The sequence below is a fragment of the Gossypium hirsutum genome, chromosome D11 (assembly GCF_007990345.1).
Source record: "Gossypium hirsutum isolate 1008001.06 chromosome D11, Gossypium_hirsutum_v2.1, whole genome shotgun sequence".
In the NCBI taxonomy this organism is placed as follows: Eukaryota; Viridiplantae; Streptophyta; class Magnoliopsida; order Malvales; family Malvaceae; genus Gossypium; species Gossypium hirsutum.
In genome coordinates this window covers 53678314-53750402 of record NC_053447.1, presented here as the reverse complement: position 1 = coordinate 53750402, position 72089 = coordinate 53678314, and the positions used below count along the sequence as shown (strand labels likewise).

Here is a 72089-nt window from a genome sequence, read left to right as displayed (position 1 = left end):
GGATAATGTTCTTGTTTGTTTATTTTGACAATATACTCATTAAGGATTCTAAACATATAAATTTTATCTCAAAATTATTTTTGTACAATTTTTAATGATTTTCCAAAATTAGAACTGGGAATTTCAAAATCATTCTAACCCTGTCTCACTAACATTCAAATATCTCATAATATAAAACTCTTTTGCTTACTCTGTCTCTTTTATGTGAAAATATACTCATTCAACTTTAATTTCATATATTATTTAGCATCTAATTCAATTTTAACCATTTATGGTGATTTTTCAAAGTCACACAACTGTTGCTGTCTAAACTGTTTTGTTTCTAAATGTTCTCTTTCATAATTTCACTTTTTCTCACTTTTCTTTTTTTACTGATCAAAGTTAATTTCTCGTCTTTCTTGATTTATAATAACACATTTAACTTGCTTAACACTAAAATTATTCAATTTAGTCCAAAAATCACACTTTGGAAAAATTACATTTTTGCCCCTAAAGTTTCACAAAATTATGATTTTTCCCCTAGGCTCGTAAAATAATTTTTATTCAATTTTATTGCATTTTAGGCCTAGTCAAACCATTTTCATAACTATAGCAGTCCACAATTCTCACTTATTCACATACTTGTGACATATTTTATAACTTTTACAAATTAATCCTTTTAGGCATTTTCATCAAAAATCACTTTGTGAAAGATGTTCATCACACTCCAAACATTCATATTCTTCCATAAAACATCAAAATGCATGCATATAATTCATGGGTAAATTTTTAAACACAAAACCTAGTTCAAAATAATGGCAAAAATAGGTAAATCTTGTTACGAGGATTTCAAGAACGTAAAAATCATTAAAAACAGGGCTAGAACAGACTTACAATCGAGCTTGGAAGCTTAAAAAACCCTAGACATGGTTTCTCCATGCAATTTTCGGCCTAGGGGTTGAAGATGGACAAAAATTGGCTTTTAATTTTGTTTTTAATTCATTTTAATAACTAAATGACCAAAATGCCCTTAATGAAAAACTTTGGAAACATGCTTAACCATGTCCATTTTTGTCCACCAACTTAAAAAATGATCTAATTACCATATAAGGACATCCAATTTAAAATTTCATAACAATTGGACACCTCTAACATGTAGATCTCAACTTTTGAACTTTTTACAATTTAGTCCTTTTGGCTAAATTGAGTTCCCAAACGTCGAAATTTTTGAACGAAATTTTCACGAAATCATTTTGTGAAATCGTAGACCATAAAAATATAATAAAAATAAATTTTATCCTCATCGAATTTGTGGTCCCGAAACCACTGTTCCGACTAGGCCTAAAATCAGACTGTTACACTAGGAACACACACGGCCTGGAATGATACTTCATCTTATGAGTATTAAAGGGTCTGAGATAGGGATATCACTTACAACCAAAAACTTTTAAGTGCATGTATTTGGGCAGAGTTTTATACAACATTAAATAAGGAGGTCGTCCATTAAAATAGGTGTGGGAAGCCTGTTAATGAGATAGACAACACTGATGAAGGCATGTGTCCAAAGATGCATAGGCATACTAGATTGAGCCTTTAAAGTCATACCAGTATCAACTATATGTTTGTGCTTCCTCTCTACCAAACCATTTGGCTCAGAGGTATGGGAGCAAGAAAGTCGATGATGAATCCCTAGCTGAGAAAGTACCTTTGGAAAAGAACGAAATTCTCCACCCAATCAGTTTGAAGAACCTTGATTTGACACCCAAATTGAACCGTAACAAACTTCTATAGATGAAGAAACTTTTCAAGAGCCTGAGAATTACGTTTTATGAGATACATCCAAGTGTACCTAGAGTATGCATCAACAAAGGAGACATAGTAGAAATGGCCTTCAGATGCCACAGAGGTAGGCCCTATAGATCAGAGACTATGAGTTCAAAAGGAGCTGAATACACAGTAGTAGATGGAGAAAAAAGAAGCTTATGAAACATTCCAAGTTGACATGCTGAACAAATTGAACTCAACTTACAACTGTTAGAAACAACATTACACTTCTGAAGAACTGTATTGACAATTTTATTACAAGGGTGACCAAGTCGTTTGTGCCACAAATAAAAAATAGAACTATTAGGAGTAGGGAACCCCAGATGAGTAGTATGAAAAGTGGCTAGAGAAGGAGAAATAAATCTGAACCTTTGAGTGTTTGAGAGATCGAACTAGTACAGACCATTATGAATGTGGCCCACCAATAAGATGTTCTCTGTCTTGATATCCTTTACAAAGCAATGGAAATGATGAAATTTAAAATAGATTTGATTATCTTTTGCAAATTGTGCAACAGATATTAAGTTTTTACAAATTCTGGGTACATGCAAAACATTTTTTAAATGAAAAACTCTACTTTCACTTGTAAAGAAGCTTAAGCCAACATGAGCCACTAGGATTGACATTTCATTCCCCATGAAAAGCTTATTGTTACCCGTATACTATGCGATCAGTTGAAAATTTTCCAGATCATTGGTAACATGATTAAAAGCACCTGAGTCTGGATACCAGACTTTCGCATTCGAGGATCTTGAAGGAAACTGCATTAGTTTGTAAGCCAGAATCTTGCATAGTGCCTCATTAAGAATAACAATGAGGACCACCATATGTCAAATGAGAAGGATCTTGAAATTGATGACAATGCACCTGCATGGACTAGTCAGAAACCCCTTTAAAAGACTCATCAAACTGGTAATAACACCTCTGTACAGTATGACCAATTCATCCACAAAGCTGACACTAAGGTTTATTATGCACAAACTTTCTTCCTCGACCTCTGCATTACCCCTGTAGGTTGATCTAGAGCCTCTATCAAACTGCTCTCTGCTGCTATCATTGTTACCATGTTGCTGAGCAACATTAGCCTATAAAGACAAACTAGAAACAAGATCTTATTGTCTAGTTTCACAATCAGTAAGCATTTCAGCAAGAAGCTCAAGAGGAATACACACTGCAGAAGCCACAATTCGAATTGACTCATACTCCCCTGGCAAGCTAGCAAGAATGATGCTAATATATTCTTGTTCAGAAAGAACATTGCTTGTAGCCATCAAAGTGTCACACAAGCTTTTAATCTTGGCCAAGTATTTTTTTAATGGTTAACTGCCCTTTTTTTTCTGAGAATATAAGGAATGTCTCAAAGTAGAGACTGTTAGAGTGGACTTAGAAGCAAAATCGTCTCACAATAGTGCTCCATACATCAAAACTGGATCGAGCACTAGTGAGATGAACCAAGACATCATCACAAATGGTGGATAATAGCCAGGAAGCTAACAACTTGTCTTGTTGCTTATGAAACAAGAAGTCAGGATTAGCAACAAGATTACCATCTCTATCAACAATTGACTGCGGAGGAACACTAACAGTTCCAAGAACAAAGTCATGCAGCCCATACCCTTCAAGAATTAACAAAACTTGTTGTTTCCATAAAAGAAAATTGTGCTCATCAAGTTTCACAGTGTCATGCTTAGGAAATTGCTGAATCTTTCTCAAAGAACCAGTATCAGGATCAGGAGAAGAACCACCTGTTGGAGCACCTGTGTTGATTGATTGACGGTTTTCGTCATCATTGCTAGAGACGACCTCTGTTGCCATGAGAAAAACTAAAGAAAAAACACTAAAAAAAACTTAAGGCTCAGATACCATGATGAGATATATGAATATAATCCATGATGATTGTAAACGATCAATTTTATATATTAACCAGATAACAAGCTATGGTATATATACACAATGTGTCAAACTAATTACAACCACCTTAACTACCATTGCTAACTACTAACTGTCATAACAGTTTTATTCCTTAACACTCATGGGCATGAAGTGCACAATGCTTTATGTTAAAACTCGTCCCACCAAACACCAACTATAATCTTCAACAACATCCACATCTTCTTCAGTAAAGCGAATCTCCTCATCTTCATCAATATTGAGATTACCGAAGTTCTCTTCCATATAAAATCACCGGCAGCTTGCAATTTCACCAACAGTGTTTATTGCGGCCAATGAATAATTCGAAAAATATGAAATGAAATAGAAAAAACCTAATCATGCTAGGTTTAGCAGACTAAACTTTGTGCTATCGCAGCAAACTATTTTTTGCTATAATTTATTTATAACCGAAGCATTTAAAGTTTTTTAAATTGAAAGTTTTGACAGCTTTAGAATTCAAACTAAAATGTTGCCATATATGTAGATGAATTTGTTCCATAAGATTTAATTTTAACTTTTAAGGCATGAATTAGTTTAATGGATGTCGGAGAAAAAGAAAACTATGTGGGAGTTTTGTATTTGTAATTTAATTAACCTGAAGACACTATTTGTTTCGGGAGGAATTACTCTCTAATATCATTTGATCCAAAGATTAAAATAAATCATACTATTTAAATTGTTTTATTTTTTTCGGTACATTTTGACCATAACATCCCTCTTTTCGTTTTTAGCCACAGACCTAACACAAATTTCGGCAACCCTATGCCCCAACTTCACCAACCCCACCCCCCCTCTTTTTTATTTTTTTCCAGAAATCAACATTCTAATTTGGCCTATCTCAGAAACGGATATGATCATCAAAATCAAATGGTGGATATATATATATGCTATTATTTCCTTCAAATTGAGGAATGAAGAACGAAGATTAAGATTTAAGAATGAGATTAACAGAATGTTGGGTTTCTTTCAAATTTCAATCAATGTTGGATTGAAGTGAATAATACTAGAAATTAGTGGAAATGGAAAGAAAAAACCTAATAGGGAGATTTTTTTTAAGGAATTAAAACTAATACTAATATGAAAATTACCTCACTAAATGACGTGGATTAGCTACTCATATGGAAATATTTGATTCGACTTTTCAAGCCACGTAGTCTTCTTTTGTAACCGAAAATGGAGTTAGGTAATAAAATGGGATAATACAATTTTTGGTCTCAAAGTTGGAAATTAAATTTATTTTGATATTTATATTTTTTTTTGCCTACTTTAGTTTTTGAACAGGGCAACTAGATTCATTTTGGTTCATGAACTTGAATTCTATCGAGATTTGGCGATGTGATCATCGTTACTAGAACAAGACTAGATTGAATGGACCAAAAACTAATCGATATAACAGTTTGAACAAATGAGTTGAACTGATTGACTTGACAACTACTTGAAATTGGTAAAAATAAAAAATCGTACAGGTTGAATCGATTTAATAATTTTTCTATATTTTTAGATTGTTGTGAATTTCTAATTATTTATTTAATTATTGTTGGTTCAACGGTCAAACCAATCGAACTAGTTGAATCGGGAACCGATAGTCTAACCTATTTAATCACCGGTTCGATTATTAAAACATTAATTGTGTCACTCTAAGATTGTATCATATCATGACTTGAAAATTTATATAATTTTTTTATTTTTGAGTGACGACGTGGTAGAATCTTAGAGTCTGACATCATTGAACTTTTATGTTTTTTAAGTTCGGAAACCAAAATACAGGTACCAAAATGAACCTAATTGCTAAGTTCATGAGCCGAAAATTATATTATCTCTAGTAAGATTGATAAAATGAAAGTACAAGTATCAAAGTGACAAGAAAAAACTCTCTAGGTACTGAATTAATAATATTTACCTAATATACAAGGCTAGCTTAGGTATTAAAGTCAAAATTAAAAAGGATAAATCTCAAAAGTATACATGAACTTTAATTTAATATATAATATTGTACATGAATTTTAATTTGGTGTAATTCTATACATAAAATTTTAGTTTTAATTCAATTTTCACATAACACTTACAGCGTTATTTATGTGACACTAATTTTCTTAAAGTCACATGAAAATTTTTTATTGACATTTTAGTAAACTAAAAAAAATGAATAAGTAAAATTTAATATTTCCACATAAATTTAAATTCTATTTTTTCAAAAAAATTTAAATTATTTTTTCCACTGCTATAATATTAAAAACATGTATTTTTTGGTATTTGTGAAAATAATTTAATTTACCATATATATGATATAATTTAAAATTTTCATTTGTGCTTTCGTTTAATAAAATTATATATTAGCAATTTCCGCAAAACATAACGAGTAAATAGTGTCACATAAATAACAATAATAGTAAAATGTGAAAATTGAATTAAAATTAAAGTTTCATATATATAATTGCATTAAATTAACGTTAGTGTATAATAATACACATTAAATCAGAGTTAATGTATAATTTTGAGATTTATCTCTAATATAAATTAATAATTAATTCAAAGTTTATTTGAATATGAAGAAAATATAAAAGTTTACTTAGATAAAATTATAAAATTATGATTTTTTAGTATTTTAACTTAAAAATTGATAATTGTTATTTAAAGATAAAATGTTTATTTTTAAATAATTTTACATTGATAATATATAATTAATGAAAACTTTTAAAATGTAAGATAAAATTAGTATTTGTTTTGATCTTTAGCATTAGTATTTATATTGTACTCAAAGATAATTATATGTAAATATTTTTCAAAGCGTTAATTTTGGCTATTCATCCTTCAAAACTTATTTAAAAAAAAAGAGAGTAAACAGAGTATAATTTCCATATTTTATATTATTTCTCATGGAATGAGCATATTGGGATTATGTATAAAATAAATATTTTAATTGACTAATTAATATTTGTAATATTTAATATAATTTATTTAAGTATACCAACTATTTCTTTTTCAAATCTCACATTTGAATTTATATTTTAATTGAAAATTTGATCACATTTTTTTTCTTTATTTCTTTATGAAAAGAGGGTTTAGTTAAAACATATGCTATTATGAATCAATTCTCAAAAGCTAAGAACTTTGGGAGATTCCAAGACGCCATGCGATTAAAATACATAAAGTCGTCGCTAAAATAGGTGCAAGTTACCTACATCTTTTTTCAATTAATTAATTAATTATATGGTTAAACAATATCTTCTTATTGATTTCTTTTGCAGGTTTCAATGAAATAATTTTCTAATAATTAAAAAATCACGAAATCTTTTTTCTCTATCACAAATATTTAAAATAAATAATCAATAAAAAAAGCTACCACTTCTTCAATAAATTACACGTGTCATAGGCACCATTTAATTTAATTTAGCCTTCCTTGGCATCGAATAAAGGAGATATTCTACGTGGAGAAAGGTAAGCCGAAAAGCTTTGAATTTGCAAATAGTGGAATACGATTGAGACAAAAAAGAATGCATTACGACAAGATTGCTTTCTTTTTTCTCTATAAAAAAAAGTTCTACTTAATGAAGTCAGAGTTTGATGACGTCTCATTGGCGATATGGAGCATTCTTTTGATTAAAAATGAGAGGACGTGATATTTAATAACCGAATTTTGTAACGACATCAAAATACCCTTCTCTAAATTTGAAATCTTTGTAATAAATTCCTCAATTTAATTTTCAAGCTACTAATCTTAATAATTTATCAACTTTTAATTTTGTAGGTAGCATTGTCAAATGTTATAATATTAGCAAAATTTCGTTACTTAATTTTAATTTCTTTTTTTTTTTTGTTTTTTAACCGCAACAATACAGTTTGTCGTCGTGAATTCTTAATAACATATGTAATAATAAAATAAGTTAAAATATTAGTAATAATCTTAAAATATTGTTACATAATTTAATTCCCATGTTATTAATTGTAATAATTATTATAATTTAATTTTCTAATTACTAATTGTTATAATACAATTAACAATATTACTTATTGTAAATGTTATCACACTAGCAACAATTATAAAATGTTGTTACTGAAATGTAATAAGTCTATTATATATTTATTCATTCATAAAATTGTAATATTTGTTTGGTAATTTAATAGATTTTGACTTCTATTAAATGGATTGCTCTTCTTTCAATAAATTGATAATGCCTATATATGTTTGACTTATTAGCAAGCTCAATGCATCAAAATGACAACATTACTAACAGTTGACTCAATGAACCAACTTTATCCGATGAAGACAAACAATTATGTGACAATAACCATGAAACACCCTCAGAGTTAGGGATGGAAATGGAGTAAAGAGAGAGTGGATCACTACAAAATTTTTTCCATATATTGACGATTTAAAAACTGTCACTAAAAGCAAAAAGAAAAGAAAAGAAAAGAAAAAAAACAAACTGTTGGTATAAGTCTAAAACTCTATAATTGTTGCCAAATGTGATATAGACTTTTTCAAAAAAAAAAAATGTGACCGTCGGAATAGGCACAAAGGGTTATACCAACGGTTCAAACATCAGTAATGTATGAACTGTGAGTATAAATACTAAATATATACCAATGCTCTAGGTACTCAGTAAAAGAATTAATAATATTGATTATTTATAACCTTAATTCAAAATAACTTATTTAAAGTAAAAATATATATGGTCCAAATGTAATCTAAATATATTCCAAACCCAAACGCACTGAATACACAATCCAAATATAATATTGTAACATCTTATTTTTCAGTAGTATCAGAAATAGTGGTTTTGGGACCACAATTTTGGCTAGTAAGTCAGTGTTTTATTGATTATTTAATATTTATAGGAAATCTATAATGTTGTATTAGAGTTTGATTGAGAAATTTTGGCATTTAGTTAGGTAATTAAGTAAAAAGAACTAAAGCGTAAAAATTGTGAAAGTTAGTGGTTTTTGTTAAAAGTATTAAATGATTAAAGTAATTAGAATTTATAGCCTTAAATGGTAATTATGCCACGAATATAATTAATGGACGGTTGTGGGCTTGAAATGGTTAAAATTGATGTTAATTAATTAATAAGGGTAAATAATTAAATAAATAATAAAACATTAACAAATGAAGAAAAACAAAAAGAAATTATCATCATCTTTGTTAGCTTTGCCGAAAATTAAAGAAGAAAACAACCATGTTTAGGGCTTGAACATTCGGTCACTTGGAGTGCTTGCGTGATTTTCATTTCTACTTTTGGTAAATTTTATGTTTTTGAGATTGTTGCAACTAGATCCAATTAATTCGGACATAAATTCGTGAAATCGTTAAATGTTTTGACATGTGCCATTGTTGAGTTTATGAGACTTTTAAAGTTTTATGGCTTTGTAAGCTTAGTAGTTAAATGATATTATTTTGTGAAATAGTTTTAAATGCTTTTGATGATTAATGATTTAATTGTTAAATTAGTAGAATTTCATGGATTTATGGTGAAATTGAGAATCTAATGGGTTTTTATAGGGTTATAAGAAATTTGGTTAGCTGAGATTTTGGTTTAAGTATGTTAATTGATTAAATTTTGAAGTAAGGACTAAATTGTATAAAAGTTAATTATTGAGGGTAAATGTGTAAAATATAATTAAATGTTGAATGATTTGAATTTAAGTAATGTATGATGTTTGAATTAGTTAATTGAATTAATTTATTACGTTTAGATCAAGAAATGAGTGGATCAGTTATTAATCGTGGAAAAGAGAAGGTTATTGAGTAATCGTCTTCGATTCATGGTAGCTATCGCAATTCGATAAGTTTTTACAGTTATTTTGGTTATAATTCGTTAATAAATATTGTTATTGATGCTTATATAATTTCTAAATTGTTGAAACAAATTGATTTATGTTAATTATAGTGAATTTATTAAATAATTTCGATGGATCGAGTAAAAGTTTCTTTCATGATATTTTTTATTGAATTTCTAATCTGGACCGAGTTCCTGCATATGTTGAGGTCTCGGATGTACATGTGGCTCGGATTTAGCCTAGACTGGTAATCCGTAGTCATTTTACATGTATACCTAGCCCTAGCCAGGCTAGTTTATCTATGTTGTCATTGGTTTAGTCCGGACGAGTAACCTGACATATTTAATTTATATCTAATTAGCTCTTACGAGCATTATCTGTTTCTGGACTCATGTATTTGAATATTTTTACAAAGATCCATCGGAAGAACAAAGATTAATTGATACGAAACTGTTTCAATGAAATAAGTGAAATTACGAATTCTGATTATCTGTACATTTAAGTGTTACTAACATGAAATTGTGGATTGTGTTGTAATAATGTTGAGGTTTATTTGCTATGTGCAAATAACATGTAAATGGGTTTGGTAAGTTAATATGTTAAATTGTGAAAACTTACTAAGTAATTCATATACTTACTTTGTTATTATTTTCTGTAGATTCTGAACTTTTGGAGCGTGTTGGTCGAATCATCAGAGCTCACACATATCATCAACTATTATCAGTAGATTTTGAAGTCTTGGTTGGTGGTTATATGTGGCATGTATATAGGATTCTTATTATGTGAATGTTTGGATATGTTTTGTATTAAGTTGCAAATGTTTGTATATATATAGTTGATATACGTTTTACAAGTATGGTTCTTTTGGAAGTGTGTGTTATAAGTCATGTTGAATTAGGTTGATATATGGTATGAAGTTGGAGGATAATATTAATAGTTCATGATGTTAGAATGGATGGAATGCATGAATTTGTTAAGGTTGAAAGCAATTTATTTGATAATTGAATTGTGGTGTCAATGAGGGCACATTGGTTAGGCACATAGGTTGTATATTTTTGACATGTTTAGACTTGTTTAAAAGTGTTTTTTATAGTATATAAGGGTTGGTTTTAGGCTTAGCTTGGCACCTAAGTGATGTGTGAAATTTGCATTGTTTTAGAAGCAAATTTTGGTGCATGCAGCTTAGGACACGGGCTGTCACATGGTCGTGTGCCACACACGGCCTCCTCACACGGCTGTGAGTCATTTTATATTTTAATGTAGGATTGTTCACATGGGCTAAAAAAAGTACACAGCATGGCAACACAGCCGTGTGATCCTATTTCAGATGCCCACACGGGCGGACACACAAGCTGGGGCATGAACATGTGTCCCATACTTCGAATTGTACATGGTTGGCCACATGGCCGTGTCTTCGAGCCACACAGCCTGGCCACACGACCGTGTGACCCCTATTTCAAATTTTTTTTAATTTTTCTAAAATCTTCTGTTTTGTTTCAAATTAGTCCCTGAATGTTCCCAAACTATTTTTAAGGCCTCGTAGGCTCGGTTTAAGGCCCATAGGTGCATTTATTTTATAAATGAAATGTGTATTTGAATATTTGTATTTAATTTGAGTAACTATTTTTGTTTGAAGTTAAATGATTTTAATTATACTGTAATACTTCGTAACCCTAATTCGGTGACAGAGACGGGTTAGGGTGTTACAAATACAAACATAAATCAAATGCATAATCATAGTCTACATATATTCCTACGCAACATCACTTGTATAAAATTGAAAAATATAATTAAAATAAAAGTAGTTACATAATAGAATCGATATTAAACAATAAAGTAATGACATTATTACACTATAGCAACATAAAAAGTTTGATGAAGACAATGGTTGTGCTTTAATGACGCCTTCCTTCAGCATTTCTCTGTGTGAATGGTTATGAACACCTCTTTCTATTCACATCGTGTTGCCTGAAACTTTCCCACAAACAATTTCAGGCACATCCAATCATACATTACATAAATCTTTAAAATATCTATATAATCCAACAGGAGACAAAGGAAGAATGAAAAGGCGTTTAATGGTATAGAAACCATGTACATCCAAGCATACATTACATCATTTTGGCTAAAATATTGGATGTCTTTTTAGTAATAAATTCATTCAATCTATATTTATTATATGTTACATATCCTTTAACTTGTGTTTCATTAAAAAAAATCAGCTATGTTATAATCTTGAAGATTTATGAGTAGAATAAAATTTTAAAAATAATTAATTGTAACTAACCCTTAAGCTTAGATCAAATTTACTTGCCAAAGCCATCAAAAGTGTTGTTTTCTCATAAGAATGTCCTATTAAGAGTGTCATCCTATAACCAAACAAATACAATTTATTTCTATTATATGCGAATAAAGATAACAAGTGTGGCAAATTAATTTTAATTAATTAGTCTCAATACATCACTTTTAAGAACTTAATTCAACTTCTAGTACTTACACTTTTATTTTTATCTCAATTACAATCTCTTTTCTCTTTTGTACCAAAAATTAAATGAAACATTGATGCGTAACAGGAGGCATCTTTAAGAATGGTGAGATGTTGTCTTAGCAAGTTTGATTCCAACCATTCCAAGAAATGATTCAAAAAATGTTTATAGTAGCATTCAAAAGGTTAATAGATTTCTTTCTTTTAAGAAAAAAGTTAAAATTTGTATCTAATGCGACCAAACATAAAAAAAAATGCAAAGAGTTCATGACCCAAATAGCAAGTTTTGCTTCAGTCAATCAGGAGTTCCAAGAATCATAATCATATTCAGGTGCTAAACATAATGACATTTAGTTGGTCATTTCTACAAGAATATATTCTTTCCTTGATGCTTTGCTTTCAATTTCTTCTAATAAGAACAAGCTAGTGATGTAATCAATAAACTAAATTTAATAAAAAAAATTCATCTTATAAAGAAGCATATTACAACAATTAAACATAAAGCCCAAATATAAAATCTAAAATCTAAAATCTAAAATCAAAAGAAATCGGTGACTTTATCACTAAAATAACATGGCCAAGCAAAATGTGCAATTTCTCTCTCAAAAAGTACCTTGAAAGAAGTGTCTCATAGTTTTTCCTATGCGAGTCTCAAATTTGTTGTAAATAAAGCTTTGAAATCTATACCAATATAACCACTTCAAAACCTATACCACCACTTTGTACCAAGCCATTCATCGAGCCACCAACCATTACATAAACTCATAACCATTAATATCTAAACCAATAGCGAAAAAAAATCTGGAAAAAAAGTGTTATACCCATTTTCTAGAAAGACACATGTCAATCCCAAAAGGCATCGTTGACTTTACTTTGACCCTTTGAGAACAATCATCTGACCCACTTCAAATGGAACCTATCACCCGTGTTCATAAGAGAATCTTATCCTAATGTGAACACAATCATCTGACCCACTTCAAATGGAACCTATCACCCGTGTTCATAAGAGAATCTTATCCTAATGTGAACATACTTTTAAGACAACAAGGAGAATTTATAGAATGGTGCTGGAAATGATTGTAACATCCCAAAAATTGAGGGGGTTAGTATAATCGGATTTGGAAATTGAGAGAGAGTGGTCATGCCCTAATTTTTGAGATTATCTATGGTTTTTAGGAATCAGTGAGGTATTGTTGGATAAGTGTTAGTGAAATGTTCCTTGAAACCCGAGTTCAAATCCCTTCTCTCAAACCATTTTTATTATTTTGCTAATTTTGCCTCAAACCCTAGTATATGGCACGCCTTATTTTTTAAATAAATATTGTAAAATTATTTCAAAAATAATAAAATAGCCTATTGTTTAATATCTAAATGCAAAAGTATGAAAATTAAATTGAGGTCTGAAGTTCGAATTCTTTCCCATGTAAAATAACTATATTTTTTGCAAAATCTTTTGTTTTTAATGTGTGTGCCATCTGTACCATTGTAACCCTAGGTATAAATGTTAATTTTACACAAAATAATCAGCCTTTATTCTATTTTTACTCACCCTAGCCGTTCCTACCCTTTCCTCTCCTCCTTAATCTTTTTTTTTCTTTTTTCCTCCATTGTTGTTGTCGCTTACACCTAGTTTTGCCATCTCTTTCCTTTTCCTTTTGTCTCAAGATTTTTTAACTTCTCTACCATCTTAGTGGTATTTTCCTTATTAAAATCAACCCCAAATTTGAAATTTTGAACTCCAAGGTCGATCTCGAACATTGTCAAGAAAGTGTCATTGTCGTTTCTCTAAACTAGCTGTGTAAGATCTCTTCTTTCTTCAATTTGTTGATGAATTTTTTCAATTAAAAAACTAATTTTCAAGATATAGAATTTATGGAAATTTTAAATATGTTAAAGGTATTTTTCCATATTTTTAATGGATCTTTAAATTGTTTTTAAATTAGTCCCGAATTTGGCCATTGCGGGTGGTGGTGCGTGCGCCTATGTGCAAGAAAGGGGGTTGTTTTGTTTGTTGGTTCTTTCCTATCTTTTCCCAGCATTAATTTGATTTCTTGAACCCTCTTAATCAACATTTAATAACATGTTAAATAGGGAAAGACGTTCTTCATCAATTAGCCATTCGAATCTCACAATTCGGGAAGTGTACGTGCAATTAATTGTAAACTAGTTTGTTGTTTAAACAAAGTTGTTAGGAAAAGGTTGTGGATTGATTAAATGAGGGATTTTAATCAATATTAGCTACTGATTTCCTAGTAATTGTGTTAGGTGCTGACCGGAACACCCAAATCAACTATAAAACTGAAAGACGTTTACGCGCACGATTCGCAACAAAATTGTTTAAGAAATCTAACTAGTTTGGATTCGTAAAATAGTAGTAATTTTGATGATTGGTTGGAACCCATAAGTGGGTGTTTAAGGGCTGGTTAAGAGATTAATTGATGGAATTTATACTGACTTTTTACTTAGGTTCATTTTAAGGTTTATTAAGGAAAATTGGAAGATTCACTAGTGTGCTGTGAGAAAGCGAAAAATAAGGTGTGGATCCTAAACTCAAGAACTGAAATAAAAATGATAATTTTTTTTTATATATTTTATGATTTAGCTTGGTGATTGGATTAAATTAATAGCCAAATAATTAATTTTGTAAGTGGCTAAACCAGGTACGTTTCGAGCCCTAAAAGGTTGATATGTTAGTAAAGTTGCTAGTTTGATAGTGTGACAGTGTGAATGGTATTATGATACATGATTGTGTTATTTGGTATGAGATAGATTGTATATATAGCATGATTTGCTAAGATATGAGTTTATGCATGATATAATTGCATGAATAGTTTGGCATGTTATTTTGGGAAGGTTGTTATACATGCACATTAAAAAATCGTAAAAGTACGTGAAATTGTGTAATGTTGAATGATATCATCCTAATGGTAATTTGAAAGTTAGAACACTGTTTCCACTTACTAGAAGTATGTGATTTTTGAGGGCATGTTGAACATGTCAAATAAATGTGAAAAGTATTGAGACATGATTATGTATGAGTTTGTGTGACATATTACATTTGCATTGGGATGAGATACCTTATGGTTAACGGAGGAGTTCTGTGGAGTACTGGTGTCATATTAAGTCCACATTTATATGTAGTCAATGCTGGAATACCGAGGGGATTGATGATTTTATAGCATATTATAAGTTATTGGCGATTGTATCGCACTATTCGATATATGACAGATTTTTTGCATTATTGATTATTCGGTGGTTTTACCATATCGAGCTATGGTCACATTTGTTGCACTACAGTAAAACAAGTTTTTAGCTGCGTTTTTTTGGCTCTATTGCACTAAAACAATTTACGCCGCTTTAGATAGTGCCGCTAAAATTTGTGACGTTTATGTGATAAAACGCTGCAAGAGAGTTAAGCATGGTGTGGTGTTTGTAGTTAGAAGCGCCGCAAAAGATCATGTTCTTTAGAACTCGATTTTAATCAAGCCACTAACATTAACAGATTTTACCAACTTATTTTACTTCATATAGAACCCGAAATTTCAACATATTTTCCTGTAACTTCAAATCCAACAACAAACTTCAAATCTAAATGATACTATCATGAAAGCAATATATATGATCTAAATTAATAACTGAAATAACAAAATATATTCAAAAGTTAATTTGTTAAGATATTCTGATAATATGAAAACAAAAGTCAAAGATGATAGATTCTGTGATTGATTCTGCTAAAACATCTTCATCATATTTTGAAGCTGTAGCTGGAGTTCGTCATATTTTCTTAATACCTCTGCTGCCTCTGCTCCCTTGCTGCTACCCCTGCTTCCCTCCCTGTTGTCTCCGCTTTAAGTCGTAGTTAGAGTTCATCATATTTTCTTTTAGCCTCTGCTTCTCTCGATGCTGCCTCCGCTTTAAGTTGAGCAATTTGTGCAATTGTGCTAACTTGCATCTGAGCCATCTAGTCTCTTAACCTCTAAACTTCAGCTTGAGCCTGATTCACCGAAGGCATGTACTACTGTGAGCTGGATCCAAAATATTGGGTTAAGCTAACGAACGATCCTTGAAATTGAACCCGACTATACCCTTCAGGACCCAAAACTTCAGTAATAACTCGGTTATCGATGTTGTCCAGATTAACAGAACTATCACTTGAAGCTGTAGCTTCATACTCTGCCCTTTTCTCATTTAATTTCTCTTAATAAATCAATTAAGGAGTTAGAAACGAAATATATAATCAAGCAAATGCAACATAACTTGGCATTATTTGCATTACAAACGTCGAATTAAATCATTATAATTAAACATGATAGATATTTAAAATAATTCAAATTTTATTAAGTAAATATACGATAATTTCTACAGCTTCAGTAGTTATAGGAGATCCATCTTTCTCTCTATATGCAAAGTCAAAAAGCTGGAGGCGTCCAACTTTTTGGCCAGACAAAGTTCCTACAATATAGTAGGAAAAATATTATTTAGTAGAAAGTAATTAATAGTAGATACAATTAATAAATTCAAAATACCTCGTCATCAGCTACACAAGCAAAACTTTTTGACCTAGTTGTGTGCATGAATTTTTGTTTTTGCCTACTTGTAGTTCCAACTCTCTCACGATCCTACGTTATGAAATTATTATTACGTATATAGTAATTACTATAAACCGAAATAATTATAAGAGTTTGGAAGTACTAATACCTCTCCTTTATTTGAATTCCAAAATCTAACTGCATCTTTCCATTTGTACCTCAGCATTCCTAACGGGACATTTCGCAATTTCTCTTCGAGGCTTATATTTTTCTTAAAATGTTCGTTTTTTAAAGTATTTTTATGGTCTCTCCATTTCTTTGCTATTGCTTTCTTCACATAATTATCCAAGACCTCTAAAGCAAATCTCTCCTACAAATAACACAAGTTTAGAAAGTAAATATAAATGAAAATTAAACCAAAGTATTATAAATTACATTCACGTTATTACCTTAATATTATCCAGAGCATGATTTTTGTTACTATCAGGTATATAATGCCATGACTCGTAGTTGATTGGCAACAGATTGGCATTTCGTGCTATAATGCCCAAGCATCTTGCTAAAACTCGAGCTTCTGATCCAATAGGCTGACCATGACTGTTTCTAGATAGTTTGACATGCTCCACAAAATTTAGATTGTATAAATCCTTTAATAGCATATGTCCTCGAGTTTTGCGCCTCCCACCATTTTCAACTAAAAAAATTGAATATGATAATATAAAAATTTAAAACAAAAATTAATAATAAAATTCAACATGCATGTAAATTAAAGTTAACATTACTTTGAATTTCTCCAGGTTCGTCAACTGTATTTGGAACATTCGAAGATCCAATAGCAGTTTGTTGATCACTATTTGTTTCTTCCAAATTTGGAGGAATTTGAATAATATTTAGATCTCGCAATCTTCTTCCAGGCATATTATCTACAATACACATAAAATAGTTAAAATATTAGTAACTAATTACAACAATAATAGTAATGGATATATTTAACAAAATCAAGATTTAAATGATAATATTACATATAATTAAAGAAACATAAAATCCTACTACATCATGATTCGTAAATATCTTCATCCACATCTTGGCGAATCCATTGAAATTGTGTACTAGTACTAGGGATAGTTTCATTTAAATTTTGTTCTGGAAAAGACAAAGTTTCTGATCTTTCGTCGATATCATCTCTACTTCCATTGCCCATGTTAAACAAGTCTCTACGGGTGTTATAGAGTACAATGTACCAACCCTCATCAGTTGGATCTTTCGAGTAAAAAACTTGTTTGACTTGAGAAGAAAATACGTACGACTCGTCTATCAATTGTTGTCCAGTGTGAATTAATTGAGAGAAGTTCACCATTTTAAAACTAAATTGATCTTTTTTTAATTCCGTGAGCAGTATTAACATTAGCCGAATCACATCGAAATAAGACAACCTTCCATTTGACATAGTAATCCAACTCAATAATGTCCATAAGAAGCCCGTAATTCTCCACATTTCCCTCAATAGGGTTACTGTCTCAAGCACTAGCATAACTTGTAATTGAAGAATTAACAACTATTCCACAATTTTGAGTCCTCAATTTTTTGCGAGATTTTGTATGAAACCTGAATCCATTAATGATGAAGACATTATATCTTTTTGCTACTCTGTTCGGACCTTGGGAAAGCTATTTAACTTCTTCATTGACGTCCTTTCCACTTGAAACCAATTGAATTGAAAGAAAATTGATTAATTATAATGTTATATGAAAACATTATTATTTTTCATTGAAAGCTTCAGTTGCATACCGTCTGCCCTAACCATTCATGAAAAGATTTTGTGACTAACTTATGAATCTCTCGATGTTGTAATCTTCGGGAGTGTGAACGAGATCTTAAGACTTGTTTAAACTCACTATGTTAAAAAGTGGATTACTTGGTTAAAAAATAAACAAATGAAAAAGATGAATATTTATCAAATTCAAAAACTTGTGTAATGGTTCAATTGAATCGTGGTGAAAAAGAACATATCGATGTGCTTGGACCCAAGATCTATCATCTAAGTGTGCAATTTCAACTTTATCGATTGGTTGTCTATAACTTCGAAATAGATAAGTTTCAGTTAAGTTATGATTAGTGAGCCCAACATTTCTACTTGGTCTATTCAGTCTTGTTTCAACATCTTCTAAATATCTAGAGCAGAAAGTCCCTCTGCTAAGTAACCTTCAGCAATTGATTCTTTTGGATAACGCTTATTACGACAATAAGACTTCAATTTGCAAAGGAACCTAAACACAATATACAACATTATAAAAAGTTGTAATTAAAGGTATATTCATGAATGAATGAAAACTTTGCAAATAAATTTGCACCTTTCTATAGGATACATCCACCGATAGAAAACCAGTCCACCAAGTTTTGCTTCATGAGGGAGATGGATTAGCTAGTGCATCATAATTGTGAAGAACGAAGGTGGAAAGATCTTATCCAAGTGGTATAAAGTGAAGGCGGCTCGATCTTGTACTTTCTCAAGTTCTTCAACAATCAAAACTTTGTCACAAATAGCTTTCATTATATTGAATAGTTCAATTATATAAGACGTCACCTTTTTTGACATACAATAGCGTAAAGCAACTGGCAGTAAATGTTGCATCAAGATGTGATAATCATGTTATTTTAGGGAATATAGTCTTCAATCTTTAAAAATCACACATCGAGATATATTTGATGTATACGCATCTGGGACCTTTAAATCCTTTAACATCGTGTAGAACACTTCTTTTTCTTTCTTTGACATTGCAAAAATTGAAGGTGGCAGCTGAGATTTTCCATTCGAAAGTAATTAGGGATGAAGATCACACTGAATTCCCATGTCAAGTAGATCAAGTTGACTCTTAAGATTGTCTTTCGATTTTCTATAAACATTGAGAATTGTCCCGATGAGTTCTCCCAAACATTCTTTTCAATATGCATGAAATTGTGTCGCAAAATGTGATGCTCCCAATAAGGCAACTCAAAAAAAATATTTCTTTTTTTTCCACAAGTTCGCCTCATTGGGATCATCCTCTTCATCATCACTCTACCGGTCAATATCACTAATATAAGCCTCCCTCGGTCTTTTTTTGTTTACATGTTGGGTGGCTGATTCATCTTCCCATAACTGAAATTGATATCTTTTAACATGAACAAGATTTCATATCTAATGGTCTGCTCATGAGATTCCCTAAACTCTTCAGTACCACCAAATAGAGTCTTTTGAAATCTAAATCTATGATTTCCATCTAACTACCGATGATGCCCCATATAAGAGAACTTCTTCCCATTATATAACCACTTCGAACATGTTTGCGTAGCACAACAAGGACAAGCATAACGTCCCTTGGTACTCCAACCAGATAAATTGGCATAAGCCGGGAAATCATTAATAATCCACAATAAAGTTGCACGTAAATAAAATTTCTCCTTTCTTAATACATCATATGTTTCAACACCCGCCTAAAATTGTTTCAACTATTCAATAAGCGGCTGCATATAAATTTCAATATCCTTGAGACCTTTCTCTCTAGGGATAATCATAGATAAAATAAAAGAAGATTGTTTCATGCAAATCCACGGAGGCAAATTGTAAGGAACAAGCACTACAGGCCAAGTACTTTGCAAAATACTCATGATTTTAAAAGGACTAAATCTATTAGATGCTAGCCCAAGCCTCACATTCTGAGGATCATTTGCAAAGCTTCAAAATTTCCTTTCAAATGATTTCCAAGCTAAAGAATCTACAGGATGCGTTAATAATCCATCATCGGTTCCTTCATTATGATGCCACCTCATAGACTCGGCTGTCTTTAATGACATGAAAAGCCTTTGAAGCCTTGGTATTAGTGGAAAATATCATACAATCTTTACTGGCTTCTTTCTTGACTGTGCTTCACCTTCATCCTCATTCACATCTTCTGTATTCTTATTCATCCAACAAGATTAACCACAAACATGACAAGACTGTTGGTTTTTCCGACCACCCCAATACAACATGTAGTCATTTGGGCAACTATGAATTTTGTCGTACCCAAGGCCTAAATCCTTTATTAGTTTCTTCATATCTTTGCATGAATGAGGGATTTTTGCAAATGAAAATATATCTCTCAAAAATTCTAACAGCAGCGTAAAAGAGTTTCTGATCCACCCTCCTAAACATTTTAAATGAAAAAGATGAATGTAGAAAGACAGTTTTGAAAATTTTGATCCCTTATAAAGTTATTCATTCATTTCATTAAGTAACTTGTAGAACTTCGCTACTTCTCCATTTAGCTCTTGATCAGGTGCATTTCTTCCCATTTCAGTAAAAACATTTCCACCAATATTACAATCATCGAATGCAATAATTTCAGGTCGAAACGATTGCAAACCATGACGTGCATATTAAATGCATCCCGCAACATATCTTCCATGTCATCTTCTCTAATAGACTGATGGTTAGCATTATGAGGATAAGCCGGATTAATCATTGAAGAGGTTCTACGAGGTGTACACTCTCCATGGAAAATCCATTTTTTATACCTCCAAATAAAGCCATCAACAATTAGATGTTCGTAAACAACTTCACGAATATGCCAATTGATCTTGTCACACTTCTTACACGGGAAAATAATCATATTCTCTTGGCTTGCATTTTGAAATGCAAAATTTAGAAAATTTTGTACTCCATTTCGATAGTCGTTGTTTACCCTTGACAAATCCATCCAACTCTTATCCATTTCGTAGTTCTTGAAGTCTATAGTTGGCAATAAATTACAGTTACTTAAGTGTTCTAAATAGATTTAAATCATGTCATTGTACTAAAATAAATAATATATATCAAGTAATAAATTTAAAGCATATAAGTAATAAATTTACCACAACCAAATCAAATAAACAAGCAATTTCAAAATTTAATTTAATTAAATTAAACATGTAAGTAATAAGATGTACTTACAAATGCAATTAAGGAGAGCTTAAAATGGAGTTGTTTGATTAGGCAATTCAAATGAGCCTACCGAATACTTCTTTTGCAGGGATCCAATTCACTGTTTTAATTAAAAAAACATAATAAATAAATTATAAGATAAATTGACATTAATATATATTAATTCATGTTATTTAAATTTATTGAATCCCAAGCAGTTAGATGCATATGCAAAATTGCAAATCGATACATATGTTATTCAAGTACACTATCAATAGTTTTATGCTGCATCATTTCAATCAATGAGAGAGGAATAAATAATCAATCATAGGCTCACACAACATTTAACTTCTTTCCACATTTCATATTCAAGGTACACATTAAGTAGCATAAGATAACATGACTTGCAGAAAATACAAGGAAAGAATATATTAAACTACTTGAAGTTTCAAACAAACCATAAGCTAGCAAATATTCCTTAACAATCCTCAAGTTGAAAAAACAGACAACGCTCAATAACTACTTGGTGTGCCAAACAATCGAAACTGTGATATAATTTATTGATGGATATATAATCAATTTTACAAGGAGTTACAGCCATGTATTAGAAAATAATTGCAAGAACTAAATTTCACAAACCATAAGTAAAGAATGGAACCTAGGTTCACTTCAGTTGGCAGTAAGCATAGAATTTTTCTTCTATTCTAAAAAGCCACTTGGTAGTTCATATGACCTAAACTTATAACACCTCTCTTTCCACCGAATGACAATAGGCTAGAAGAATAATTTTAGCAAACTCATTTAGGCACTTTTCCAGTCATTTCCCTGACAAGAATATAGAGGGGGAATAGCTTGAAACCAATAGACTTGCAAATTGCATTCTTATAATCCAATTGAAAAAGCACATCGTTCTTAATATCACTCGACTTAAACAAAATCAATGATAGCCTTCACTAGTTAGCTATTTATAAAAAAATCTTTTTGTGACACCTTATCATTTCATCAAATAGTTCCACTGTGAAAAAGAGAAAAAGCATTCAATATAAAGCATGTGTTTTGCATGTTACAATACAAAGTAAACATTCACAACGAATATGAACTGCCAACAAAATGATAATTAGAAACTGAAGATTGCATGGTATGATAGCTGAAAGCTAAAGGGATAACACAAAAAATCATCAAATCCATGCAAGAACAACTTGAAATTCTTACAAGGATTATTTTAGTTTCATCCAACTCCCTCTGAATTTTCAATAATTTATCTGCCTATATATGGTCTTGAAGATGGAAAGATGGTTAAAAAACAGTTATCTCCAACAAATGGTTTCTAATATGAATTTGAAAAATATAATTAAAGATGGTTAAAAAAAAGTTATCTCCAACAAATGGTTTCTTATATGAATTTGAAAAATATAATTCCACATCCCAAGTTAAAACTCAAGAATGAGAAATTGAGGAGGAAAACAGATACTTGAAATTTAACCAGAGCTTCTTCCAGGTAGGGCCAAGATTGAGTACTATCAGCTTGCACAGTTTTCTATGATTCCTTAAAAATTTTTAGGTATTCATCTAGCACCTGCAAAACATTATCATTTGAAATTTATTAAAGAAACCACAAAATCTACAAACTCACAGATAAACTTCACAACAAAATTAGATGCATAACATGTAACGTCCCGTAAGTCGGGTGTGTTTGGAAATATATTTTCGGGACCCCGCCTTTGTGTATTGAGTTTAAAAATATTAATGTTATAATTTCGAGAGCTACTTTAGAATTTAATTAAATATTAAATTGATAATTTTAATTGTTAGGAACTAAATTAATTATGAGAAAGAAATAGTTGCAAGGACTATTTAATAATAGTCCAGTTTTTTTAGTCATATGAGGTTAGTGGATGTGCATGAGAATAATATATATAAGTGATATCATTAATAATTATAATAAGATAACTATTATATGTAAGAGAAATAAAAAAAAGAAATAGAAGAGTGGGTAGAAAAAAGGAAAGAGAGGGAGTAAGTAAGAAAAAATTAAAAAAGCTTCATTTTTGCTCTTGCATGCCGAAAAGGGGGAGAATATTTCAGCCACATTTTTCATGCTTTAAAGCTCAAATTGATCGATTGTAAATTGGGGAAAATAGAATGTTCCAAAATAATCATCTGCGATTTTAAGTAAGTTCATAGTCCCCAAACTCGAACTTTATAAGTTGTTTTAATTAATCTAGTTACTGCTTGATGCCTTAATATATATCCCTTATGTAATAATTGTTAATTAAATTGAATGAAAGTTTATGGAGGTATAAGTTAATTCAATTGAATGGGGGTTTGTGGAATGTGATATGATGGAATAAATTAATGTATGATTAGTAGATAATTAGGGTGGAAGTGTTATTAAATTATGAAATTTGATATTGATCTAAGGAGGATGGTTATAGGATCTAAGAAATAAATTCAAATGCTTTAGATATACTTGTGGTTATTCAAATAAGTAAAGTTGCATAATGTGAATTGGTTTGTGCCATAGTATAAGTAATTTGTTGATTGATCTATGCAAAGCTATTTATATAACAAGTGATATTAATTGAGATATATGTTCAAACCAACTAAAGGTGAATACTTGTGAAAATTGAGTATAACATGAAATAAGGTGATGGAATGCGTGAAATTGAAATGGAGATATCTTGTAATTGTATGTTTAGATAGTAGTATGGTGATATAATTTAAATTGAGCATTCATGTATCCTATCATGTATTAAAATGCTTGGATTATAGAAATATCACAAAGTTTTACTCAGCGTGTGATTTTGTTTTCCATGCGCAGGTTAGGTACTCTATTTTGATCGCCGACTCAGCATTCAACAACAACAATCTCGATCTCAAGTGTGGTGATGTTTAATTTTGTAATGGCATGTACCTAGGATGTCTTTGGTTGTTCGTTGCTTTGTGAATGTGATGTAAATTGAGTTATAAGTATATGTTTATAGTTGAAGCTAAATGTTAGTATACGTTCTGACCAAAGGCTTGATATGTGTATGAAACTTAAAGCTTGGTGTCTTAAGTAGCTTTATGTTAGGCTAAATTGAGTGATTTTGGCATAATTTAAACTTTGATTTGGATGATGCATTGTTGATGTGTTTTGATGATATATAATTAAGGTACTAATGAGGGTACATTGGTTAGACACCTAGGATAATTGTTTTGCCGTATTTTAAGTGTGTTTGATCGTGATTTGAATAGGTTAAATGATTGGTTTTTGAGTTGTTTATTACCCAAGCAAATAGGAAATGGTAAACTTGTGGTTTAAGGCACATTTTAGGTCCACACAAGCGTGTGACTTGGCCGTGTGAGACACACGGCTAGCACATGGGCGTGTGAAGCCATTTCGAAGGGTACACGGCCTGACACACAGGAGTGTGGCTTGGCCGTGTGACCCAAGTCAATGAGTTAGACGGGTATAGACATGGGTTGGGACACAGTCGTGTGTCCCTACTTCAAATGCCCATACGACCGTGTGAACCCTTTAGTTAAAAAATTGCAAATTCTTCTTTAACTTTTCAAATGATTTCTATTAGTCCCAAAATGTTTTCAAGGGAACTTTAAATTTAGAATTTAGGGACAAATCGCATTTTAATGATTGAATTAGAATATGCATATGATTACTTATGAATTGGTTGTTAAATGCTTTGATTAGTGGTAATATTCCGTAACCCTACTCCGGCGACGGATACGAGTTTGGGGTGTTACATAACAAATGTGATAATATGTGATCCAAAGACTCTTGACATCATCTTAAACTCTTAATCCAATATCTTCCTCCACCCATTATCTAGTTACCACTATCAGATGCAAAGAGAAGGGGCAACAACCTTCATCTATCTATCCACAATACAAAGGGCCTAACCATATCCAACATATAAGCCAAGTATCAAGCATAAACATATGTGAGTCACTAGTAAACATCAATAAAAAAAACTAATAGTATTTAAAATAAATTTTGTAATTGTAACTGATACTAGCTATATAATCTTGAAACAAGACAGCTCATATGAAAAAATAGTAAGAACCTAGTAAATTTGAACTTAGTTCTCAATACAACTAAAAGCAAAACACCAATATTGTAATTAACAAGATTAGATGATATTGAAGTTTCAAGAAGATCATTAAGACAAAGAAAAAATAAAGTTACAGCTCGTTTACCTAGTTGAGAAGCGAAAAAGAACTTCAAACAGGAGAATGGTCATCCATAATGTAACAACCCGGTTTGACTCTAATCGGAATAGTGGTTTCGAGACCACAAATCCGAGTCCTAAAAATATTTTAATTATATTTTATGTGTTTAAAGCATGTTAGAAGGCATGTGTGAAATTTTCGTAAATTAATTTTACCGATTGGTTGTTTAATTTTATAAATGGACTTAATCGCGTAAATTATAAAAGTGACTTGCTATTTGTTAAAGTGCTATATTGCTATGTTCTTTTAATGTGGAGGCCTTAAAATGAAATTAGGCCACTAAATGATAGTATGGACGGTAGTGGACTATCATTTTTTAGCTTTTATATTATTTCATTAAGGATAATTTGGTAATTATGTTAATAATGATAATAAAAATAAAACAAAACATCACTTGTTCATATTTTTCATCACCATTGCCGAAACTTAAAAGAAAAAGAAAAAAAAAGAGTTCCTAGGGTTCGGTCTTGTCTAAGCTTGATTAAGGTATGTGTTTAGCTCGGTTTTGATAATTTTTACGTTTTTGAGATCGTTGCTTCGAATACTATCTGACCCATGCTTGAATTTTTGATTTTGATGAATATTTTGGTCTATGCCATTGATGAATAATTGTGTTTTGTGATGTTTGATAGTGAATAATGAAAGATATGTTTTAGATTAATATGTTTTGTATTGGAATTTTTGGTGAAATTGAGTAATTAGGGTTAAAGTTCAAAATAATATTTTTGAAAGGCTAAAATGTGAAATAAATGAAATGTGTGGACTTGTATGAAGACAAGGAACATTTGGCCCTAGCTTAGTGTAGGCAAATTTTGTGTATTTTGTGTTTTGTGCAAAAAGGACTAAATTGCAAAAAGTGTAAAATGTTAGGGGCAAAATGATAATTTTCCCATTTATGTATTTTTGGACTTAATTGAATGTTTTTATGAATAAAAAGGTTAAATTTGATTATGTTTAGATCAAGAAACGAAGAAAACGAATTTGGATCGGGGAAAAACGAAAGTAATCGAATAGTCGATCGTGTCCGCTGAAATCCGAGGTAAGTCTATTAGCTATTTAATTTTATTAAATCAACATATGAGTATGTATATCAATGGTATGTGTGTTGAGTTAAATTTAAAAGTATAAAAGAAAGAAATTTGGAATTTGAAAGTATGAAATTATGTATACATATATATGTTAGATTCGAATGGCTATGAATATACAAATATGCATATGAATGTCCATGTAATAAATTTAGGTATGAACATATATGTATAAATTATATTCGAATATACATGTATATATATATGTAAAATTTGTTGTATTGAATTTAGGTATGAAATTTCAAAGGTATGAGATATATTTGAACATTTGTATAAGTTGAAGTGAATAAGTATGTGTACTTATGAATAATAATTATATTGAGTATAAGTATGAAATTATATTCAATTATATATATACATATATATATGTTAAATTCGAATATGTATGAGTATTTAGGTATATGTTCTTGTTTCGAAAATAAGTATAGAGTAATATATGGTTGTTAGATTCGAATATGCATATATGTACATGTATAAGATCTTGTATTGAAATGGTATATGAAACTATATAGGTATATAGGGAATTCAAATGTTTAAGGTACCTAGTATATTATAAGTTAAATTTTATGGTATTAGAAGTGGAATCTATAGTATGAGGTTATGTATACATAAATGTGTTTTGGTTGAATCATTGAATTATTTAAGCTAGATTTGATGATTGGGATTTATATCTATCCATGTGTTTTACAGACATAAGTTATGAATATTGAGCTGAATTGTATGTGGATTTTATATACAAATAAGAGATACAACTTCTGTGAATTGAGATTCTTTTATTAAAGCTCAGTATCAATCAGATTTATTGCCGGTGAATTGAATCGGACTATACGTCCAGTAGGCTAAGTGCCGGTGAATTGAATCGGATTATATGTCCAGCAGGCTAAGTGCCGATGAACTGAATCAGGCTATAGGCCTAGCAGGCTAAGTGCCAGTGAACGGAATTAGACTATAAGTCTATCAGGTGAAGTGCCAGTGAATCTGTTTAAATTAAGTGATTCTAAGCATTGGGTATAAATATATATATGATTTTAATTAAATGAAATGGATAAATATATGAACATTGTTTCAAGATGTTTGATGAGTATATAATCGTTCGAATCTTTGTGATTAGTGAGTATGTATATATATATCGGTTGTCATGAAATTGTTGGATATTTAAATTTGTATATGTATGCATTCAGCATAGGTGAGTATAAGTGAATATGTGCATTCGGCACTTATAGTTGATAAGTATAAAAGTTATGCTTTTGGTATATGTAATTGAATAATTATATATAAATGGATCCGATGAAGTGCGAACAATAAGTACTCTAGAAATCAGTATATGCAGTTAATGATTATGTTAGTAACTTGATTATATGCATATAATGTATATACCTTTGACCGTTTATGTATATTAGTTAAATATACATTCTTTTAGATTTAAACAAAATGACTTAATATAGCAATGTTTGGTTAGTAATTATATTTGATATTTGTGATTTCAATAAATTTACTTAAAGAATTATGTGATTCTTTTATATGTATTTTTAGATATGGTATAGACTTACTAAGCTATAAAAGCTTACTTTGATTGTTTTTGTCCATTTGTTTTTATAGATTTTGGAGACGCGTTACGAGCTCGGGGATCATCAGCATAGTCTATCACACTATCGACTTCTTTTGGTATTTTGTTAAATATTTGAACTTGATCTTATGGCATGTATAGGTTTGAGTACGATGTTGGTTAGATTTTGATTGTAAATTATAAACAGCTATGCGAAAATGATTAAATTTTCATGTTTGTGATCAGTTTGGTTTTAAAAATGGTTCTGTTTATTCGGTAATGCCTCGTAACCCTAATTCGGCGACGGATACGGGTTAGGGGTGTTACACATAAATCCTAAAGCAACAAGTCCATTTCTGTTGTAAGCGTGTACCTTGTACTCTAAATTAAAAACGCCAAACAAAAAAATTAGAATTACGAAAAAAAATACACCATAATATTTACTCATACTCAACCAGATCATCTTTTCAAACCAAAACAAAAATGAAGTCCACAAAAATAAAAGAGAGGCTCATCCATATAAAGTAAAATACTAAAATCTTTATTAATTGTCGAGCAAATGAGCAGAGGACTGTCAAGCAGGATGGACGAAGCAGCTCGACAAAAGAGACGGAGATTAATGGCAAATGCACTGTCAACAGCGATGCAGTAAACAGATGGCCGAACAGACGACCAGTAGTAGACGGATGGGAAAGAAAAAAATTGGATTTGGGGAAAAAACTAAGTTAGGGATTTGGAGAAAAAAATTTGGGGGAATAAGGGTTGGGGGTCACCTATCAAAATGGTGTTGTTTCAATAAAAATTAAACAATATTCGCGGCATTTATGGGCAAAACACTGCTATTGCTTTACCTTTAGCGACATTTTTCTCATAAACGCTGCTATCATTTTTAACCTTTTGCGGCATTTATGCATAAACGTCGCTATTACTTTACCTTTTACCGCGTTTATGGGAAAAATGCCACTATTGTTGTTATACCTTTAGCAACGTTTAGGGAAAAACTTCGCTATTTCTTTACCTTTTGTGGCGTTTATGGGAAAAATGTAGCTAACGCTGCTCCCATTCAGTGTACCTTTACGGTGCGTAGCATAAACGCCGCTAAATATGTACTATTTGCGATGCTATTTCCACAAATGCCACTATATAACGACTTATTGCGGCGTTTTTCGGTTAGCGCCACTAATAGGATATATTTGTAATGTTTTTCAATACAAACACCGTTAAAAGATCAACCTTTGCGGCTTTTTCGATCCATACACCACTAAAAATGCCGCTAAAAGCTTAATTTGTTGTCGTGTTAGAGTTTGGCAAACGGGTTCTGGGGAACTCATGGTGTGTAGCGGATGGTATGGGTAGGAACTTTTGCATTGCATCATGCTTACGACATATTTTAATGTTATTGATTTATGCTATGTATTGTATTGTGTTGTTTTGAATGGTATTGAAATTAATGATTGTTACTCAAATGACTGATGACCCATGCTCATACACCGTTTGACATCAATTTGATAATGGCTATGTAATGATATGAAATTCCAATGATGGTTCTGTGTTCTTTTGTTAAAGCTAATATGTTTCACTATATTTGATATTTATGTCTATTTAAATAATTGTTCCACTCACATTGAGCTTTCATAAGTTCACCCCCAATAGTGTTAAACTTTTCAGGTAAACCTCGAAATTAGAATCAGACTCGGCATTCGGAGAATCACCTTGGACCTCGGACTATTCTTAATAAGTATTATTAAGTCTTTATTGGTATTGACTTGTAATTTTTAATTATTTCTAGTATGTGTTTTGGAAACTTTTCTTTTGGGATTTCTGCATGCATGGATTACTCAAGCATAATAACCGAAAAATGCATGATATCAAGCTTAAGTAAAATTTGACATTATTCCCTAATTTCCGCTGCATTGCAAATGAATCGTTTTTGAAAAACCAATCGATAAGGCAACTAAGTTTCCAAAATGACTTGATAAATGGTTTTTTTCACTACATTAGTTTAACATCGAGTTTTTACAAAGAAGAGTGACAAGCAAACGGTTTTTTTCCTTAAACAGCACTATTAATAATAAAATGAGTTTTAAGTATAGATTATCTAATAAATGAACTTTTTTAAACTAACTCAAAGTGCAAATATGGTTTTTTTTTAACATGAGTTTATTTAAACTCTTCAAAAGTAATGTAAGTTAGCTTAGCCATTTTGGTGGCTAATGTAGCCTTCTCAATTTAGCCATAATGTCTAGGCCGAGTTAAGGAGGTTACAACGATGGTTTTGGAACCCCGTTCTCTGATGGCTGAGCCCGTAAATATTATTAAATAATATTTACGAGATAAATGTAGTGTTACTTTGAATTTTGTTTTTATAAATTTTATTAATTGATTAGTTAGTCAAAGTACAGGTGATTTGTATCGAAAGTCAGTGGTTTTAGAAAATGACGTATCGAGACCTCGTTTTCATAAACTGAGCTAGTAAACTGAGCCAAAGGAGGAACCCAAAAAGACGAACAAGTGTGGAGATCCATAGGCGAACTAGAGGGTAGCGACTGAGTAAAGAAGGAAAGAGGAAGACGAAGGTTGTCCCTCTCAGCCATCACATAACACTGTGCCGCTAGAGTGTGAACTGGACATGTGAAAGATGTCTTCTCGACATTCTTCTGTTATTTCTTAATTTGTTCCTCTGTGAATTAATCTAATTGAAACAATGTTAAATGATATTTTGGTTTTGAATTTTATTTGCCAACCTATGAGCTAAATCTCATAGGGTTGAGATTACATGATGAAACCTTTATTTTTCTTTAATGGTTAAAGGATAGATCTAAATTAATTTACTATTTCGTTCAATTGTTTTTATTTCTAAATTGTATGTCTGCAATCCTTAGACATAGACGATTGTGCAGTATGCCCATAAACTAAGTTAATTCTGAAAATATTGGATTAGTTGGATCAAATTTGAATGATATGGGTAAGTACTCGACCGATACTTGTATTAGACTCTAGACATAGAGCATCGTTCATACGGAAGGAAACAGTCTAGGGTACCGTATTAAAAGCCTATAGATGCAGGCAAGGTAACTTGAGGTTTTTACTCTCAGAAGAATAAGACCACTTTGAAACTCTTCTAAGTGGTAGATTGAGTATGATTTGCTGAGGCATTACTGATACAAAGGGAAGATTCCTAGTAATCCCAACCTTCCACATCACATTGTATATCCTTTATTTTTTGTTGTAGTATCTTTGCCATAGCATTCTTAGTTGTTTACTTGTTCGTTTACATATTATTCACGTAGTCATTCTTATAATTTCCATTGCATTTTTACTCTTTCATTGCCTTAACATTTTCAATTATTCCTCAGTTACACATACTGCATTCATTATTAACTATTGAAATTACCACTGCATTCTTATTATTGTTTTTGCAATAACATTAATCAAATTTCATTATAATAACGTGTTTATTTCTATACCTAATCTGATCCTTGTGGAGACGATCTCACTTATCATTTTATTACTTGATCTGACGTGTATACTTGCATAATTCGCATATCATATTCACACACGACACATGGTAAAAACATAAGGTGAGAAATTTAATAAGATGGGCTATTTTTGGATTGATTTGAATTGAGTAAGATTATGGAAGACTAAGTTGAAATTATGTGGAAAATGTATATGTTTATATAAATGTGTAATTGAATGGATATAAAGATAATTGATGTTATCATTAGTATGGATAAATAAATTATTGATGAATATATATGTGAAATGAGATGTTGTTGTTATTGAAATGACAAAAGGATAAGAAATGGAAATGAAATGTGAAATGCAATATTCAAATGTGAAATAAGTTGGAATATTGATAGAAATGTTCATTGAAACCATTGATTTGGAAATGGAGATGTAATGTACCACCATATGAATGGAGATATCAAGTTATATGGGAAGTAGAATTATCATATGTTAACATTAGCAAAATGTATTAAATTTAAACAATGAGTGCATGAGTTGGCACAATTGACATGTTAATTGCATAGCATTATATAATTTTTAACTTAGGCATTTTAAATGTATTATATTATATTTATGTTCAAATTCTAGAACTACTATTTAGTTATACTCAGTGTATAGTTTTGTTTCCCGTACACAGGCTGGGTACTTTTTGACTTGATCTTCGATTTTGCATTCAACGACAAATCTCAGACTTAAGTGTTGGTGATGTTTTCATTTTGGTCTTGGCATGTACTTAGGATGTCTTATGGCCATATTAATCATTTTGTATTGTGGCATTTTAAGATTACATATATAATATCTAAGCATGTGATGAGAAAAGTCATATTGTTAGTGTCTTGCTAAAGTAATTTGGTTTATGTGATTCATGGTATAAAGATTAATTGATTATATGTTAAGTGATGTGGCTGATTAGTATATAGTTGAAAGTGATGAATGGCATGCTTTGATTGATGCTTGGTTATGTAATTATGATTTGGTAAGCTTGGTGATGAAACTTGAGATTGTTTGAATGGTCATTTTATGTTTCATTAGATGATAGTGAAAGTGTCATTTAAGGTCTATTGAAGTGAAATATATATAAGTGCTCTTTTAGTTGTTCTTAAAAGGCATTTTTCAGGTACACATGGGCTGACACACGGCTTGGCACGCGACTATGTGCCATACACGGGATTATGGCACGACCATGTGGCCTATCTAAAATGGGCACAACTCTTGTATACGATTTAGTGACATGGCCGTGTGGTTCATCACACACGGGCTAAGCTTTTGCACACGGCCATGTGACCCATGTATATAGATTTTTCCTTCTTTTTTAAATTTGTTTCAATTTAATCCCTATTAATTTACTTGCTTAGTTTTGACCTTCTGTAAGCTTGATATTAATTCAAAATTGATTTGAATCACATGCTAATTTGATTAATTATGAATTGTTCATAATTAATTAATATTTTAAATTATAATGTGCTTGTAAGTGTTTCTATTTGCTTGAATTGCCTTATTACTCGGGTTTGGCGATCGGATCGAGTAAGGGATGTTACATTGCCCTCTTGTTCTTGTTCCGACTCTTGGCTTCTATAGGTGAACTAACCTCCACTACACCACCATAATCTCCTCCTCACTCCACCTTGTCTTTTTCCCTTGTTATACTTTTTTATTAACAATTGGTGCTGTGAGTGCGTATCAAATAAAATGTCTCAAAATCATAATGATGCTACCCATAACCCCATTAACAAAAATATCGACACCAACCCTGCTAATTCTTCCACATCGATGAATGGCAACATTGTCACAAACACTGAACTTCGTTTAACCCAAACACTGAATAATAGTAGTTAAGATTTGTGTATCACTTCCTTCAACTAGTTGAAAGTTTATCATTTTTTTATATTTCTGAAAAAAAAATTTGTTGGAAACAAGTTTGTAAATGCCTTCAAGTTGATCACCTTGAATCTCACCCTATCCTTTTTTTGATTCGGTAGCTTTTTGATTGTCTAAAGTCCAAAATTGTGGCATGTATATAAGTGTTATGTATTTGTTAACCTTGAATGCTAGTATAACTTGAAACCTATCTAATGCATGATTTTGAGAAAGTTAATGCCTAATTGAATATTTATGTTTTAGTGAACATGTTTGAGATATGTATGTGGCAATTGAAATGGCATATTTGGATGTAAATAGGTATGTTTCAAGAAGACTTGATATAGGTAAATGTTTGACAATTAGATCATTACTTGATGTGTATACCATGGTATTAAAATGATGTGTTTACTAGTTGAATCGGTGATATAAGTTGATATGAAGTATATTGTGGTTATTTGTTTTTAAATGGTACGTGTTTGAAGTGTTTTGGTACAGGTGAGGTAAACCATTTAAGCACAAATTGATGAATTATGTGGTAGCATTGAAATAAGTACAAAAAACAAAGTCCACATCCTGACAAGCAATTTTCCTTGTCGCACCGTCGACCAACAGTGAGTCACGTCATGACACCGAGTGGCCTGAGGTCACGACGTGACAAACTGTTTGGCGATGTCACGATATCGGCCGTAAGATTTTGAAACTTTACAATTTGGTCCTATCTCATGCTCGGGTTAACAAGAGCTTTCGTAATCTCAATTGCGGCTCAAATTTGATTGTGTATCATAATGTAAATGTGTTTATCATTAAATTACATGCTTGAATGAAATTTCCTGTATATTTGATGGTAGTTGCTCCTGCAACGATTGTAACATCCTGTAGCTCGGACTCGACAATCGGTTCGAGTGAGGGGTGTTACAATAAATCCATACCTTAGAAAACTGATAAGGGCTTTAATTTTTTTTTACCAATTTTGCAGTTCATTATAAACTTTAAAATATATAGATATTTTTAGCACTTTTTTTTGTACAATTTATGCGAATTCTAAGTAAATAAATAAACTTTTTGTGGTTTTACACTTAATTTTGTGATATTATATAATTTCCCTGGGGATGAGTTAATTTAGTGAAATTTATGTTAAATTCATGTTATTATATTATTTTTTAGGAATAATTGGGCTAAGGGAAAGTATGGCAAATTTTGGTTGTTTTTTAGGCTTAAACAGGTACAGATTGGAGAATCCAGATTCAGTCATGTGGGCTTCAAAGCGACTTCATTCCAGACTCAATTACATGGAGGACCAAAATTGTTTAAATAGAGGCCCAAAATCGTTCCATTCACCTACTTTCCATGAATTAAATATGGCAACATCTACTGCTAAAATTAGCAATCCAAAACTGACCATTTAACTCCCCAAAATAGCAGATTGACCCCATTCTCCATAAAATAAATTCAACAACCCTTTCCCCTTGAATCAATCCTCAAACCGTCAGAAAACATTGAGTATTCTTGTTTCCTTATGGCTTGCTAAACTTTTTGCTTGCCACAAAATAAGGCAAAACACTTGTTGAAAATGAGAGCAATCAGAAAGAATAACTTGAGAGTGTATTGATGATTTAACGTAAAGATGAAGAGGAAAGCCACCATGGGAAGCCACAAGGAGCAGTCGCAGATAACACCCTGCAGTTCAACTGTTTTCTCTTCTTATAGTGATATGATTATGGATAACCGCCTTAGCTATTCCTCTTCCCTTTCTCTTTAATGTTAGCTGTTGTTTTCTATGTTGAAATACATGTTCACGTCTCATCTTTATGTTTTCAATTTAATAATGCATGACTTAATTTTGTTTATTCAGAATAAGTATGAATCATGACTTGAGTTGATTAGTTTTTGTATTGTGAATATTTTGTGCAAATGATTGTTTCATTCATTTAGGTTTAATTCATGTTAAAACTTGTAAATGTAAGGCCGACATTTGTAGGTTGAAAAATTAACTGTTTAATCTAAGAAGAGGTAATGGTTAATAAACAAAAGACCTAAATGGTGCCTATCATGTCGATATCGAAAGATGGTTGTTGTATGCATAAACTGTATAAAATGCCTAAAATGGTTATTTTTATGTTAGTTTTGACATAGACATATGCGAAATAACTTAAGGATATAATAGGACTTCAAGAGAAACCTATGCCTTAATTAAAATTGGGTTTAATGAATTTTCAGATTGGCACGATCTCTTCTTGATATTCTTTTTTTTTTTATAAATGCCAATAAACTCTTGTTTAGTGAAATATTTAATTCTAGTCTATTTATGTTATGTTTATTAAATCTTGTGTTTAATCTTTCTGTTGCGATAAAAGAAAAATTAAATATTTAACTAGAAAAATATAATAGTGTGAGAGACCATTTGAAAAAGAAAAAGAAAATCCAATCATCCTTTCTAGATCTCAATGAAAGTGACTTGGCACTTCACAATTATTTAAGATTGAATTATAATCTCTACAACCAAGATAATTTAAGATTGAAAAAGTAAAATGTCACAATTTTTAAAAAAATCAACCATGATGAAATATTTGAAAACTAGAAATTGAGAGACATGCGTTGATGCTTAATTTGGACAGAAATTGAGGGAGGGACATCATTATAAAATATTGCAAGTAAGAAAGAAGTCTAAAATGATGTTGAATTAAGGCAACAAATTGGAAAGCACGACAATGAAATGGAAGCAACCTGGTAGTTGGGGAGGATAGGGAACTTAATTGTCACAAAAACCATTAAAGTGGATGCATACGTGAAAACCACTTTTCAAACTTCTAAAATTCAACTAACTGCCATATTTGGACCCTCTTCACATTTAATGTTTACACACTGAAACTACAAGCCTTCAAGCCTTCACATTTTCAACATGACAAATCATTGCTTTTCATCTAAACTGGGAAATTTTTATCATAATACACATTATCTTGGATATAGAACTAGAAAATTCGCTCCCATGCCAATACAGCTCTCCTACAAATATACTCAATTCAAAATTAATGATTTTCCTTTTTTTAACAATTTCATAATCATTAGGGGTGAGCAAAACTTGATTCGATTCGAAAAAAATTTCTAATTTTGAGTTAAACGAATCGAGTTATTTGAGTCAACTCATTTTTTTTTTCGAATTTCGAATTTCGAGTTCGAATCGAGTTTGGTTTTCAAATTCGAATAACTCGAATAATTTGAATAAACCGAATATCAAACTATAATAATTTATATTATTACCCCAAACTCCTAAACCTCTTCATTTCCTCCCAAAACTTTTCCTCCCTCCCACTTTTTCGAATGCTTACCCCTAATAATTACTATTAATTTACTCCTCTCATTACCCCCCAATTTTACTCCCTCAACTTCCAAAACTTACAAAAAAAATTCCTAAACCTAAATAATAATAATTTTATTTATATCTATTATTTATATTATTAAATTAAATTTCACATATTGTACTATTTATATTATTGAATTATTTTATCATATTGAATCTTTATAAATTTTTTGCTGAAATTGAATTATTGATGATGCCATGAAATATTCGTGTTAAAATTTTACATTGGTATCAATTTCACATTTTATCTTTAAGATAAATTTTATTAAAAAATCACATTTTTTACATTTAATATATTTTTTAATTTCAAAATACATAGTGACAAGAATCAGTAAATAATTGAAGCAACTAAGCAAGCAAAGAAGTTAACCCGTATATAAAAGATTAATAAATAAATTATAAGGGGATAAAAGTTAATAACAAATTTGATTGTGGTGGGTGACAGTGATTACAATGACTTAAAATATTTCTTTTAATTTAACTCGAACAAATATATTCGATTCGATTCGAATTCTATCTCTATTGACTCGATTCGAGAAAATTTCAAATCGAGTTAGGATGATAAAATATGATTCGTGAACTCGATTATTTCAAAAAAATTCATTCGATTCGACCGAACGCTCACCCCTAATAATTACTCTTAAACTCATAAACAAGAGGATATTGAATCCGTCAATCATTGATTTTTTTTTATTACAAGTATTGTGTTATAAATTTGAACTTTGAGCATCTTAATACTAAATTTAATATTGTAATAATCAAATCACTGTTTAATTGATCGAATAAATCAAATTCTCAAATAGAAGGTAACCAAGAAAAATAACCATAAATAAATAATAGTAAGATAAATATTCTTCTATAACAACAAATTAATATATATATATATAACTACCTACAACTATGCAAAATTAAAATTAAAAAAATAGATAAATCTTAAAACTATATATAAACTTTAGTCTAATATGGAAATATATATATATATGAATTTTGATTTTGAGCAATTTTATATATGATATATTGCATATGCAAATAATTATATTTATCCAATATATAAATAAATTGATATATTTATTTCTTTAAATGTATATAATTGAATTAAAATTAAAATTTTATGTATACATTTGAGCTGCAATCAAAGTTTATGTATCAAATTGTACATTAAATCAAAGTTAAATGTATAATTTTGAAATTTGTCCAAAAAAATAAATAAAATAGCCTAAAACTTTGGAATTAATTTGTGGACTGGGCTGGGCTATGTTATGGGTCAAAGTTTAGATAAGAAAAAGAAAAAGCCCAAAACATATAAACAACTGGTTTAAGCGAAGTGATTTTATGTAAATCTGACTATACAACCAGCAGAACAACTGATTGGGTGTTGAATTGGTGGGTCTGATCTGCTTATATTAAGTCACTTATAATTAATTTTGGGTGTAATAATAATCATCATAATTAACTGATCATAATAATATATTTGGGTAACCATCGTAATTACATAAATGATTAAGTTTTAAGAAATTATTATACAAGTTTATAAATAATCAAATTTTAATTTTAAAATATAATTATATATTTATTATTTGATAAAAGTGTTTTCCTATTAGACATAGTCTAAATATTTCTTCCAATTTTTTACCTAATAACAAATTAGGTTTAATACTTGAGACATCCAGTGTTGTACTTTTTTTTATTTAAAAATCTTTCCCTCTCGCCTACTTTTGCAGTTAAAATTAATGATATCAAAAGTAAAATAACTTTTTAGCCCTCAAAATTTATAGTATTTTTGTCAATTTGATCATTACCCTTTAAAATTTTAAAAATTAATTTTTTTTCATAATTTAAATAAAAAACATAAAAATATAAAAATATATATTTAAAAAGTAAAAAATTATGAAAAAAATTAAAACCTTTAAAATTCATAAAATAAAAAATATTTTAAAAATAAAAAAAATTTAAAAACTCAATGTTATCTAAACCAGATCGGATCGGGAATTGATTGGGGTGTTGGTTCAATGAGAAGTAAAATATCAATTGACTCACAAACCGATACAAAATAGTTGAGCTAAGCTTAAAAAACCGATTGAACTAGTAATTGAACCAATTTCGAACTAGTCAGACTAATTGGTTCCCAGAACAACTGATCCGACCAGTTCAAAGTAAATAATTATTAAAATAAAAATATTAAAAATTTATAAAATTTGGTTCAATTACTAGTTCAATTGATTTTTTAGTTGATATTACCTGCCCATACCAATTCGCGGGTTAATAATTTTTTAAATATGTTAAATTCTTTTAGCTTTCAATATTTATATATTTTTTTGTCAATTTGTCCACCTTTAAAAGTAGGTAATTAAAAAAAAACATTTTTTATATTTTAAACAAAAAAACATAAAAAAATTAAAAATTTTGATTTTTTATAAATAAAAAAATATAAACAAAATAAAAACTCTTTAAAATTAAAAAATAGCAAAAAAGGTTTTTTTTTCTAAAACTATATTATAAAAATATAAAAAATTCTAAAATTCAATGTTATCTAAATTAGACCAAATCAGTTGGATCAGGAATTGGTTGGGGTATCAATTCGGTGAGAGGTAAAAAATTAGTTGACCTGTGAACCAGTATGGATTGGTTAAATCGAGATAAAAAAAAGTCGAATAAATTTTTATAATAATTTTTATTTTTCATTTTTTAATAATTTATTTACTTTGAACCTGTCAGACCGATCATCTTGGGAACCAATTGATCACTCTAGTTCAAAATTGATCAATTATCGATTCAACTATTCTTTAGCTCAGTTCAATCAGCCTGTACCGATTTGTGGGTCAACCGATTTTTTACCTCTCACTAGATTGATACCCCAACCGGTTCCTCATCTAACCGGTTCAACTGGCTGGTCCGGTCCAATTTAGATAACATTTAATTTTAGACTTTTTATATTTTAAAATACTAATTATTATTTTTAATTTTAAAGAGTTATTATTTTTTTCATAATTTTTTATTTTAAAAAATAAATTTAAAATTTTAATGTTTTTATTTAATAAAAAAATAATTTTTAAATTTTTTATCTATTTTCAAAGGGTAATGACCAAATTGATAAAAAAAATATAAGTGTTGAGAGCTAAAAAAGTTATTTTACCTTTAACATCATTAACTTTAATAGTAAAATTAGAGAGAGGAATCAATATTTTTAAAATAAAAAAGTATAAGGACTCATTATCTATAGAGAGTAAATTTTAAATTTTAAATTATTCTTGCATGGACACACATCAGGACACCCTATCATAAGTGTTATAAAATGTATGAAACACTTGAAAGAAATTATAGGTGATGACTACAGTGGGATGGAATTCAGTAATGAGGTTGCTGCAGCCATTGGATAAATCCAAGTTGGAATCGTTTTGGGAAATGTGTGTATACCGTTTCACCCATTAAAAAAAGGTGAGGGAAAACTAAAGCAAGAATTACATGGGAATCATTTTTGGAGATTAACCCCAAAAAAGCATTGTAGGCATCACTATCATGGTAAAACGATAATTAAAATAAAATAAAAGGAAGCTAAACACATGTTAATTGAAACCAGATATATATAATTTAAATGAGGATATTTGGAAATGTGTTTTAAGTTATTTGGAAAATTTTGGAATTTACAGGAATTACAGTAAAATCTACCATCTTCACAACGAATAGAGGTCAGGCACCATTTTTGGTTTTGTTTTGTTAGTCATATTTATGTTTTTTTTTACTTAAGTTCTTGAATGTAGAATTGAACCCAGATATATATATAATTTAAAGGAGGATATTTGGAAATTTCTTAAAAGTTATTTGTAAAAATTTTGAATTTACAGGAATTATAGTGAAATTCACCATTTTTATAAACGAATAGAGGTCAAACACCTTTTTTGGTTATCTTTGTTAGTAGTATTTATGATTTTTGTTACTCAAGTTCTTGAATGTATAACTAATGTTAAACTAATGTTTGCAAGTAAAGGTTTGGGATTGCATATAAATGATATTTCCGTAGTTATATTCCTTATTTTCTTATAGAGATGACAGAAGGAACAAAAGAGAATTGTGAACAATTCTAATTCAATTTAAATGACAAGTTATGTGGTGATGAAGCATCAAAAATGTTGTGGAAAGAGAACAAGAATGGGTAACAAAATAGCATGTAAAAGAGATGGAATTCAGTTCATTAACCGAAGCTCAAGAATTTTATTTTAATTATGCTCATGTAATGGGTTCGGTGTTAGGCTGGGAGGTACCAAGGTAGATGCATCTGGGAATGTTGTTGTAAAGTATTGCTACTGTAATAAAGAACGAAAGCATGCATATAAATGGATGAATAATAAGAAAAGAGTTTGAAATCCTCGAGATATGACTAGAACAGGATGAAAAGCGAGAATAAGAGTGGCTATGAGAAAGGGTGGGCAGGGATGGGTAGTTACTAATTTCATTAAAGAACTCAGCAACGAATTGGTTGTTCACCATGAAAAAAGGAATCTAATAAGATCAAACCGTGAAATGCCAACCATTGCAAAGATTGAAGCATTGGAAATGAGAAAACCGAGAATCTGACCTTCTCAAATGATGTTGTGATTTGATGACCAAGTTGGTGGCTTTGAGAAATTGAGCTTTACAAGGAAAGATTTGTTGAACATGTTGCAAGCAGAGGAAATGAAAACGATTGACATAGGGGATGCAAATGTAGTTATTGAATATTTTGATATTTTGAGGCTAAGAGAACTAATTATCTGGGCTTGAACATGAAATATGCAACTGACAAAGACAACTGGCCTTGAAAACCTTTTTTGGGCTGACTCATGCAATATAATAAATTATGCATACTTTGGAGATGTTGCATTAGATACAACATATAAGAATAATGGTTATAATATCTATTGTTGTTGATATTCGTAGGATTAAACAATCATCATCAAACCATTACACTTAGTTTTGCAATTTTTTCCATTGAGAAACATGAAAGTTTTGTTTGGGTGTTAAATGAGTTCCTTAGTTGCATGAGCATGAAGACACCCATATTAGTGATTATGGATGGTGATAGGGCAATGCATTCTGTATTACTTGAGGTTAATCATAATTTTTGAGTGTGACACATACAGAAGAATGCTATGTCATATATACACAAAGTTGAAACTCTATAAGCATTTAAAAGATGCATACATGCATGGTGGTCGAAAGAATAATTTTACTGAGAGTGGGAGAACATGATTGAGACAAATAACCTACATAAAAATCCTTGGATTGTCAAGAAATATAACATGAGGAGTATGTGGGCCTAAGCATTCTTGACCGCTAAATCATTTGGAGGCATTAAAACTACATATAGATATGAAGGATACAACTCAAACCTAAAGAAATATATAAAGAGAAGTAGTTCTTTACTTAGACTTTTGTATTCGATCAACAAAGCCATTACAAGCATGCATAGATCAAAAATTGAAGTTGATTTTGATATCACGTAAAGTGAATCTATACCAACCTCCTTTATTCAATCAATTGAGCAACATATTACAACAGTTTACACTCAAAAATCGTTCAACTGAATTAAAAAAGAGCTAATGAGGCAAGATATGATAATCCAAAAAGGAAGTGTTGTGAAGGTAGATGAGCATAGGAGATTGTATAGTTTGACACGCTACTTGTTGCCTGAAAAGGTTACAATATTGTGTTCCGATTCACTTGATGGCAACCAGAAGTGTTAGTGTAGAGTTTTTGAAATAGATGGCTTCCCTTGCAGGCATGCAACTTTTGTTATGAAAATTAAGCATTTAGACTTTATGCCAAATTCATGTATAATGAGTCATTGGATAAAAAATGAAAGAGATGCAACTTTGCCAATCCTTAATTTTGGAATTGGAAATGAAGTAATGGAGAAATTGAAGCATGCTTTATTGGTTTCCTTTTTAAGTCATGTTTTCTATCTTGCTTCCAAAAGCAAACAAGATTTTCAACGAGTTGGAAGGGTTCAGGTTGAATTGGTGGCAAGTTTTCATGAATCAGTAAAACCATGGATGAAAGGGTCCACTTAGATGGAGGTGTAAAAGACCCTTGTAAAATGTCTACCCAAATTCCAACAAAGTGCAATGAGTGAAAGAAAAAAAACTACACATGTTCAAGATGTAGAACGGTTTGACACAATTTTTGTACTTGTCATACGTTAAGTAACGCTGGTAATAACTCATCTGTTGGTGTTGAAATTGATGATTTGGAGTAAAATATATTAAATGATGAGTTAACCGAGACTGAATGAGATTGGGCTGACACAGAGTTTGGTAAGGTACCATTATAGTTAGTATTAATATTGAAATCATTTATTAAACTGATAAATAAATTAAAAATGTTAAACTTCAAGCAGAACAACAATAGTGCAACAATGGTGAGTATGTTGGTTCAAAGGATAACAAAGGTGTTAAATTCTCCTAAGATGCCTACTAGCCTTTTAATTAGTAATAGCAACCACTTTACACTACCTAATTCCACATCTTACCAAGTTCTTGAGTACCCTACAATTGGTTCCACCATAAGCATATAGATCGGAAGGTTAATCGCCTTGTCGAATCGCACGCTCTTGCCCATATAAAGACATACGAACCAACACACGATCTACACCTTAAACCTGAACCACTTTAGACACTAAATTCATCAATCCCTTAAACTGGGTACTCAACACTCTACACAACTTCACCCTATAAGGGACATATTCCTCAAGTACCTTACAACTGGTTCAACTGTATCACTTCACCAACAAAAAACACCATCGACCCTAACAAACAAACCATCATCAATGAGGGGGATCGATACCAATACATAGGTCGACTTTTACAACCGGTTTGACCATTAATGTTTCATTTTAATTTGATTTCCACTATAAATTGAATAAATAAAAAATTACATGGAAATTATTTTTCCCTATTAATTTGTGCTGGTTGAAATCAATAATTTTCTCAAAATTTAAGGACTAATTATAGAAATAAACATAATAAAAAATTCATTATCATTTGAATTATCTATTGCTCCTAACGTCTCAAGTTGTTCTAGTCTTTTTCTCTTATGGGCTTCTCTCTCTTTCAATCTCTCTTTTCAACTAAAATATTTGTTCTTTCAAATTTTGTGTCTTGCATATTTTAGGTTTTTATCGTCAATGTTTGGATATATGATGTCTAAATATCCACCGTTAAAGAGGTCCCAATTGGACGGTCCATCGACATCTCAATCAATAGTAAAAAGAGGTAAATCAAAGGAGGATGTTCTTCGAGCAGAAGCAATGGCTCTATCAACTAGAGTAGTTTATGATAAACTAATAGTAGAAAGGATGGAATAGAGGAAAACCCGTCCTCATGTAACTATACTGTTGACCTCATCCTCCTCATTTCCCTATTATTAAATACATGCATTCTTATAGATATTAGTTTTTATTCCAAACTTGAACAGGGTTTCTATGCAAAGTTGATAACAATTTGTTCAAAAAATAGTCATTCTCATAAGGTGACAATGCATATTCTTGGACCAATTGGGGTAATAAGTGGTTGACATAGTGAAATGTAACACCCTTACCTGACCCATTAGAACTCATTATTTTAAAAATCAAATTGTATTACCTATTTATAAAAACTTACAATAGAGGCAATAAATTTTATATAGAGTTTATTATCTGAACCCGGGACTCTAAGGGCATTACATATTTACAATAAATATATTTGATTCCATGATGAAGTCTTTAAAAGTACCTCATTCCTATGTGCATGACTTAACAATGGCAATGAATCCTCGATTTTGCACGGTATGGCTTGGTTCCTCATCGAGTTCCTCATCTCGCAGATCTTGCAACAAGTCAAAACCTTTTGTAAGTTTGAATGAACTTGGTGAGTTTGTACATTTCACAAAAATAGGCTCCATCGTATAAAGGTTATAAATAAAAAGAGCTAAATATGAATAACCCCTTACTAGTGAGAGTAAATTTTCTTAAAATCATCGTAGCGGGCTCTAAGTTTTCCCAATCCTATCCATTTGTGAATAGATCACTAAGAAAATTATCCCTAGCAATCCTATCAACCCACGATCAATCTTAACAGATTCCTCAGATGTCTCGCCATTTCCGCAAACTTTGTTCTTCCTTTACTCGTATTTTTTTCCACCATGTCCTTATAAGGTAGCCATACGGTCTACCCTTCTAATTACCCTTGGGTATCTCTCACTTTATTGTTATTCCAAATTTGATTAGTCCATGGTGGACTCTTTCTATTACCCTAGCCCCAAAGGACTTGTTGTTATCCCATTCTTTAAGATAACTAGTATGATCCCCACCACTCTGGCGGGTTACGTCCCACTTGGGACAAATAGTAGTTGGATTACTTCTTTGTAATCTGCATTGTTCAAGATACCATGCTCGTAAGTGTGACATATTTGTCTGCTATGAACTGCTTTGGCCTTCAGCACCCCGCAGAATACCGTCGGAGCAACCATCTATTTTCATGATTTCTCCTTTATTTTGGTTCCTTAGAAAACTAGTCGTTGGATTGGTACTTCCCCAATGGTTTTCCCCTTGAATAGGAATAGTCTTGACAGACTTATCTATCATTCGGTACATTCCTCTTTTTCAATGGATTCTAACTGATCCCTCTTTTCCTTGTAGATTAACTGATGTACTTTATATCAAATCTTTAGCTAATAAAGTTTCTCTAAGCACTCTCTAGTGGTTCTTAATGGTAGATCCTTAATTGTGATTCCCGGTTAACCCATCTTTCATTCACGTATACCCTAGGAACCATTGATGCATCAAATTTTGTGATTACTTCTTGCTAGTTTACCACACATATGCCCTATCGGTATTCACAACTGCCATTCTAACAATCTTTTCCCACTTTCATTACATTTCTCATTCGTTGGCAGATTCCTTCAGCCTGTTATTGAACTATTTCGCCTCATACTTCCACTTTCCTTTACCCATTTTTCCTTGTTTGCAACACTTCTCACGATGACCGTCTCGATTGACCACCAGTGTTTATTATCCCAATGGACTTCTCCGTATTTAGTGTCTTAACAAACTCCACAAGCTATTGTAGTCTAGCTATGGTCTTACTCGTTAGATCCCATGTTTAATGTCCTAGTGTACTCCATTGGTTGTCATAGTCGAGTTATGGTTTTACATCTTGTAATCCCCGTGTTTCCTGTCGTGAGGAACTACCACGTGTTTACTTTCCTGATAGACTATCTCGTGTTTACTATTCCGATAAACTACACTGGTTGTCATAGCCTAGCTATGATTTTACATGTTTGACCTCTTTAGAGATGTAGTCCTAAAAGACCTTACCGTTGTCGCGGTGTCACTCCATAAAGCCTACTAACCACTGTCATTGTAAATATCATCTTATCATATGTCCACCTTGATGTTCGAACACTGAAGTGTCCCCTCGGCAAGGCCTAGAGCTTCGCAAATCATGGTTTGCTCCCAACAATCCCAGATGATGGAATTAAAACGGAATTCTAATGCTCCTTTTCCTCTGCCCATTCATCCTTTCCCCGTCCTAACATTGATGCTTGGACATCGCAATGTCCCCTCTGCAAGGTCCAAAGTTTTGCACATCACGGGTGTACATAGCAACATCGTATGGTGGTATCTAACAGAATCACCATTTATTCCCAATTCTAACTTCATCTAACCCGACGATGATTCCCTTACATATTCCACTATTATAAACATGCAATATATGCATTTCACAGATGAAATACCATGAAACCATAGTTAATTCATGCACATTAAAATAAAATAGCGGATACCCATATGTCTATACGATTGTAAACATACTTGGCCTTTTCCAGGGTGAAAATACAGAAACTCATCTGACACTTTTTTGCCTCCTCCTCCGCTTAGCTTTTCCGAACGTCAGAGCTTTCACTCTTCTGGTAACTTAAAACTTGATTTTTTAGAATAATGCAAAACCCCTTTTAAAAGGTTTTCCAGGAAATCCTTATCTTTGTTTTCTTAATCTAATTGTTAAAGAGGGACTAAAAACCTTACTAGTTTACTAGATTCTCTACTTTTTCGGTTAAAACCCTCGAATTTCTACTCCATGCTGAGCTTCCCGTATTCTCACGTCTTCGGAGTAACGAAAAAGATGAATGAAGAGAATAAAATGAAACAGAATTGAGATGAATCCCTTCCTGCAAGTCACCTATCAACTATTTATAGCCCTTCTCGTACAGTCTTCAAGCATGTAAAATCCACCAATTGGCAATCATTGTGTTTACAATCGGCTTGTTCTAAGTATCTTACTAGTCACTGTACCAATTGTTAAGGTATTTGTAATTTATTTAACCGATTGATTACTATCTATTTAGTAATTAGTTAAGGTATTTGTAATTTTGTTTTAACAACCAATTTATGATGTTTGATTTATTTTTCATTTTTCTATTTAACTGATTGATTACTATCTATTTAGTAATTAGTTAAGGTATTAGGGGTTTTTCTTTTAACATTGAATTTAAAATGTTTCATTTATATCTCATATTTCTACTTAACCAAATAATTTCTCACTAAATTCATTTCTTCTTAAAAGATATTCACAATTTTTTCTTTAAATGGGTATTCCTCATTAGATGTTGCTTTGCGTGTTAAATTCAATTTTCATTTTAATATAGTTGGTATTACATAATATCCTCCTCTAAATCTCAATAGTATCTTGATTTCTTATAATTGTACAAATTAATGCCATACATGTTCAAATATCTAAATTACATTTTATTTCAAATCTAAACTATGTGCATAATAAATATGTTTATATTTTAGTAAAAAATATGAAACACGAAAAATGTGAAAGAAAAAATATATTGGAAGCTCACAATAACCTATTACATTGTTCATATTATATAGCTAAAAACATAACAGAAAATATATTCTGTTGATATCTAACCACATCCTAACTTATTCATAAAATCATGCCACAAACTAAAAATTCCCTAAATACTTGGTCTACACCTATTATTTGGCTAGTCTAAGGCACATTCTCCACATCCTAACTTACTCCTAAAATCATGCCACAAATTAACAAATCCCTAAATACTTGGTCTACACCTATTATTTAGCAAGTCTAAGGCACATTCTCAATACTCCTCATTGCTTTAGTAATTGCAGAGGTCTAATTTGTTTCCTAAAACTTTAAATCTAACTTTTACAAGAGCCTTGGTTAACAAATATGTTTTCTTCACATATGATGTAACTTCACTTGGAATTTTAAGAAATCCAAGGTTTTGAAGATATCCATCAATCCTAGTGTACCAAGCCTTAGGAGTCAATTTAAGACCATATGGGGCCTTGTTTAACATGTAGATTTTCTTCTCCTGTCCCTTGACTTGGAATCCCTCGAGCTGTTCTACTCTCATTGTTTTAATCTATGTGTCATCCTTCTCAGCTTTTTTAAACTCAACACCAACATTGCACCTTTCATAAATTTCAGATAAAGATATTGTGCCGCGAATTGGAACATCATCTATGTTGTCATTAAAGTACTGAGGAGTCTCTAGCAATTGCTTCTTTGTTCGCTTCTCATTCATTAGATTTAGAGAAAAGCTTTTTGTTTTCATTTTATTTTGAATACATCTCTGTCTTTTGAGTCTTTGATCAAACACCATTTGTCTTCAAATATGACACTGAAATCTTTTTCAATCAACTGTCCAACACTAAGAAGATTTCGGTCAATGTTAGGCACATATAGAGCATCAATTATGTGTTTTAAACCTGTTAAACTTTCAATAGCCACTGTTCCTTTTCCGATAATTGGAATAAACTCACTATTTCCAACTTTTATTTTGGAAATAATAGTTTTATCAAGTTCTTTGAAAAGTGTTTGGTCATTGGTCATATGATTTGTGCAGCCGCTATCGATCAACTAGGAATTACTAAAGCTATTACTTGTAGAGAAACGTGTCGCCATAAAAAGGAACTCATCTTGTTGTTGCTCTACAGATACTTTTGCCTCTTCATGTTGTTGAGACTTACAGACATATTCTATGTGCCCAATACTGCCGCATTTCCTACATTTGATATTAGGCCTTTACCAACACTTCTTTGGCAAGTAATTTGTCTTCTCATAGTATGGACATGGTGGATATATCTCATTGTTATTACTATTGGTCTTATCTTTAATTTTCTTGTCTTTGCCTCCTAAATATTCAAAATTTTCTTGAAAAGTACCCTCTACTGATGCTTCTTGTATCATCTTTCTCATTTGTTCTGGAGTCTGCAATGCATTCACTAATTCTGTGAAGGATATACTTGACAAATCCTTAAATTCTTCTAATGAAGAAATTTTAGACTCATATTTTTCAGGCAAAGTGAAAAGAATTTTCTGCACTATTCAATCATCAGAAAAATCCTTACCCAACAATCTTACCTTGTTTACTATGCCCTCCAACTTGTCAGAATAGTCTTTAATGGTTTTTGTCTCTTTCATCTTTAGCATTTCAAACTCTCTAATCAAATTGAGCACCTGAATATTTTTTGTTCTTTCATTGCCCTACTATTCTTTCTTGAGGTAGTCCTAAATTTCTTTTGCTAACCCCAAATTCATGATTCTTGTAAATATTTTGCTTGAAATAGTAGAGAAAAGACATGCTTTAGCTTTGGGCTCTCTTGTCTTCTTCTCTTTGTAAGTTTTTAGTTGATTCATTGTTGGATTTGTTGGCAATGACGGAACATCGTAGTCTTCTTCTATTGCTTCCCAAATACCTATCGCATCAAGATAGACTATCATTCTAACAGCCCAAGCTTGATCATTATCACCATAAAAAATTGGTGGAACAATACGAGAAAATGACATTGTGTCAGCTTCCACATCTCAAGCTTATGTGTTTCTCTCAATTCACAGATCCCTTAAGATAAGACCTTTGATGCCAATTTTGGTATTTTAGTAAAAAATATGAAACACAGAAAACGTGAAAGAAAAAATATATTGGAAGCAAATAGTAACTTGTTGCATTGTTTAGATTATATAGCTAAAAACATAACGTAAAATATATTCTGCTAATATTCAGTAATATCCTTACTCCTAAAATCATGCCACAAACTAAAAAGTCCCTCAAACTTGGTCTACACCTATTATTAAGTAAGTCTAAGGCACATTCTTAACAAAATATTTTTCACAAAAGGTTTATATTTGATGCACTGTGCATTACCCTTGTCAACCATTAGTATACCACACTTCGCAACACCATTACTAACTAAAGTAATGATAAAGCTTAAGAATTTCCAAAATAGAACTTAAAATTAATTTTAACTTAATTACAATAATTTATAATTTCTCTTGATTTTATTTGTTTTTTTAGTTTTGAACATACATCTATGTTGTAATTACAAAAATTTCAAATGCATACGCATTTGATAAAATATGTAGTACTGATAATAACAATGATTTTTTTTGTTTATCATTCATCTCTTTTTCATGCATCAACCATAATAATTTTTTATCATTTAAAATCGTTGGATTCTCAAATTTTTTCCTCAAGAAAAAAAACCCAACTCACAAAGATGTTTTTGTCTTTTCCATTTTACTTAATAAAGATAAGGCAAGTGGAACCTAATGGTCTGCTTCCTATAAAAGTCATTCCAACATTCTCTGACTTTTGGTACTGCAATATTGTTTTAATTGGTCTTCAATGTTTATACATGAACCATGCATAAATTTATAGTATAATATTGCATCCAGTCCCCCAAATTTCAGTATATCAAAATTAATTCCATCTTCATTTAAGTATACAATTTAAACTTATTACTCAATTTGTTTCCATTTTCATTAAACCTTTCTCAATTTAATCATGTTTTCTAATCCTTTCAATAAAATATATAAATATATATAGTTAACAATATTTCAAACCTATCTGAAATTTAATCATTAAACGTAAATATTTTCCTAACCATCAAATCAATATCAAAATAGTCATATGTATCTTTAAAAAAACCAATTATATAAATCTATGTCTCAATTAATGTAAAACCTACAATTCAATCCATCCCACTAACAAGCTTTAAAATCTCAACTGCAACACAACAGAGAGGAAGTGTCATCGCAAATTCTCCCTCCCTTTCCACTTCATTCTCAGACTGGGAGTAATGCCCATTAAAATATTCATCATCAAAATGAGAGCATATAGAGATCATGGGAATTTTCAAACTACCGTTCAAGGTTAACATATCCCTTAGCAAACTCTTGCACTTAATTTTTCTGCTCTTATTAGGATTATTTTCAATAATTTTTAGCATAATTGATACACCTTCCCGAATTCTTGATTTAGCCTTGTTCGTCTCACCTATTATCATTAGAGCCATGGGCAATGTATATAAAGTCAATGGTGACATGGAATCTAATGTCGTTGCGCGACTCAGATATATCAGTCATTCTTTTCTCTTTTTTTCATTGAAGAAGATTGATGTCCCTAACATCACTTATTCTTCGATGTTCTTAGCAACAAAAAAGTGATTAATGTTATAGCATAACCAAGGCAGTTCGTCCAGTTCCCACACACCACCAACTAGGTTGCCTAGGTTCACCTCCCTTATGACTTTGTCATGGTTTAGGGTTTCCCTTGTATCTTTGCAATTGTAACCATTTAAATAACGTAATTAATAAATAAGTAACAAGCAACAACATGATTTCACTTCAATGACAAAGTTTTAGGGATTTTATTTCTTCAACCCTAACATCGAAATTAAAACTTGATCTTTCGTAATTTGATACGTCAAATTAGGCTCTCCATTACACTTGACAAGTTTATTCTCGAGAAATTTGAATGTTTTTATTGTGTTTTTAGTTAGTTTTTGCCTTTTTCTTTAATAAGTGAATTAGTGTATTTTACGTTATTTTTTAGACCCAAATTAGCCAAATGCGCCATAGGGAACCTAACAGTTGATTAAGTGTTGTAGGGAGTCAACGGTGGCTTGAACGTGAGCGAAAACATCACCTAAAGTAGGGTATCGTGATATCAAAGCGTGAAAGTTGTGCTACCCCTAACTATGCTGAAATAAAGAGGATTGAGGCCATCTATAATGGTATTGTGATACCGGCCATGGGTATTGTGATACCCAAACTTTTAAGGACCCCCCATTTCAAGACTGATGAGGGTATTGCAATACTATACCAACTTCAACACCAATAAAAAAACACACGCTGAGAGGTATTTTGGTCAATAAATATATCTATAATCCCTACTAAAAAAGGCCAAAGTTTGGCTGAAGAGAGAATACGCACAAGACACACCACTTTAGCTTAGTTTTCTTGTTTTCTCTTTATCTTTTAGGGTTTAGGTTTTCTTCTCCATAGTTTAAGGTTTAGTTTTCTGCTTCATTTGGTTTTTCTTTGTATTATGGTAGTTAGTTAAGTTAGTTATTACTATAGCTAGACTTTATTTACTTGTTTATCCCCTTAAACTTCTTGTATTTTTAGTTTGATCCTTAGTATTAATATAGCTCAATTTCTTTTTTATTTCACCATTAAAAATCCAATTTTTAAGTGCTATTTTACATTTCCTTTACTGTCATTTTTATTACCTTCAATTTTTTCCAACAAAAGCCCAAGCCTTTATCAATTTCCTTGCATTTAAGATTTATGTTTAGTTTTTATTATTATTGGATGTTTGTTTTCTTAAATATGATTTTTGGGTTTAGGGGTTAAATCATAAAAATTAGAATAAATCAGATACACTTCAAGTTAAACTTAGGATTGACGATCATAAGAGAAAATTAAGATAGCTGAGACTAAGATGAGATCTTATCGGGCATTAATTTGATAGTCCCATGTTAGTTTAGTGAGGTCAAGAGATAAATCGAACTAATTTGTCAAAATTGGTAAAGTTGAGGCTAAGAGGTAAAATTAAACCAATTTAGGATTAATAGCGACTTAGATCCCTAATTTTAAGGTTAACCAACCTCATAGAAATCAACCAACCACTGTCTATTATTGTATTTGTCCGAATTTGTTAGTTTATATCACATTGGTTCCCATTAAATTTCGGAATCAAGAAAGAAATGGAGAGTTAATTGAATAAAATAGTGAGTTGGTGGCCCTATTGGAAAACTTAAAAATCTTGTTTGCTGGATGGTAATTAGTTAAAATCGAATTCTAGTTCAATTAAGATGGAACCGATTGGTTCCTTAGTGGGAGACAAAATGATTGGTGATGGACGGTTATTTTGGGCTATGGAGACTATGCCAATTTGGGGTATATGTATGTGTGTGTGAGGAAGGAAACTTCGACAAAAAGAATCTTACGCAATTCTTCTTATAATCTTATTTTCATCTACATCAGTTTCTTCAGTTGCTCCGAAGAAGAGGGAGTTAAGGAAACCTCTGCATAAGGCGGTATATGTGAAACTTGAGTCTAGAAAGTAGAAAATATAGTAAGTTGTAAGCTCTCAAGTCTCTCAGCACTTGTGGATTAGAGGAAGAGAGAGTAAGGATTCTTGAAAAGTTTCTACTTATAGGTTTCTAGGTTTTTAAGGTTTAAATATCTTCAGTTTAACCTATATATGGTTTTCATGCTTAGCTACCAGAGCAAAGGAGGCCCTGGCATTTGGATAAGCTAATCTGACGGGGACGAAAGATTCAAGGTGAGTTTTCATACTCTAAATTTGGGTGGCTAATGATGTTGTGTTGCTTGTATGATCTGTTTGTGTGCTTTGAGTATGCTTGCATTCACGGTTGAGTATGAATATGGTGAATGAGTATGTTGTGTATGCATACTACTGTAAAAGTATTTGTACACTTGTTAGTAGGATCACTGGTTGTCAAATGATTATGAATTGGTGTATCAATCAGTGGCACATTGTATGTTATAGTAATATGCATAATGACTTGCGTGAAATGCATGTTCATTATATGTGAAATACAGAGAGAGTTAATTTGACGAGGTAGATGAAGATAGGACAAAATTTTGTAATAGAGGAATGAGTGAACTGAAAGGTGATTCAAGGGAGTTTGGCGGCATTACATGATGGTTATCTACTGGTCCTTCGGGGTGATATCGTGGAAATAGTATATAGGTCCTTTAGGGCGACACCGTGACGACAATATATAAGTTTTTTAGGATGACACCATGTAAACGGTACACAGGTCTCATAGGGTGACACCTCGAAAAGGGTTACTGATTCTTCGAAATCAAAAGTCCATAGATAGCCATGGCATGATCTAGTGGCAAACAGGTACACAATATGGAAAATATGGAGTCCCCCAAGATAGTGAATAGGGAAGCCTATCGAGGCATAAAATGGGGAAATCACTATACGACCCGAGCAATGAGCGGTCTGACAGGATACCGTGGCATGTTTGGGAACACGATCAAGCGTGATATTAAGAGGATCCACCAAAATACGAAGGTAAGAAAAACAAGTAAAAATATTTTAAATATAGCATATTTGAAATGAAGGGGTATTTCCTTCAGAATATTTGCAAGTAAATATCTGCCATTAAGGGTATACCAGAGTTGGCGTGGAAACCATCATTTACGAAGAGTTAACAAAATGGTTCTTCAGGTTTAATTCTAAGTATTCATGGGTAAAGAGGTTGCCAAAAAATGGTGGAAAGTCCGCCAAAGACTGTTTTAAAAGGGAATACCACTAAGAACTATTTTGGGTGGAATATCCGCCGAAAATTAACAAGGAAGTGGATGTTCGTTAAGACTGTTTAACGCGGGGAAGTCCATTTAGGACTATCAAATGTGAAAGTCCACCAAGGACAATTATAAGAAGTAAATAGTCCACTGGGAACTATATGTTGTTGGGAATGCCTTAGCAAATGTTCCGAAGTGGGAAAATCCTATGGAACTTTCTTACAGGTACGAGTCCGTAAAGAAAAAGGGGCATCTACCTAACAACCAATCTCATGTTCAAAACCACAATGAGGATACTAGATTGGGTCTTCCTTAAAAGAGGGGTCTATGCACGGGCTGAGTCGTAAGGAGATAGTCTTCAGGGAATTAAAGTAAAACTATATTGTGTTCAAAATGGAAAAAAAGGGGATAAGAGACATCCGCCATTGGGGTAGAGACATCCGCCAGTCCGCCAATAGTAGACGTCAATCTGTATATTCGCGTATGTAGTTATTTTCAATTAATCAAACTAGGAATGGTGAGAGGGGAATCTGAGATGAATCTAGACAGGGTCAAGTTCTAGAAGAAATTTTTATTTGGAATAGCACACCTATGTCTAAATTAGGGGATAAATCTGGCAGCAGTTAGCTCCGAAGAAATAAAAAAACGGTTTCGCCAGTGAAATTATGGAATCCCTATGATATTCAGGGAGTTTAAATTCTATTTTTTATTCTTATTTCCTAAAGAAGTTAGAATCTTCGATTTATGCCATACAAAATCTCACTTAAGTTTATTCGGACTTACGATTGTTCTGCCATGTGTGCAAGGTCAAGGTTGACTCGAGGGTCGTGTGGAGGGACCAAGCTAGACACCGCCATCCTCGCACGAACGACACCATAATTTTAACATGCATATAGAGAAGCATCTTTAGAGGCTACGCCCTGGGGATTAATTTAGCGTATCCATTGTAACATCCCGAATTTTGGGCTAGTCAGAATAGTAGTTTCGGGATCACAAATTCAAAAAAAAATATTTTCATTATATTTTTATGGTCTACGATTTCCCAAAATGATTTCTTGAAAATTTCGTTCGAAAATTTTGACGTTTGGGCACTCAATTTAGTCAAAAGGACTAAATTGTAAAAAGTGCAAAAGTTGAGTTCTACATGTTAGAAGTGTCCAATTGTTATGAAATTTTAAATTGGAGGTCCTTAAATGGTAATTAGACCATTGGTTAACTTGTTGGACAAAAATGGATAAGAGATAAGTGAAATAGGAAATTTTTAAGTTGGGGGCATTTTGGTCGTTTAGTAATTAAAAGAATTAAAAAGACCAAAATAGCCAAAAATTTGTCCATCTTCTCCATGGTGAACGAAATCAGCAAGGGGGAAGCCATATTTAGGGTTTTCAAGCTTTCAAGCTCCATAGTAAGTGATTCCAAGCCCCGTTTTTAATGTTTTTTACGTTTTTTGAGGCCCGGTAACTTGATTTAGCTTATTCTAGCAATAATTTAACCTAGGGTTCATATTTGGAAAAATACCCATAGGTGAAATGTGTTTATTTTGATATTTTACGGTAGAATATGAAGCTTAAAATTATGTTAAATAACTTTTGCTAGCCGATTTTAAGTGAAAACTAGTAAATTGACATAATCGGTAAAAATACCTAATGTTCATAAGTAAGTGTTAGAGTGAGAATTTGATGTTGCCATAGAAGGGAAAAATGTCCAGCATGTCATAAAACATAAGAAAAATGAATAAATTTTTATTTCAGAGCCTAAGGGAAAAATCATAATTTTGTGAAACTTTAGGGGCAAAAATGTAATTTTTCCAAAATGTGATTTTTGGACTGGATTGAATAATGTGAGTGTTAAATAAGTTAATTGTGTTATTATAATTCAAGAAAGACAACGAATTGACTTTGATTAGTGAAAAAGGAAAAAATGAGAAAAAGTGAGAAATTTCCCGATTGAACATTCAGAATAAAAAAGGGATACAAATGAAGTGACAGAAATGATCACTTGTGTGGCATGGACTGTGTGTAGGCCACTATGTGAAAGTGAAAGTGGTGGTCACGTGTGTAGTACTATATGCAGGCTACTACGTGTACCAGAATGATAGGTCGCATGTGTAGTACTATGTGCAGGCTACTATGCGTACCAGATAGCTTCTATCACGTGTGTAGTACTATGTGCAGGCTACTACGTGTATTGGACAGTGATGGTCACATGTGTAGTACTATGTGCAGGCTACTACGTGAATCGGTATCATTAATTATAAGGTGGTTGCTACGTGCTGATCCCACTGGATATCATTGATTACAAAAGGTGGTTGCTGTGTGCTGAATCAACTGTGTATCTGTTATTATTCCGAAGTGTTCATCGGGAAATTGACTAAGTGAAAATACATGATATCATGTAATGATTAAGTGTGATTGAATGATGAATATATGTGTGGAATTGAATTGAATAATGATTGAAAGTGAAAAATTGAAATTATGAAAAAGTAAAATTAGCAACAAAATAGTTTTGGACAGTAACAATAGTGTGACATTGAAAAATCACCAAAAATGGTGGAAATTGAATTAGAGAGTGAATAAGATATGAAATGAAAGCTTAATGAGTATATTTTTACATAAAATAAACAGAGCAAGCAAAATAGTTATATATTTTGAAATATATTATTTTAGTGAGCAGGGTCGGATTGATTTCAGAATCCCCTGTTCTAACTTTGTAAAATAATTAAAAATTGTAAAAAAATAATTATGAGTTATAATCTATATGATTAGAATCCTTAATGAGTCTATTTTCAAAATAAATAAACGAAAATATCATCTGAATTTTGTACAATGAGATAATTCATTTTTAGTGAAGAGAGGTCCGAGATGTTGAGCAGTGAAATAGTGGTGACTTTAAAGAATAAAAGGTACTAATTGACTAAGACAAAAATTCTAAAAATTTTATGGTAAGAATATATGTGAATCTAGTTTTGGGTAAAATTAACGGAAAATAATTTGGAGCTCTGTAGCTCTGGATAAAAATAATTTAGTGACTATAACTCGACTAGACAGCTTTGAATTTAAATATAAGTGAATAGTGAAATTATGTATAATGCTATTTAAGCATGTTATATACATAAAGGATGTGGGGTGGAGAGGAGGAGGAGGAAAATAAAGCATATGAATGAATTGTGTATAATTGGTTAAATGTCTGATTATAATCGATAAATGTTGAAATAGGAGTGATGCTTATATTGGTGCATTACTGGTCATGGTAAGCTCATGGGAGAAAATAAAGTTTCATAGCATATGCGTGTGGTATATTTGGCATGAAATGATGTTATGAGTGGCTAATGAATTAACTCATGTTGGTAAGTTGATGCATAATTATAGTATTCAAATATATACATATTTGTAATATTTTGCTATGTGATTCAGAAAAAGGGGAATAAATAGCATACTGAAAATTCGGCCATGGTGCTAGTTTATGTTAAAGGAGTGTTTATGGCATATCTTAAGCAATGGAATGTTATGAATTTTGAGATTAATTTTCTAGTCAAATAAATGACAAATGAATTGATTGCGTATTCGTAATTTTGATATATGCTTGGTATATGAAACGTAATAATATATGCTTGAATAAACTTTAAGTATTCGAATGACATGGATTTGATGGTGATAAGATTCGAACATTGAATTCATGAAGAACAGGTGATGTATTATTGTTGTGTGATAGCTTGGTTCGAGAAATTGGTTAGGTAAATGGTAAGTGAAAGCATTTATGAATATAAAAGAAAATTTGGAGTGAATATGAAATTTAGCTCAATTAAATGATTTCATCAATTAAACATTGTGTATACCAGAATGTGTTAGTGAATTACATATTCGTAAATTGACTTTCAAAGTTCAATTAGTGATATATGAAAATAATATGAAAAGATTTATGATTGTGATTAATAGTGATTCTGACTTAAAGTGGATTCTTCAATATTGGATTGATTTAACGGATATATTGAGCATATGAATGGGTATGTATTCGGCCTCGTAAACCCTAATTAGCGACTCGAAGATAATAATTTGAAAGTTTTTAATTTGGATGAAATTTTATAACTCGGTTTAATATGTTTATAAGTGTATTTATTCTGGTAATGCCTCGTACCCTATTCCAGCGTAGAATATAGGTAAGGGGTGTTACAATGTGACATCACCAGATTCGACCCTTATGTTTAGGCCGGGTTTGGGGTGTTACATTCGTAGTAGCGCTTGAGTAAAAAATTTGAACATAATTATTCATGTTTAATAAGGTAGAATCTCTATAAGAACTCAATGCTTGTATGTTAAGGAATATATTATGAGCTTAAAATAATAAATTTGATATTATTCTTGAATATGAGTAAGATTGAGCAGTAGCAATGGGTGTATAATTTGGTATTGTCTAATTCTGTAAGCAAACCAGGATTAAAATTTTGTTAAGTACTTCGGCTTAATTATGACACTTGGTACTTGGACCCGGTGGTCGAGTCGGGTATTGGGTGTTACAGTTTCATATTTTATTTTATTTTATTTTATTTATAATTTAGTCCTTTTTTGTTTTTAGGTAATTAATTAGCGTAATTAAACTTCTAAATGCCTTGTCGTAATATAGAACTTGGTGAGTAGTTAGCGAGACTCATTTGATTGCATGTTTATAGTTTAGGAATTTCTTAATCATCAACTCCTTTGGGTTCAACCCCTTGGAATACTCTAATGTTCCATCGAACACTATAAATATTACAATTGACACTGTCCACTTGCAGTTAAAATCACACTTTTAAAATTGTTTTATAAAATTGTTTGTTTTTACGCGCACACGCGATACGATCAAAACTCCATTTACATTTTCTCTTAGTTTACTATATTTTATAACCCAATTAACATACATAAAATTTTAAATATACATCAAAACTTGATAGCAAACTAATTTCATGTGTTTAATGTACTTATTTTTGGTCAAATTTTGAATAGAATGCTACAAAACTTGTGATTTCTTATTTAAATTTTATCAGGACGCAATTGGAATGTCAAAGTTCAAAAAACAAGAAAATTAGGCTAAATTAGAACAAAAAGCAAGAAAATGAGCCAAATTGAAAAGTTGTAGAATCGGTGGCTGAAAAAATTATCAGATTTTGATTTTTTCAAATCCTATAATTAGAAAAATATCTGATTTTTTATTGGTTGTTAAACATGATTTTAGGAGGAAATCATGTTAAATTAGCTTTTGAGAGGTATATAGAAGGCCTTGTAATTGTGGCGTCGGAACGGAAAGACTTGAGACTTGAATTCAAAACAATTTTTCATTTTTTACGTTTGTAGCTTGTCAAGCATTCTTTCATTTCCTTTCTTTTTTTCTTATTTTGGTGAAATTGCTCTTTAAGTCCCCTTCCTTTTCCACCTATCATCATTACATTAAAATCCATTTTCATAATCCAACAAAACATAATTAATATTATGCTCAACTAATTCCCATTTAGCTTTAGGTCAGTCATTGTTCCAAACGAGAATCGTGAGAAATGAATCTGCACTAAAACCTTACAGCACGATATTCATTATCTCTTCGGAATATAGGATAGTCACATTTATCCCTCAAAGTTAATCCAATTTCAGCTTAAAGTGCACGTTGGGAGGGAGTTATTTTGGCGTAGAGTTGGGAAAGAGAGACAATCGTCTACCATATTCGAGTTCCCGCGAACAAATTGGTGTGTCCAGTTGGAAAAAGCTAGTTGGATTCCGTCAAGGGAGATAGAGATTGAATTTAAACGACTCACGCGGTTGAGACCATTAATTCAAGTTGGGCTTTTCTAGATCACAAGATTGGCAAAATCTTAAATTGCAGACGCATGTCACATGTTACATGGTTAGATAATCAGTAAGGGTTGGTTTGCAGATTATACTGGAACCAACTACATAAGGAAGAGTTGACGGTTGAGGTGTCCTTGATCACTATAACCAGCTTATTGTTTTGAAGAAAAAAATTGCTTTCAAGGATCGATTCAAGTTCGAAGTATATTGAGGCTAAGGCTAAGAATTCACATATTTTATTTACCAATTTAATTTCAATTATTTAATTATATTTTACAATTTTCGTTTTGTTATTATTTCATTCTATTAATTTTTATATTTTTTATCAACTAAAATCCTTATTTATTTATTATGTTCAATTCAACACGCGACGAGTCGTGGGAATGACAACTGCCATGACTTTGAAATCTGGTCATGTAAAAATGTTATTAGGAGTCTCAATCCTTGTAGAATTGATCTTATTTTTCTATACTACTTTTTTTTTAATACTCTATACTACTTTTTAATTTAATTACAACATAGGAAATTTATATTTGACGAGAGCCATAAGCCTATCGAATAAACACATGTATTTAATGATTATTACGTCTCCACTCCAAAAATTTACTATTTCACTTAACTAACCATTAAAAACAAATCAAAATGTTCCACAAAATGCAGTAAATGGTAACTGAAAAGGTTTCAGAGTCTAACCCCAGTACTAGATTTCTAAAGCTCCTCCTATCTTGTCAGGGAAAACAAAGTCCGAGAGGATACCTTCTGGAAGAGACATAAATCTCGACTTTTTTTGTGTATATCCCATCTTTATCACCATTTTTCTCTTTAAACGTTACCTGGTACAGTAACGATATCGAGCGAGAAAGTCCGAGAGAGACAACAAGAAGCAAAGTGATTTAAACTGGGTAAAGAAAAACAAAAAGGAAAAATAATAAGTCAACAATTCTTTAACACTCTCCCATGTAAAAAGTTCTTTAATTCATACCCATGTCAAAGAAATTGAGGGTCTGTTTGATAGGGAGAAAATATTTTTCGGAATTGGTTTTCCACATTTTCCGGTGTTTGTTTGTTGGAAAATGAATTCCCATAGGAAAACATTTTACAAACACGGGTAAAATTCAAAGCTTTTTTTTTGGAAATTGTCTTACCCATTTCTCTACTGTAAGACATTTTCTCTTTCTCCTTTCTCTTCTTCAACCTTCTTCAACTCTGGAGAGGATTTCAGTTGATTCGCCACGACTTCCCAATGCGTCCAATGGAAATGTACGATCTCCCTCGTCGTCTTCAACTTTAATGTCACCGAAGAGGGAAAAATCAGATGGCCGAAGCTTGCGATCTCCTTCGTTGTCTCCGATGTCGATCCCGAACCCAGATTCACATGTTGTTTCCGATCGAAACATTGGATCACCATCACTATCTTCGACTGCTACTTCGCCAAATAGAACGTTGATCGAGAAACTAGATGCATCGATTAGAAATTTCAGGATTTGGTTCGAAATATAGGGACTCCATAGATTTCAGCTTCAACTGCAACTAGTTCATTCAAGTATGATTTCAACCTCTAGTTAATTGTAACCTATGGGGTTCTTGTCAGATCTTTTAGTTTTAGTTGAATTAAGGTTTTCTTAATGTGGTTCTACTCCTTGCTTGAATACTGTCTAAGAGTTTGGCTTCTGCAGATTGAATGAGGAGATGATTAAAACACTATTTGTCGCAAAAAAACCGAATTCTAAACCAAAGCAAGCAACTCCACGTTCTGTTCTTCCTTCACCAAACTAAGATAACAGAGTGTTGGATCCCAAAAAGGCACAAAACATAGCAATTTTGTTGAGGGCACTCAATGTGACCGTCGAGGAAGTTTGTGAAGCCCTTTTAGAAGGTAATGAAATTGCCATTTAGGAATCATCACTTATAACTTTTTGGTTTATTGATTGCAATTGTGGTTCAAGTTTTGTTGATTTTAAGACTTAAAAATGTCCATAACTTGCACAAAGGTCATTAAGCTGGTCTGCTGGATATGGAATTGGTATTCATTTGTCCTTATATTCATTGAACATTACTTAATGAAAGTTTTCTGCTGAAATTGTCACTGAACTTAGTAGTTTGTTACGACTTTGGACCTGTGTTTAACAATTCACAGTAGTTCAAATTTAGATGCTACTTTCGAAGCATGTTCCTTTTAAGGTATATAAAATTTGCATTTTTACCATTGTTATGGTGCAAACCATTGAAGAATCCTTTGTTTGTCTTTCTACGATTGAAAAAGGTTTTGATAATTTGCATCACTATGCTTAACTGATGATCCCATCTTAAATGGTTGACTGTTTTGAATGAATCCAACTCTGAGATTACCTTTGAGTATACTGAAGAAATATTCTCACTAGATGTGAATATCGGCTTATATTTTTGGAATTAGTTAGTATCATACAAGACCATAAGTGAAATTCATATTTTTGGGAACCAACACTCTGAGTTTGTATTGCCTACAAGTGAAATTCAACTACCATATCCTTCGTCGTGGTTTAGAAATTTCAACACCAAATGTTACAGCTATCTATTTGTCTATTCACAGTCTTTATCACATGTTTCTCTTCAAAGTAAAATATGAATGACTAATTAAATGTGCCTTGACTTTAGGTTAGTTCATACCTGACAGCTTGGTTTTAGTCTATAAGCTTGCCTAAGCGTGTGAACAAGAAGAATATTCTTGTAATTTGGTTTTTTTGGGTACAACTACATGTGTTCTTGTAATATGTTGAATATAGTAACCATTTCAATGGTCTAAATAATGCACGTGTGCGAGTTCACTGACATGAGTGCTCTAGCAGTGCTTCTACCGACAGAATATTGCCTCATTTGCTTTAAGACGAGTCATATGCTTTGTTTTCATTTTGTAGATTTAATGTAAACCATGAAAGTGTGGCCTCTGGTAAAGGAGGTTACTAAATACTTCCATGGGAACTCAACAAAAGAAGAGGCCCACCCATTTAGAATCTTTATGGTGGTAAGGGATTTCCTTACAGTTCTCGAAAGGGTCTGCAAGGAAGTTGGGATGATAAATGAACGAACCGTTGTTAGTTCTACCCATAAATTCCCAGTCCCAGTGAATCCAATGATGCAACCAGTGTTCCTAGTCCCAGTGAATCCAATAATGTCCCAAGCTTTTGCTGGATTTCAGGGCAGACCACGGTATGGTTCTGGTCCCGATGATGAAACTGCATCACCTTAGTTGTTTGCTGAAGCTGTAAGATAGAAGCTACCAAAATTGGGTGGTTTAGGTTTTGCATGAAGCTTGTATGGCTTTTCCTGCAATGTAAGGTCGCAAATATTTATTTATATTCTTATTTTCATATCTGTATAAATCCATGTACAATTCAGAACAGTTTTGTTCTATATAATCTATAATATACGAGAGGAAATTTTCTTGGGGAAACAAAAGAAGGCAGTGTGCTGATTTATTTCAAGGGGAGCGATACATTCATCAGGTTCGTGCCTGCAAAATTTAACAGGCTGTAATAATTTTATGTTTTTAATGTTACAAAGAATTTTTAACATTTGACTGATACCATCAAATTGCTTATGCTAGAAGTTGGTGTTGATCTGCCCCAGCTTCACTGTTCCCTTTTAAGGCATATTATGCACTTGGACAATGTTGTTACTGTACTACTAATTGTGTATTTAGATAATATTATTAATTTCTAGTATTCATTGTGGTTTCGAAGCAATTTTTTTTAAGACAATTACAAATAATTTATTTGATATTAGTTTTTTTCAATTTAACGATTAATATTGTAGCTTAATAATTGAATATTATTATAAACAAATCATTGCAATATATGTAAAAACAATTTAAAATATAAAAATTTATTAATATATATTAATATATGTAAAAACAACTTTTCCGGAAAATATTTTCAGGAAATCTGCCAAACAGCAGAAAATATTTTACACAGATTCAATCAAACACCAGAAAATATTTTCCAGTAAACCATTTTACAGAAAAGTAAAACATTTTCCAGAAATCATTTTACGGAAAACATTTTACTGGCAATCAAACGGACCCTGAATCTAAGGACATGCAAAGGGAGCAAAATAAGATAAATAGAAGCAATTAAAAGAATAAAATATTCCATTACCCAATATATTGATACTTTTACAAAAAAAAGAAGCTAATAAGTCAATTTATAGCTTATTTGGGAATGAGAGATGAACATTGCCAGCGGAAACGCCAAATCTGCCAACGGAGCTTGAACGTGTATTTATATACTAGCAAATAGGGCCAATTTGCGGATTCGATGAATCCTTCTTCAAAGATGAAAAAATTTCTATGACATTGCTATTCATGTCATCAGTCTTCTCCCATCGACTTCCAAGTTTCCAGGTTAGTGCACACTCACCAATTTTATTCTTATAAATTGTTCAAATTGTTTGATTGTTATTTTTGTTGAAAATTGTTATGTATTAAAGGTAGGTTATTTAAATATAAAATGTTTTTTTGCACCTTATCGTGGGATACAACTCCATTTAAAAAAATAGAGCTAGACTCAAAATCCAAAGAAGACTTGTAAATTATTGAATTTGAGATATTCAAAAATTCGAAATGTGATTGAAGGGGCATTTGCTATTCTTAGAAAAAAAAAGATTTCCCATATCAACATCCCACATTATTATAGTCTAAAAAAAATGTTATACTGTACTAGCAAATTGGATGCTTCATAAATATATTCATATGTGGAATTAAAATAAGCCATATTATTTATACAGTACATGGAAGAAAGAAGAAGATCGTGATAATTTTAATAATACGGATTCAAGTTCCAATTCAGATGATGAAATAATTGGTTAATGACCAACAAATATAATAAGAAGTGTATGTTAAATGTTAGAGAGACAAATGTCCCAACAATATGTAATACTAGAGCAATTAGATTTGTAACACCCCGAAAGTTGCTACAGTAAAAAAGTGAGATAATGTCCTTAATATAGTACAATAAGGAAACAAAATGACAAAAAGGAAAATTTTGAGTTATGTCAACAAAATCTATTTAGGAAGTATATTATGATATATTAATTCAAGAAATGACTAAATCTCAAAAGTGAGAAAAGTTTTGTGGCCCAAGAGTAAATACTCAAAATTTAAGGGGTTAAAGTGTAAATATGAAAATTTGAAGGACCCATAGTGCAAATATTTTAAGGGTAGAAGGATCTAAAAACTAAGGAAAATGGACGAATTAGGACCAAATTGAATAAGTGGAAAAAGTATGAGGGGTTAAATTGCAATTTTACTAAAATGAGTGATGATTCAATGGAGGAATTTTGAAGGATCATAAGGGGCAAAATGGTCAATTAGCAAGGAGGATAATTTTGAAGAGTAATGATGATGTTGGTGATATTTTAGTTTAATTAATTAATTAATTATTAGTTTATTAATATTTTGATTTGACATTTAATTATATTTTATTATTAATTTATTTGGTATATAAGGATTCTCTTCATCTTTCCATATTCTCAACGTAAGAAGAAGAAGAAAGAAGGAAAATTTTCTTTTTTTTACAATTTGGTCCTTTCACCAAAAATTTACCATTTTTACTTAGAAATCAAAAGAATTTCTATAGCCACCAAGAGAGAAAAATAATAAGGAGACTATGGGGAGCTAGAATATCAAGTTAGATTCAAGAAAATAGAAGTTGGAGGAGAGAGAAAGTCAAGTTAAAGCTTGGTTTCAAGAGAATAAGGTATGGATGTTAAGGTTTTATATTATTTTTAAGTTTAGTAGTAATAGAAAAGTATAAAATGGTGTTAAAGTAAAGATTTCTCATGAGAAAATATTATGTTTTTGACATGTTGATGAAGAGAGAAGTTGAGTAAGTGAATCAAGTGGTAGGAGAAGAGAAAAACAAGAGATTTTGATAGAAAAGAGGTAAGTACACATGAACTTCCTTGTTATTTAAGGATTAAAATGTGATCTTTGTAAAGTAAGTGGTAATTAAGTAAAAAGAATTAAAAAAATAGTGTGAAATAATTTATTATGTGAAGTAGGATTTTATAATAAAAGTATAATAGTTGGGTTATGTGCTAGCGTAAAATATACAAAGTATTAGATAAGTGAAACTATGGGAAATGTGAAATTTTATGGAAATAAGGACTAAATTGAAAGACTTGAGAAATACATGTGGTGGAAATAATGCAAGTGAAATACATAGAAATTTGATGTGGAAAATGAGATAGTGGAGTTAATTATGTGAATTAAGTGAGATGTTAAAGATAAATTGTATAATAATGAATAGATAACTTTTATGAAAAAAGGTGATTAAATTGGAAAGTTATAAAAGTTTATACAAGGAAATATTGATAATAAAGCACATAGTGAAAAAAATAAAAGAATGTATGAATTTTGTAATCCAAACTACAATTATTTTCTAAGTTGTGGAAACTAAGGGTTAAATTGTAAATTTGGAAAAAAAAAATTATATTAGAAATAGAAAAGTGAAGTGCATAACACTTAGAATGAGAAAAATTGATGTTGTAGTGAATTTTGGAATATTAGTAAGTATTGAATTATGTTATATGTGTTATTAAAAGTAAAATATATTGCTACATGAAATATTGTGCTAATGACTAAATTACAAAATATATAAAAGTGATATGTGAAATACATGATAAGGATTATTAGTGAATTATGGATGAATAATGAACTTAGAAGTATATTACATGTATTAAAGATAGTGAAGATATAAGTATACAGATTATTGGTGCAAGGATTAAATTGTAAAGTATGTAAAAGCATTATGCGAAAAGTGTAAAAGTGATATGTGTGCATGATATAATTTTCCCAAGTAGACTAGATTATAACTATTAGGATATTAGTGGCATGTCATTAAGGGACCCTAGCGCACTCTCCAATTATTAGCACATTAGTGCTCTCCATTTAACACATTTTGTGCTCTCTATATAGCACTTTAGTGCTCTCTATTTAATAGTGTATAATAATACATCTCTGTATTAGTTTCGTATATCCTAAGTGTTCTGTTTAGTCTACTAGGCCTCTGCTAAAAAGGTAAACAATCGTTACAAGGTAAAAGTTTATCTCCGATTAATGTTCGAAATAATAAATTAGTAAAGTGAATACGTAAGTAATTTGAATGTATTTGATGAAGTATAAGAAAGACAATGACTAGTAAGTTAAATATGTAAAAATAAATTGTGAAAGAAATAGTGAGGAAATCATGAAAATTTACACTAATGGTGAAATATGATACATGTATAAAAAGAGTAGTAATTTTTATAAGTTGACTTGAGGGCTTAAGGACTAAATTGTGAAATAAGTAAAAAGTTACAAATGAATATGATAAATAAACAAAGAAACGAGATATTAGAAATTAAGAAATTTAATAGAATTTAAATATCATGGGTACTTACTAAGTCTTCACCGACTTGACACGTTTATTTTCAATGCGTAGGTACAGTGATTTTGAAGAGTCGTCGTTGAGGTCGTAGACATCCATCTCATCACATCTCCAAGTGCCAATAGGGTATGTTTTAAAATTTTGAATAGAATGGCATGTACTTAGGAAGATCAAATGTGTTCCAAGTAGTAGGGGTTAAAATATAAGTTAATTTAGTGAATTTTTTTTAATGTTCAAATATAATATTCCTATATCAGGTTCCTTAGGTCGAACCGGGTATACGGGTGTTACAAGATTAAATTGTATATAATGTTTATTTTTATCGTTATTTTTATTAATAATTGTATTGTCAACTACTTTCTTGGATTGACATGTCATATTCGATGATTTGATTTTAATTTTTGTTAATTCTTTAAAAGAAATTTCTCAAGTATTATTGATAATATTTTACAGTAATTAATAATTTTTTTAAAAAATTTATGTAATTAAAATTTGTACTATCAAATATGAAAAATGAAATTCCGATGTAATTGCATTCCGTCAACCAAACACATCTAAAAAATTACAATTTCTTATAATTACAAGAGGATGAAATTTATTACCTTAATAATTACACTTTCATCCAAGTATTTTGTGGTATCCAAATACACTCTTAATATTTTAATTTTGAAGACATAACGACTCATTTGACCCTTCAACTTTACAAAAAAAAAGTTATTTTAATTCTTCATTTATCTTTCCGCCTCTTTTAGTCATTGAACTTGTGTTGTTTGTCAAATCAACTCAAAATGGATGGAAAAAAAATTAAATTTTGAAATTAAAAAAACAAATATTCACTTATGTATAAAATATCATACCAAAAAAATTAATAAATATTAGGTTTTTCATTATTTTAATAAAAAAACACTAATTTAAGCTAATCATTATGCTATTTTTTGAATAGAAGCGGACGGTGGGAGTCCAATCTGTTTTGAGGTATAAAAATTCCAATATATTTTGGGCCAATAGAGATAGTGGGTGATTTAACCCAACCCAGTTATCTGTTTAATTTTTTAAAAATCAAAATCCAGTCCAATCTTATCAACAAAATCCGCTCCCTTAACCGAGCACCACAAATTCCCATCCCTAGCCCGGTCAGAAAGCCAACCCACCACACCGTTTGCACTTTGCCGTTTGTATCGAAAATTACAAATCCTATTGTCAACAAACATCCAGCTATCCTGTTTTAAAAGCAAAGGATAAACCCTACTTACTACCCCTTTAACTACCTATCTTCTTCACACTCTCTTCGTGCTCCCGCCGTATTTCACTTCCCCTCTCTTCTCTCTTCTTTTCCTTCCTTCCTTCCTTCTGTCAACACCACTTTCTAATGGCTTCCCTTGCTGGTTCATCCATCTCTATGCAACCTCGCCAGACCCTGGTATTTCTTCTTTTCTCTCCTTTCCTTCCATCAGATCTCTTGTTTATTCTTTTATTTTTATGTTTTTGTGTTTGATTTTTTCCTGATCTGGTTCTTCTAGCTTTGATTTTACCTTTTTTTTCCTAGTGTTTTCTTACTGTTCAAAATGAGGCTTTCGAGTTTTCTAGTTCAACTCTTTTATGGATGATTTTAACGGGGTGATCTGAGATTTGAAAATTCTACTCTTTTTTTTTCCTTCTTGCTGTTTCTTGCATATTTCAGACTGGTTTTGCTTTTGAAAGTAAAAAAGAAAAAGAAAGAGAGTGCATTTGGATGTAAATAATTAAATGTTAAAATTGTAATTATATGGAGAACATAATGCATTACTTTACTTTCATATCGTACACTTATGTTTAATTTGATGTGCATTTAAGTTCCTTTATTTATATTCAATCTATTATGATTTTGCTTTTTAGCAACCTCTTAGAGCAACAGAGCAAGTAGATTCTATTTCGATATTCTTCTTTTTATGTGAATTGAATTCTTGACTGATCTTCATTCTGTTGAACACATTTTGACAGGCTACAAGCAGGGTTTCTGGGTTGAAATTGGTTTCATTTGTGAACCGGGGAAGAAGCAGCCTCTCCTTTAGGCTGCGTCCGGATCGCTTGCGGATTTCATGTGCTGTATGTTTCTCATTGAATGACATGATATTCGTTTCTACGCAATGTAACCCATTAGTGAGGGTCAAAGGCTATATAACAGGGATTTACATTTCTTTTTAGTGTCCATTCCATCGACAATAAGGGAAATAACATGGACTTGTAAATTAAATAGAGATATGATAAGATATGAATCCACTTGTGGACTCTCTTCTACCAGTGCATGGTTTTCTTATCTTTGATATTTCTTATATGGGATTGTTTGAAATATGGTGAACTGTTTGTGCTATTATTTTGTTAACTTTAAGGAGCGCAAGGAATGGTTGGCAAGTCACTTGCCTCTAGTGTCTGTTTATCTGTTATCATGTTTGTCTTTTCTTTTGCTTTTGCATGAAGTCCTTTGTATATAAATATTCATTAATTTCTGCTTCTTTTATTAAAGTTTATTGTGCTTCATATTCAGGGTTTGTTGTAAATATGCTTGTTATGGCCTGGTCATTTAAGTAGGAATGACTGTTGTACCTTTTGTGAATAACATAATGCTGATACCCTAGTTAAATGTTTTGGGCAGGCCAAACCAGAGACAGTGGATAAGGTATGTGAAATAGTAAGGAAACAACTAGCCCTACCAAGTGACAAAGCAGTCACAGGTGAATCAAAATTTGCTGAACTTGGAGCCGATTCTCTTGATACGGTACTTAACTGTTTATAACCATCTGAAGCAGTTTTTTCTTTAATATCTGGATCTTGTTTGTTTTTACTCCTCATTTGGGTAGGATGGGGTGCTGGACCAAGGAGAGTATGCATTTCTTTTAGTTTGATGAATTTTTTCCTTTCTTTTTCTTTGTTGTACCTCTTGTCAGTCAATTATTTTTTATTGCATGTAGTAGTATGTGTGTAATTCGATAGAATGGGCATTTCAGGTCGAGATTGTGATGGGGCTTGAGGAAGAGTTTGGAATCACTGTGGAAGAGGACAATGCCCAAAGCATATCAACTGTTCATGACGCAGCTGAGCTTATCGATAAGCTCTGCGGCGAGAAAAGTGCCTAGAAACAAACCAAGGACCTAAGTTTGGGATTCATTTGCCAATTTATTTGTGAACTCATCATGCCTATTTATTTGTTGAAATCTAGTAAAACTCATAAAGTGGTTGGTATTTTAGTTAAATTATGGATTTAACGCTTTTGTGTTGTAAGTCAAGAAAATACTATTTGATCTTCTTTTTCAGTAAGCTGCTAGCATATATAATTGTAATGAGTATTCTAGACTTAGCCTGAGGGTTAGGGGGTGAGTTATCTAAAAATGATTATATGCCTCGTATATTTCCAAAGATTATATAGGAATAATATGAACCCGTATCCTAAATTAGTATGAGAACTTTTGGTGCAATTAGTACTAAATTATATATATTTTTGCGCAGTGCTAAAATTGTCTTTTTCCCAAGTCCTTTAATGAGTTGATATAAGTGGTATTGTGATGGTTGTTGTGGTAGTGAACATGAAAAAAAGGTTGATATTGTGGGAGTAATTAATTTTTTTTGTTTTTAATTATTTTATGAGGTTCCATTGTTTTTTTAAACATTTAAGTTTAAAAAATATTAAAATGTCATGATGAATTGACAAAGTTAGAAAAAGTAATAAAATATTACAAAATTTAGAAATTATAGAAAAATTACAAGTTGAGAGAGATGATGATGTTTCATTCCAAATGAAATAAAGCCATATAAGAGTAAGGATGTTTGGCAAGTGACATAAGAAACGCGAACATTAAAAATATTCCATCAACTCCATTATTCAATTCAAGAGTCGAAATCAAGCAAAGGAAAAATCTTGCAGCTGCTGCTCTTCCTTTAATTTTCCGTCATGAGACTGGCATGTAAATGATGGTTAAACGAGTTCATTGTATAATTAAAACCTAATTCTTATTTTATTTTATTTGCGACTTTGGAGTTTTTCTCTTCAATATTAGCATTTCAATCTTTTTATGTATTTAAAGAGAATGAATAATTAAAATTAATTCAGGACAAAGATAAATCCCATGATTGGCAAATTTAGTAACATCATTTATATGGTACCAAAAAACAAATAACTCCAATTTAGATGAATAAAATGAAGTCATCCAAAATTTTTTTACCTGTCAAATATATATATAATGTTGAATA

General features: G+C 31.3%; 1 protein-coding gene and 2 long non-coding RNA genes across 4 annotated transcripts; all 3 read left to right on the top strand.

Moving 5' to 3' along the window:
- The first annotated feature begins 61120 nt into the window (after nucleotides 1-61120).
- LOC107961870 (uncharacterized) lies at nucleotides 61121-63892 on the top strand. Of its 2 annotated transcripts, XR_005920510.1 has the most exons (3): nucleotides 61146-62005; nucleotides 62139-62338; nucleotides 63357-63892. It is a non-coding gene; the product is annotated as an uncharacterized lncRNA (long non-coding RNA). The 2 variants fall into 2 exon arrangements; XR_001701462.2 differs by having other exon boundaries at nucleotides 61121-62005; nucleotides 62139-63892.
- Nucleotides 63893-66079: 2187 nt separating this feature from the next.
- On the top strand, nucleotides 66080-66456 carry LOC121223114 (uncharacterized). The gene is made up of 2 exons (XR_005920509.1): nucleotides 66080-66194; nucleotides 66313-66456. It is a non-coding gene; the product is annotated as an uncharacterized lncRNA (long non-coding RNA).
- Nucleotides 66457-68947: 2491 nt separating this feature from the next.
- On the top strand, nucleotides 68948-71155 carry LOC107961868 (acyl carrier protein 1, chloroplastic). Its single transcript, XM_016898032.2, has 4 exons — nucleotides 68948-69285; nucleotides 69846-69950; nucleotides 70498-70620; nucleotides 70850-71155. Exons 1-4 carry the CDS (start codon nucleotides 69235-69237, stop codon nucleotides 70976-70978), a joined length of 408 nt encoding a protein of 135 aa, XP_016753521.2. The 5' UTR covers nucleotides 68948-69234; the 3' UTR covers nucleotides 70979-71155.
- Nucleotides 71156-72089: the final 934 nt, after the last annotated feature.

Bases quoted from the DNA above. Each gene is read 5' to 3' on its own strand.
- LOC107961868 (XM_016898032.2), top strand. From the start codon at position 69,235: ATGGCTTCCCTTGCTGGTTCATCCATCTCTATGCAACCTCGCCAGACC. The intron at 69,951-70,497 runs GTATGTTTCTCA...TGTTTTGGGCAG, and splicing joins GCTTGCGGATTTCATGTGCT to GCCAAACCAGAGACAGTGGA. The intron at 70,621-70,849 runs GTACTTAACTGT...TGGGCATTTCAG, and splicing joins GAGCCGATTCTCTTGATACG to GTCGAGATTGTGATGGGGCT.